Source organism: Chenopodium quinoa, unplaced genomic scaffold (genome assembly GCF_001683475.1).
Source record: "Chenopodium quinoa cultivar QQ74 unplaced genomic scaffold, ASM168347v1, whole genome shotgun sequence".
Classification (NCBI taxonomy): Eukaryota; Viridiplantae; Streptophyta; class Magnoliopsida; order Caryophyllales; family Amaranthaceae; genus Chenopodium; species Chenopodium quinoa.
The window spans coordinates 43,559-115,647 of NW_018745533.1; the positions used below are offsets into that span (position 1 = coordinate 43,559).

The 72,089-nt window shown below is 33.6% G+C and overlaps 7 protein-coding genes and 1 non-coding gene across 10 annotated transcripts in view; 6 read left to right on the top strand and 2 right to left on the bottom strand.

Annotated features, from left to right (window-relative positions):
• Positions 1-12,127: 12,127 nt before the first annotated feature.
• LOC110715923 (UBP1-associated proteins 1C-like) lies at positions 12,128-16,150 on the bottom strand. Its single transcript, XM_021894541.1, has 6 exons — positions 15,971-16,150; positions 15,774-15,848; positions 14,725-14,852; positions 13,686-14,181; positions 12,509-12,622; positions 12,128-12,426 (listed from the first exon to the last, which is right to left on the bottom strand). Exons 1-6 carry the CDS (start codon positions 16,055-16,057, stop codon positions 12,370-12,372), a joined length of 957 nt encoding a protein of 318 aa, XP_021750233.1. The 5' UTR covers positions 16,058-16,150; the 3' UTR covers positions 12,128-12,369.
• A 112-nt stretch (positions 16,151-16,262) lies between these two features.
• Positions 16,263-16,334, top strand: TRNAP-UGG. Its single transcript has one exon. It is a non-coding gene; the product is annotated as a tRNA-Pro (tRNA).
• A 1,519-nt stretch (positions 16,335-17,853) lies between these two features.
• LOC110715963 lies at positions 17,854-20,993 on the top strand. 3 transcript variants are annotated; one of them, XM_021894581.1, is made up of 3 exons: positions 17,854-17,990; positions 18,095-18,155; positions 19,873-20,993. In XM_021894581.1, exon 3 carries the CDS (start codon positions 20,148-20,150, stop codon positions 20,811-20,813), a length of 666 nt encoding a protein of 221 aa, XP_021750273.1. In that variant the 5' UTR covers positions 17,854-17,990; positions 18,095-18,155; positions 19,873-20,147; the 3' UTR covers positions 20,814-20,993. The 3 variants fall into 3 exon arrangements, with proteins under 3 accessions (XP_021750273.1, XP_021750272.1, XP_021750274.1); XM_021894580.1 differs by lacking the exon at positions 17,854-17,990 and having other exon boundaries at positions 18,001-18,155; XM_021894582.1 differs by lacking the exon at positions 17,854-17,990 and having other exon boundaries at positions 18,001-18,155; positions 20,496-20,993.
• Positions 20,994-21,268: 275 nt separating this feature from the next.
• On the top strand, positions 21,269-24,970 carry LOC110715861. Its single transcript, XM_021894482.1, has 11 exons — positions 21,269-21,273; positions 21,378-21,430; positions 21,536-21,719; positions 21,883-21,965; positions 22,068-22,159; positions 22,328-22,470; positions 22,593-22,642; positions 22,740-23,144; positions 23,278-23,391; positions 23,473-23,604; positions 23,802-24,970. Exons 1-11 carry the CDS (start codon positions 21,269-21,271, stop codon positions 24,968-24,970), a joined length of 2,430 nt encoding a protein of 809 aa, XP_021750174.1.
• A 688-nt stretch (positions 24,971-25,658) lies between these two features.
• LOC110715862 (ATP-dependent DNA helicase PIF1-like) lies at positions 25,659-27,401 on the top strand. Its single transcript, XM_021894483.1, has one exon. It carries the CDS (start codon positions 25,659-25,661, stop codon positions 27,399-27,401), a length of 1,743 nt encoding a protein of 580 aa, XP_021750175.1.
• Positions 27,402-29,405: 2,004 nt separating this feature from the next.
• Positions 29,406-31,181, top strand: LOC110715838. Its single transcript, XM_021894455.1, has 5 exons — positions 29,406-29,529; positions 29,608-29,719; positions 29,824-29,984; positions 30,071-30,191; positions 30,301-31,181. The coding sequence occupies exons 1-5, from the start codon at positions 29,471-29,473 to the stop codon at positions 30,994-30,996; spliced, it is 1,149 nt and encodes a 382-aa protein (XP_021750147.1). The 5' UTR covers positions 29,406-29,470; the 3' UTR covers positions 30,997-31,181.
• A 23,430-nt stretch (positions 31,182-54,611) lies between these two features.
• On the top strand, positions 54,612-56,198 carry LOC110715864 (ras-associated and pleckstrin homology domains-containing protein 1-like). Its single transcript, XM_021894484.1, has one exon. The coding sequence runs from the start codon at positions 54,612-54,614 to the stop codon at positions 56,196-56,198; it is 1,587 nt and encodes a 528-aa protein (XP_021750176.1).
• A 14,916-nt stretch (positions 56,199-71,114) lies between these two features.
• Positions 71,115-72,089, bottom strand: part of LOC110715865 (UDP-glycosyltransferase 90A1-like) — a 10,757-nt gene continuing 9,782 nt past the window's right edge. The window contains exon 3 of the mRNA XM_021894485.1: positions 71,115-72,089. This exon is cut by the window's right edge and continues 614 nt beyond it. Coding sequence (XP_021750177.1) covers positions 71,234-72,089 — 856 coding nt within the window. The 3' untranslated portion in view covers positions 71,115-71,233.

Genomic DNA, 72,089 nt, shown 5'->3' on the forward strand with positions numbered 1-72,089 from the left:
ATTCTTTGGTGTGATGACCAACATCTTCATGATAATCACAGAATTTTTCTTGGTTCCTGTTGCTTGCAGAACCTTTCATGGGGACCGGCTTTTCAATTGAGATCCGTCCCTTGATTTCTTTTAGGATAGCTTGGCTGTCCTTGTTAAACGCATACTTTGGGGAGTATGGTTTGAATTCTTTTTTCTTCTTCTGGGACGGCTGTTTAGAGGAATCAGCCACCCATACCTCTTTTCTTTTCTCGTCTTTGTTGGACGACTGCTTCTGTCGTCCCTCTCTTTTGTCTGACCTTTTCCAGTCCGACTGTTTTGTACTGCAAAGATCAGTCGCCTGTATATAGGCTTCTGCTTCAATCAAGGCCTCTTGAAGAGTCGCCACCCTCTTTCGGACCAAATCGAATTTGAAGGTCGACCCGTCTTTGAGACCTCTGAAAAAGTCAGTATAGGCTACTTCATCCGGTAACCCCTGAATCTGTATTCTCATCAGGTTAAACCGCCTGATGTAAGAACGAAGCCCCTCCTTCTCGCCCTGCTGAATTGTCCCTAAGTCAAGGGTCGTCTTCTTTGCAGGGATGTTCATGGCGAAATTGGAGGTGAATAAGTAAGCTAGCGTCTTGAAATTATTTACACAACCAGTCGGCAGGTTGCCGAACCATTGTTGTGCGATTCCTTTGAGAGTCGCTGGGAAACACTTGCACCAGGTGGGATCATCCAACCCTTGAAGGTACATCAGGTTGGTGAATGCCATCAGATGGTCTTCTGGATTAGTAGTGCCATCATAGGCGCCTACTAATACATTTTTTACCTTGGCCGGCTGAGCGGCTTCAGTAATTTCCTTGGAGAAGGCCGACGGCTGTTCACCAAGTCTAAGCAACCGTAGCTGCCAGTCCATAGGTTGGACATTTTTTGCTGCAGGTCCACCAAACGGAGGTGACTGCAAGAAATACTGTTGTTGCGGTACAAACAGTAAGTTTGGTACCGCCTGGTCGCTATGAAAGCCGGACTGACGGGAGGTGCCGCCTGTCTGACTCTCATGGTACGACTGAGTATGCCTCATCGAGGTATTTCGCAGACTGTCTTGGAAGTTTGAAGTAGAGGCCGACTCTGATAATCGGTCACTCTTCTTCTGCTCTAGCAGTAGCCGAGCGTCTGTATATGTTTTCTTCGACCCGTCCGCCTGAATATGACGAACAGGTTTTCTATTTCCTGGAGTAGGAAAATGATATTTTGAGAGATCAAGGGAAGACGACTCCCACTTCCTAGATTTAGGATGAGGGGTCGCCTCTCGCCCTTGAACTGGCTTCCTCTTCCGTGAGGTGGAGGGTTTCCTAGCCGACTGCTCCTTGTCCAGAGCAGGCGGCTTCTTGTTGATCAACTCTTGAATTTCTCCCTTGAAGTCCCTCATGAAGGTCATGAGCTCGTTTCTTGTAATGGGAGCAGATCCATTAGTCGGCTGCTGCCGAACAGGCGGTGCGCCTGCCGGCTCGCTTCCTGCTTGAAAATGTTCCCGCTCCCTCCTTTCGGTAGGACGGGTACGTCGGGCCCTTAGGGTCCCGTCTGAAGCTGTGTGAGTTTCAACTTCAAATTCATTCTCAGAATCGTGGTCCGACTGAACTTGAGGGTCGTCTAGGGGACGCCTCTCTTCAGGAGTCGGTACAAACGTGGATGCCATCTCAGAAGTACTCTCCCCACAGACGGCGCCAAGATGTTTCGGGGTTTTCTGATGTCCTGCGGGAGAGTTACAATTCCGGGACTGATATCCTTGCGCCTGTACCTGCAAAACAAACGGAGACTCCGGATGGTTGGAGCTCCGCCTCCGACGGTCAAGTTAGTACTTGTTTGAGGAGTAATAAATGCGGAAAGTAAAGGTGGGAGATCTGGTTCCTCTAGGGGAGGAGTGATCAGTATGTTCAGACTTCTCTAGGTGAGATGGTTCTGTTTTTCTGTAATCTTGGTTATCCTGTCCTCTCTCCCTTAATGAGGATTAAGGGAGGTATTTATAGCCTCGGGAATCGTACCAATCTAGGTTTAGGTTAACCTTGGGCCGATTGGGCTTCCCTCGGAAGTTGGGCCTAGGTGGCCGGGTTCTCCATTAGGCATGAAGTATGCCATATGTCATGGCATAATAGGTCCAAGGTGGACGAATAAGCGCGTGCCACGTGGCAAGCCCTGAGAGGTCCAACTGGGGAACACTTGGCAGGACCTGATTGGCCCACGTGGCGCATTCCGATTGGTGGGAGCAAAATCCCTCAATCAACTCTAATCAAGGAGTTTACATTATCTGATATGGTATCACAGCTTAGGTGAGATCTTGGGATCATATACAAAAATTCTCACCCTGCCGGTGGGTTAGAAAATTAAACCCACCGGCGGGATATACACAAATTTGTTATTCTTCCGCAAACACACACATTTTTTTTTTTGCTTCCGCGTTTTAATTATGGAGTACGATGGTTGACCATCACCGACAACCCCTCTTGTGCTCCAACTAATTCCCACCACACATAGGAGATTTGTGCACCACCTCTACCTCTTGGTTCTCCACCTAATATGCCACCTAGCTCACTCATAGTCTTCCTTCTATAGCCTAATCTGTGAGTGAAATGCAATCTTGCATAGCGTATTCGATGACTGATAATAGTCTTGGATGAGCCAGACCCACGAGACGAACCACCCCTTTGTTTGTCTTTTTTTTCTCAATGTCGTTGTTGGCCTCCACCACCTTAGTGACATTGTAGTCTTGCTCCTGACCCCTTCTACTTGGCAGGAGCCTTGTTCAACTACACTACAATAACTTAAAGGGAGTGTTGGATTTTTGGCACTAACAACACTTATATTTTTTACCTTTTCAATTTATTGTTAATTTTAATTATCACAAGTACATGCGGTGGAATTTGTTATTCTCTAAGTCCAACCGCTACTTAGCTTGTTTTAATTTGGTGGAATTTATCTTGTTGTGTAGGTCAATATTTTTTTAGAGGTAAACACTTACTAGTGGTTAAGTGGTGTGGGATTTATGCTATCTTATTTGTTTTTTCTTCAACTGTGATTTCCCGTAGTAGTGTAGTGTCTTCTTCCCGATGATGGTTTGATCCCTTAGCTTCTTCTTCTCTGGATCTGCAACTTAGCCCAGGTTTGTGTGCGGCTCTTCTCCTTCTCCTCCGGCCTAGCAGTGCTTATCTCTACTCTACGTAGGTCGTGGCTGTTGCTTCTAATCGTCATCACCGGCATATGTCTACTACTTCTCTTTTGATCATGAGTTACCATACTATCCTTACCGCTCGATGCGTGATTCAGATCTAATTTGAGCATCCGATTTTCTCCCGCTCCGACTACGGGGGTGTGATAGAGAATATCCATAGAATATTCTCATCCTAGGTTTAGGATATATTTTGTATAAGATTATCTTTGATATCTGTACATATCTTATAGTTACCTAATATGATTAGGTTTCTCATTGTAACCCTATAAATATTGATCAATGGAAATCACTCTAATCAAGGAGTTTACATTATCTGACATGTACCTGTATTTGTTTAAAAGAGTAATTTATTTAACGTTAATTATTCATATATAAAGATAACTTGATATGTCCATAAGAGTAATTCTAATTATACGAGTAACATCAATTAATTAAAATAAATAAATAAGTAAAAAATAAATAAGTAATCATAATTGTTTATTTGAGTAACCCCGGCCCTATTCTTTTGTTTTAATAACTAAAAGAATAAATACACCTGTATACAAGAGCAACCCAATTTTTCCATTACACTAACTCCTCATTTGTCAAAGTAAACCCATTTGATTATTCTCTTAACCGCTAAAAATACTCAATTAAAGTGCTTATATGCGAAGTGGTCACACCATCAACTAATGACCTGGGTGTGGTTGGCCACAATATAAGGTGTTGCTCATCTGGTATGAGAATTTACTTTCCATGGGAATTTGTATTTCATAAGAATTAATTCCTACATCCAATTCCTAGAAATTGCATAAATATGTTTGGTTATTATAAAGGAAGTTGCAAATCATAGTAATTTTAACTTACTTAGGGGGTTTGGGTAATTAACTTCTCATGTTTTGTGAGAACTTATAACTCCCATGAATTTGCAATTCACGCATTTACACTTTTTATTTAATCAAACAAGTCAGTCATTTTTAAATTCTCGTAATTTTCTACTTCCTTCGTTTTCTTTGTACAACCAAACAAAAGTCCAGATTGGTTTTAAGATGAAGCCTGAATGGGCTTGTATGCCATAGACTCCTCCGGCGTGGTCTTATATAAGGCTCGATGAAAATTAGTCATCAGTATGTGCAAGTACAAAATTTTCTACCCTAACAAGTTCCATATCCATAGCGAAGTTCATACTTTTGTCTTTTTCTCGATGAAGTCTTTTTCTTTATAGAAAAATATAGTGCTTTAGCTCATGGATAATTTTTAAAATCTGGCAATAACTCATCAGGATTTGGTACATATAAAAAGTGGCAGGCGGCTGATAAGCTTAGTTGATATAGTTAGTTTGTAATAAAATGTGGGTTGTATGTTGTACCCGTGTCACGCTAGCTTTGATATCATGTTGAAGGATTAACTCAATTAAAAGTTTAAATTGATGGTTGAGGCCCAATAATGAACTTGTTTGATAAATGATTTTTCATTGGCTTTTTGATTGGTTTTTGGCTTTTTCATTTAATCAAACATCCAAAATTTGTGTTTGATAAATGGCTTTTTCAACCAGTTGAAAAGCTAGCTTTTAAGCCAAAAATAAAAAAGCTACTTGGAGTAGCTTTTGCCTTTTGGCTACCTAAGTCACTAATAACATCCAACAGCTAATTTTACCAAACAAGTTTTTAGACTAATAAAAAATCAAACAGCCAACAAAAAAAACCAATACAAAAAGTCAGTCAAACTAGATTCGTGTGCAGTGTCAAATTATAGAGACGATGAAATGACATGATAATAAGGAGAGTTTGGAACACGTATTAACTTTACGGTGAATTCATTTCAAGATAAATTGACAATGAAAGGAGTATATCACCAAACCTTTATGCGTTTTATTACTTCGTAAAGAGGTTAAATAGTTTATCCTTGAGACAAAATACACTACTTTCCACTTATAAGTGTCGCAAGGATTTAAGAGCTATATGGAACCGTAACTTTTGTTTTTTTACCGTGTTGGATATTTTATGAAGGTAAATCATTATCCAATTACTTCACTAAAGGCTCAATAGAGTAGCTCAAAAGAGGTTTCACACCAAAACCAAATCGCAACGGGAGTAGTAGTTTCAACTTATAAGGTGTTTAGTGAATCTTTATTTATTCGTTGCATTAAACCATAGCTTATGTATAAGGACTAAGGAGAGTTTAACTTCGTACAATCCTAATAATGTTTCATCCTAAAATCAACCGGTATTATGCAAAGTGATCTAGCTACTAGTGAATTCTTGACAGAAACTCCGGGTTTGAGCGTGGCAGAAGCTAAAGTAATTTTTTTAGGCGAGCAATTTCAATGTCAAGTTAATTGTCAAACTTGCTTGTCATACAAACTAGGATTGCAAATCTATTCTTCCTTCTAGCTAATTTATACCATAATGGTTAAGCTAAATGTCATTTAGTTTTTTCAACTTTATTTTTTGAATAAGTAATATTTTATTAGAGAATTAATTTCTAAACTAATTAGCTTAGCTAAGCTAATTTGTATGGCCAAACTAATTATAGAATTATCCTCCAATGATTTGGCTATTAGCTTGAAAATTATTAAAGTTGCAAACTAGTCCCCAGAAGTTTTGCGTTTTTACAATACTGATATGAGAATGTTGTTATGGAGATACTCCCTCTGTTTTTAAATACTTGCTCCATTTATCATGAATACGCATGCCGATGTTAATCTTTGATCACTAATATTTTTAATTATCAATGAGTATAAATTCTAACAATTGAAAATTAATAATCTATTAATTAAGATGATTCTAATAAGTACCCACAAGACTATTTTTTCTTATGCATAAATCACAAACATTAGTCAAAGTAGCACAAAGAATAGGGCAAAAAATAGAAATGCAGCAAATATTTACAAACAGAGGGAGTATTTGAAAATTTCCTTCATTGCCATTTAAGCTTATTAGTATCTCCACTTTCCTTATACATCAATGTTGTCAAAACTTTCATAATCTCATAATTTGGCCTAGTACAAAGTAGCTGAGGTTAGAATTTAAATCATGTAGCCTGGAGATTATTATTAGATCGATAGCATGACTAGAGGGGGACCTTCCACCGGGGCCATTCGAGGCCTGGCCCCCCGTAAATTATTGTAATTAATTAGTTGATGAACTAAAATAATCTATATTTACTTATAAATTTTTTGGACATAGTGATACTTTTAAGGAAGAGGTTAAATATTTAAATTCCATTCCCTCTAATGTTTTCGGCCAAGATCCGCCACTGAGCATGACATACGTGCAAGTGTGCAACAACATCAAGATCTTTAGAGTAAACAAGTACGATAATATACAACAACATAACATAACTTTTATTCATGCTTTTGATTACAAAGTACAAAGTCACTCGATAATACTAGCTCACTCGTAACATAGAAAATAAAACACCCCTCTAGGAGCTTATATCTAGTAGCACGTACATAAGCAAGTAGAAAGGCACGAGGAGTTTACGTAGAAAGTAATACGTAAACTCGTCGGCCATTATATATGATTAGTTAGAGCATCATGGTACACCAGCTCCAACAACAGGAGCATCATGAAACTTACGAGTGTTTTGTAATTGAGCAACATCATCATCATTCAATGGATATGCTTCAGCCTGCTGCTCAACGCGGCCACAGTATGCTGGTCCGCGGCCACAGTAGCCATACTGGCTACAACACATCCCCCTTGGGCATCTTCCATGCCTGCATTCGCCGGCTGCGAGTGATGTTTCCACCATCAAGGCGGTCATGATCACCATGATTATCACTAAGCTCTTCATGGTCTTCATCATTTTCACTCTCTTTTTTTTTTTTTCTTGTTTTGTTTTTGTTATGAGTTTTTTTTTTGTGTGTCTAATGTGGTTATGAATTAGGGCTATTTATAGGGATTTGAGATGGGTAATATTGGAATTTTTATGTATCTTATAGGGTGACTAACATTTATTTATTTTTTTTTTTTTTTTAAAGATGAGGCATTAAAGCAATACTCTTTTGGTCAAAATAAATTAACCAATATTTTCTAATGTTTTCTAAAGTTTAGTAAAATACTTTTAATTCAGTAAAAGTAATTTCAGTTCATAAAAAATAAGGTAAAGGGAACATATATACAAGGCCTAAAGTTTATTTTGATTAAATATCTATTATATTTGTTCATCAGTGTTACTGATTTTTGATTGAGTATATAAACGATTTTGGACTTCAACCATAATCTTAAGCTTCTAATTGAATTGAATGGTCCTTTAACATGGTATCAAGAGCCAGTGTGACACAAAGGTTACGGGATCAAAACTCAGCCGCCCCTTCTTTCAAAGTGGAATATCAAACGCTAGGTATGGTGGGGCCCATGCTATATCTACACTTAAAGTTCAATGAACTCTCATATAAGGGGAAGTGATAGAGTATATACTCCGTAACTGATCTTAGACTTCAACCATCAGCTTAACTTTTTGGTTGAATTGGTTGTCTAACAATTTTAACTATTATAACTTATTTTTACGAAACCTTTATTATATTTGTTCTTTAGCGTTACTAATTTTTTCTATTAAAACCTATTTATATTTAACCAAACTTCCTTTTTTTTTTTTTTTTTTTTTTTTTTTTTTGCTGAACTTAATTTTACTACTTACTACTTCCTCTGTTTATTTTTAGTTGACACGTTTCTTTAGTCACGTTTGTCAATGCACAACTACAACCATTTATATCTCTAACCGATAAGCAAAAATTATGAAAAGTTGAAAATATATATTGTGACGAATCTAACAAGATCTCATATGACTATAATTTTTTTATTATGTATATAAAGCACAAAACACGGTCAAAGGGGAGTGTGTGAATAGTGCTAAAGTCAAAACGTGCGAGTGTCACCAAAAAAAAAAACGAAAGTAGTATTATTTTTAATGAACTTAAATTACTTTTGTTGAATATTATTTTATGAAATAAGGTGAAATGAACAAGGCCTTAGTCAAATTTGTATTATTCATAATGCTCCTTACTAATGTTTACATAATTTAATTAATAAAAAGTGAAGATATTGATAGTTAAAATTAGATGTTGGCAAACTGTAATTCCCTACTTTATAAAAAGTACAAAAGAACTCTTATGAATAGTCTGATGACTTTTTTACCCGTAAAAATGTTTATTCACCCATATACCCTTTTATGTCATATTAACTCTTACGCTTCCGTATTTATTTCTCTTAGCTTCTTTAGTCTTCCTTCCCTTTCAACTTCCAACCTTTTCCTCTCTTTTAAACCCCTCTTTCTCTCTCCTTCCTCTTTTACTTCCCTACTCTCTTTTTCTCCTCCATTAAAGCGAAGGAGCCCTCCATTAAAGCACCTAACAAGCTAAGCCACATGAAGAAGAGGAAGAGGAAGAGGAAGAGGAAAAGGAGGAGGAGGAGGAGAAAATTGTTGAATTTAATGGCAAAACTATTTAACGTGAAAATAATACTCTTTAAAGGGTGGGGGAATAGTCTGGATATAACCCACTTTGTTACTATTTTCTTTAAAACAAACACACACATAAACCCACTGAATTTAATTACCTAATCATCTAATTAGACATTTTTCTTTTGAATGTGTTTCTGTTAAATTTTAAGTTGTAACATTTTAACTTTCACGTTTGTCAATACATAATTTCAGTCTCTTGTATCTCTAATTATAGACATATAAATAATCTAAAGATTAAATATTAAAAACATATATATTAATCGAAATGAATCTAATAAGATCTCACATGACTATTTTGCCCAACAAAAAAAGTCAATAAAATAAAGATCAATTATTAAAAAAAAACATGAAAAATGTATATATTTTCAAGTGTTGCAACTAAAAGTGACGGATTACTTCTTAGTCATTTTACACCATAAAAAACTTACAACTAAAAAGTGAATAGTATTTATATATTTTTAAGTGTTACATTTTTGTACCTATGTAAGGGTATGATTATCAACAAATTACTTCTTAGTTTATGTATTCAAAAGCCTACCCGGTAAGTTTTGGGTGTCATGACAAGCTATTACAACTCAACCATAAACATCGATTATAACACGCGCGACTCCCCTAGTCTTATTATAAGTGAAGAGTTTTAAACTTATAAAATAAGTTTGGGCCAAGACACAAGTTTAACAAGGAGAGATAAACCTTACCATTAAAGGAGTAGAGTAAGTAAATCTAAACATTCAAAACGTACAAGAAAATGGGGCATGCAGTTTGAGATGAAAGTCTAATTTATCTGTGGGAATGTGGGATGGAACATGTTACAATCTTACGGAGTACAATTTTATAAGTTTAAGCACTATCATATTGACTTGCACAGCTCAAAATATTGACTTGCACAGCTCAAAATCTATTGTTGTTAGCTTTTTCAAATTTCTACTTAATCCAATTTTAAGCACTATCATATTGACTTGCACAGCTCAAAATCCACTTTGACTAATTCTTGTATAAAGCAATTCGAGATAATATTATGAGATTATTATGCATGAAATTTAATATATTATTATGAGATTATTTTTATAAATGTATAAATTTCAAAATATCAAATGTTTATAATAATTACCATAATAGTTAATGAGTTTTATAGTCAAAATGATAAACAATAAGTATAAGGCCCCGTTCACTTCATCTTATTTTTGCCGAACTGAAATTATTCTTATTGAAACAAAATTATATTTGCTGAACTTAAATTATTTTTACTGGACTTAAATTAATTTTACTGAACTGAAATTATTTTTGCTGAACTGAAAATATTTTTACAGATTTTCTATTATAATTCTTTTTTAAGATAACTGAATTTTATTGAACCGAGCTCATTTTTACTGAACTGAGCTTATTTTTACTGAACTGAAATTAACTTCACTGAACTCAAATTAATTTTGCTGAACTAAAATTATTTTTACTGAAACAAAATTATATTTGCTGAACTTAAATTATTTTTACTGGACTTAAATTAATTTTACTGGACTTAAATTAATTTTACTCAACTGAAATTATTTTTGCTGAACTAAAATTATTTTTACAGATTTTCTATTATAATTCTTCTTTAAGATAACTGAATTTTACTGAACTGAGCTTATTTCTACTGAATTGAAATTATTTTTACTTTTTTTTAAGGTGAAGTGAACAGGGTCTAGATAAAATAAAAATCAATTAGATGGTACAATAAAATAAATAGTAGAAGTAATAATAGCAAGTATATGATATATTTTGAGGCCTGGACATAGACTTGACTAAAAACTTGAAAAGAAAATGGGTAGACTAATCTACAATAAGATGATGATACATAGTTCCACCAGCACACGCACTTTGAATTTTATGTACTCATATAATATAGTTTCCAAAAAGCCCATGGATTATATTTTATATTACACTTTTTTTTTTTTTTTTTTTTTTTTTTTTTTTTATTAATGCAATAGTTTGATTTTTGCACTATTTATATTCTAAATTTCTATTCTTAACTTGATTTTTACTAAGGATTTATTTATAAAAACCACATATTATTATGTAACTAGGTTAGTTCCCGTGCCATGCACGGTAATCTTCAATAACCATTATAAAACTATCATTATAATTAGTTTTTATAAACAAAAAAATTTCTAAAAATATAGTTGACAAATTTTGAGGAAAATAAAGGATTACGAAAGATATGTTAGATATTAACAGAGGTAGAAAATGAGCAAATTTATGTTAAGAATTTTTTTTATAGCTATATAAATATTTTTGTTAAAGATATGTCAATTTTTTTTTTTATTTTAAGTAATTATATTGTGTAAGGTTATGGAATTTTTGTAAATAAGATTTATTTCTTTAATTGAAATTTATTCAAAAAAAAATAAAAAATAAAAAAAAACTGAGGACATATCAGAAAATGACACGTGTCACTGCTGGAGTGTCTTTTAGTATATAGTTATTGATTGATATATCTTTGTATTAGTCACGATTTACATTCTAATACAAAAATATAGACACAAATAGTCAATATTATCTCAGTAAATGTATGTGTCAGTCAAATTATCTTCTACGAAGTTTTAGCTTCCTTGTGGTGCTTCAATAAGGACAGGAATATGCATCCAAATACGCCAAGTCCTACAAAATAAAGAAAACACTACAAAAACACTAAACATAAGGTATTCCATCCGTCACTAATTGTTTGTCCCATTGCAAATATTTGGGTCGAACTCTTAAATTTTGACTCTAAATTCCCATTTCCCATTGATCTATAATAAGAACACTAGTGATATTCAGAAGAAGAACAAAAGCAAGAAAATCTTAAGAAAGGCAAGATTGAAATTAAAACAAAATTTTGGTAAATTACTTTGTGGGGGAAAACCTTGACACTTCTCATCCCAATTTCTACTAGCAAAACCAAAAACATCAAAAGTCATCAAAGAGAAAAACAAGAGTGAAGCAAATCTTAATTGGTGGTAACGTCTAGTGGAATTACTTGGGAACTCTAGCAACATAGTACGATATATATTTCTGCAATACTAGACATCGAATGTTAAGCTACCAACCTTACATGCCATCAAATTTAGTCTATAGATTTAGGGCATGTTCACATTTACTTCTGTTCAGTTCAGCTCCTAATTTCCCTCTCTCATAAAATATTCAGTTCAGTTCAGCTCCAACCAGTTCAGTTCAATTCAGCTCCAATCAATTCAGTTCAGTTTAACTCAGTAAATGTGAACAGACCCTTAGAGCTCAAATTAAATTGCAGGATAAAAATCTAGTTGAATGTTGACAGCTTGCTCATTACTATAAGTAGACCTGTTGAACGATCTTATGATCTCACCTTGTCCTCGCAGTTAGTTTTAAATTCACAAGCGTTCACTGAGATGCTATACTCCTGGAGAGTTTTCAAAACCAGTTTTGGTAATTTCATCTCTAGAACTCTATCCGGAGATTGTTCCCGGTACATAGGAAACAAACCAGTACAGCAACAAAGGTACTTCAACGTGGCAAACAGAAAACATGATCTATAACATCTTCAATTACTTCTCAGTGTTCAATGTAGTCATTAATACAAAATTTAGATTCTAGTCTAGTACAAAATTGCTTAGAATTGCTTCTTCCAGAAGAAAGAATACTCATCCAATGAATGCATACCAGGTTTCTGGGTGAAAGTCTACTGTTTTCTCCAGTTTATGTATCGCTCCAATAATTAACATCGACTGTTAAACTGCCAATCTTACATACTTGCCATCAACTACAAATTTTGAGCTTGAATTAACCTGCAGGATAAAACTACTTGTATTAGATTGTTGACAGCTTCTCTACCATAAGAAGACTTGTTAAAAGATCTTATGATCTCACCTTCTCTTCAAGGGTAGTTCTAAATTCAATATCGTTCATTGAAATGCCAGACTCCTGGAGGCTTTTCGACACCAGTTTTGGAAGTTTCTTCATCTTCAGAGCTCCATCTGGAGCCTGTTCCCAGTACAGAAAATTATAGTTCAAACATCGTGACACCAGTACAGCCACAAAGGTAAAAATATAACATGATATCTACTACCCAAAGATCACAGTACTCAACATTATCCAATGATATTCAGGATGGGATCTAAAAGTGACCTGATTAGATCAATGATGGAAAACACTTTATTTGGACATAGTGAAGCATAATTTAACATTTATGAATAAATAGAAGAGTCAAGGGAGAGGCTGGACTCAAAAGATCCTGTATCTTTGCTTTATCTCAAAGCATCCTAAAATTCAGACTCAGTAGTTTCACAAAGCTACTGGGAAATTAATCATCTATTCATCTAATATTTCATATGAAATACTCTCCAAGTTTTACCAACTTTACTTGCTTATTGTGACACCCTGGAATTCAAATATTACTATACTTCTCCTAATTGAGATGACTATAGCCATGACAAGACTTTGTCTAAATACTTTAATTTAAAAGTCAGTATCAATTCATACATGGATTGCCAAATGCCAAAATGGAACGAAGGTTCACAAAACTTGTATGGCTCATAATTGAATTTATCACCTTAAAGTAGGTAGCTGAAGAGTGAAAATTATATCCAATATGGTTATACCTAGGAGCCAGGACCACAATTGATACAAAAGCCAGTAACAAACTAACATTCTAACAATAAGACCTTGAATCAAAAGGACGGAGGAAAAGGGAGGAAGGAGAGGTAGGGGAAGATGGTCTGGTACTCTGGTGCAATAGGTGCATTTCTTTGCAAATATTTCTAAAATTTGACTTCTTTCGGTCCTTCTTTCCTTCCCATCATTTCCTATCTTTTCCCTCAATGAGTGCATACCTTAGTTATTTATCCTCAATGACTGTGCATCCAGAATATGAGTAAAAGTTTAAAATCACTGCTAGAAATTACTACATAGCTTTTTTTTTTCAGCAATGAACCATAAAACAACAGCAACAACGACAAAGCCTTAGTCCCAAAATAAAGCAATGAACCATACACAATATGAAAATGTTTATAGAAATATTCAAAAAGAAAGCAGAACAGATACTCACAGATTTAAGCACGGAAGATATCAGCTTCTTCCACTTAATTTCTTTTCCAGTACCAGTGGTGCCTCCCTCACCTTCCTTTGCTTCATTTTTGGCTTTCTTCTTTTCTGTACCTTTAACCTCTGAGTCTTTCCTGCCTTTCTTTGACTTCTTAGGTGCTTCCTCTGCTTCTTCTTGAGTAACAAAACCATTAACTGCTCCATTTGCACATTTTTCCATGTCAATAGATGCGTCTTTTTTTCTCTTTTTCACAGAAACATTCCCATTTTCAGCTGAAGAATTATCATTTCCTAAGGCCTCATTTGAATCCTTTATACTTTTGTCAATTGGAACTTCAGTTTTGGGAGTGTTTTCTGTAGAGTCTTTATTGGTTACAGCCCCTTCCTCAGGTGGATTAGGCTGTTGTTTTGCAGTAAAGGCTTGGGCTTTAGCTCTGTGCTTCTTTCCATCAGCATGCAAAAGCAAAGCCTGCTGGCTAGTAGCTTTGGTGTTGCAAAGACTACATATCAAATGTAAGCGTTAATAAATAAATAATGGTACCAAAGAAACTGATTCGGCAAGTTTTGAAAAAGAGAAAAGGTTCCTTATATAAAACCAAATCACAGTTTCAGACAACAGCTTCAGTTCATTATCAACGTAAGAGTGTAAGCCAATCTTCAAAGAATTTTGATGATCCAACAACAAAGCAAGAAGGAAAATTGAGGGTACTGATACTCTCCATAATAATAATTATTATTAAAAGATGTTAGCTCAACTTAAAAACTGAACATCTTCATCACTATGTACACACAGTTATGCTTAAACTGAACTTTGGTCTCATATTATGGACAAGAGAGACGAAACAATTGGGGCAAGACCTTGCAGCATTTGTCTTAACACTAAATAAAAGGACAATAAGATCAACATTGTGTGGCAAAACCATCAAGGTAAAGTTGAGATCATAGCTCAGCTAACAGGTGCCTTTAAATAACTAATAATTAATATTGGTTTATCCACATGCATAGAGAAGGCCTCTACAAACATATTTTAAAAAAAGATGCACCTGCAAAACCATGGATATCGATTAGATAATCCAATATTTATATCAACATCTGGCTTTGGCTTATCAATATTTGGCTTTGCAGGTGTACCACTTGCAGCTTTTGCTTGACCCTTTGGACCATACTTTTCCTGAAAAACACAACGTATTGAAATGAATTTCCACCCTGAACTATAAAAAAGAACTTAAGCACGGCATTGAACGCTATAAGGATAAAACATCTCCAAAATGATGGCTTCAAATCCAATTAATAACTCATTAACCAAACAGATTATTTCTAACACTCGGAAAGGCCAAATATTAATCAAAAAGCTGACAAGTAAAAAACCAAACAAGGCCAAGATGAGGGCAATGTATTCTCCATAATTCCATTAAAAGGCAAGAGAGAAACTTTCAACCATGAATCACATTTCATTAGCAATGCACCACTGTAAAAGAAAGCCTTTAAAGAGCATGCCTTACATCAGTTGTTTGAATAAGTAAAATTTTAATCGAATGCCTCCAAAGGGGAAAAAATGATCATAACTCTTGGTATAAAAATACATAGAACTCCAAATAAAAATATATACATAGAACTCAAATAATCCATGGAATAATATTAATTTGAACATAACTCTTGGTATGTAAGACTCCTAAACTCAGTCTAAAGTCACTTCGTCTCACTAACAATTTCTCTATTCCTAATGAAATCCGAAATATGAGAGTAATTCAAACCATACAAAAGCAATTCGTTTTTGGTTATTCGCTTTCACAATCATTCCCTTTCCGAAAAATGAGAGTATTTCAAGCCATACATTGCATCTCCTTAACTCCTTGTCGACGAAAAATCACAAATACTAACTTATGTATAATAACCAATACCATCATATTTTAAATGCAATTGCAAGCAGAAAAACCAACCCCAATTTATAATTCCAGCAAATTAATTCAATCCAATATTAATCTACCATTTTTTCCCATCTTCATTGAAAATAAAATTAATAGAAAATACCCATTAAAATAACCAAAACAATAAAAATAAAATTTGCTAAATATCAGTAATGAAATCATACAGCTTCAGTTATGCATTGAGTGTGAGATTGAACACGCTGCTGATCGAACACCTCCCCACAATCGATGCAAGATAACTGTTCCAGAAATTCAAATGTCAAAAACCCATTACTTCAAATAAAATATCACAGTAAATTTCCAGAAAAAATTACAAAAACATTCAAAAAAAAAAAAAAAAGAGAGAGAGAGATTTATAAACCTTATATGCAGAGCACATGCGAAAATGATTAGGGAGTTTAGGCTTCTTGAGATTTTCCCCACAATCTTCACATTGAAACCAAACCATTTTGATTTTTCTTGTTTACAAAAAATTGGGGGAAAATGGGGATTTGGTTTAGTTCTAATTTCTAGGGTTTTTGGTTTTGGAAGAAGGGTTTTTGGTGCAGTTTTCAGCCATTTTTATTTGTTATTTCACAAACAATTGATGAAAACAGCTAATTAAATACTTAATACATATAAATATTTTATTGTTAAATATTATACAACAATAAGGGCGTTTGGTCTAGTGGTATGATTCTCGCTTTGGGTGCGAGAGGTCCCGAGTTCGATTCTCGGAACGCCCCATTTTTGATAAAATTTTTATTTTTAGATTTTTGTTTTTCTTTTTAACTTTTTTAATTTTGAAACCTTTTTTTCTTTTTAACTTTGTTCTTATTAATTATTTCACAAATTCTTATAAGTGATTGGTCACACCATGTGGCCTATAGGTGTGATTATGAGACAATTTAGTTCGCGAGCTACATGTGCTTGACTCGACCAAAACTCAACTCGTGTTAGCTTGGCTCGATCTCGAACTCGATTTGGGACCTTAATGAGTCGAGTCGAGCAACTTACTACTCGACTCGAAAAGCTCGCGAGTAGCTCGGTTTAATTTCTAATATACAAGAACATTAAACTAAAAACACACTATTACTTTACTTAAATTACGAAGTATTACAATTCTATGAGAAAATAAAGCAAATTTAGATTGTATAATTAATAAAATGTTATGTATATTACTAATATTAGACTGTTGATAGTATGTATTATATCAGTAAATGTGTATAATTGTACAAACTATAAAAATATTAATCTGATGTTACACAACTTGTACCACATCGAAAAAACATAATGAGTATAGTAGAATTAGAGATATATAAGAGAACACTAATGTTATTAGAGGTTCTAAAAACCCACATTCCCATATTGAAGTTTTGGAAAAGATCAAAGAAGGGCAAGAAATGTTATCCAAACCCTTTCTATGAATGTGAGGAGTTTGCTACTGTAGCTTAGGAAAGTGGATTGTCATTTCTGCCCTTGTCACGTGCTTCTTCCTTCTTTTCTTTTTTGTTTCTTCTTTTTGTCTCTTTCTTCTATTCTCTCTCCATATTACTTTATCTTTGTTGTCTTTCTCTGTTATTATTCTTTTTGTTTTATTTTTTTTTCCATTTCGGATCATCCTTTTTGTTGTGTGTTTTTTGCTTGATTTGGTTGAATTGATTATGGGAGCAATCATTGTGCTTTTATTGTTGTGTTTTTTGCTTTTATTAATATTAATAAATGTCGATCAATTAATTATGGGATAAATTTATTTCGTGTTTTTTAATTGTGGTTGTAATTGTGGGTGTAATTAATTTATTTTGTGTTTTTTTATTGTGGGTGTATTTAATTATGGGTGTAATTTTTTTGAAATGTCGTTTTTTCATTTTTGGGAGTAATTATTTTTGGTTAATGAATTATATTTTGTAATTATTTTGGATTAGTAGGAGTTATTAATTTTGTTTTTATCTGTAATAATTTATTTATTGTTTTTTCCCCTTTTGTTAATGAGTGAGAGACTAATAATGTTTAATTATTAATTTGGATATTACACGAGTGATATAGATAGAAGTGATGATCAGTATTAATTTTGCATGTGTGTATGCTTTTGGTTTTAAAGTTGTAATTGACTATACTCTGATATTGAGTGTTTGATTGTATATTACTATATTGTATCTAAATATTTTTGTAAGAGATTTAATATTATAAGTGCAAAAATATAGTAATATTAAAATATTCCTTAGATTTGTCAAATTAGGAATTCTTGAAAAAGTAGCTTTGGTGAGTTGTACTTTATGTTGCTTGTGGTTTTAGGTTAACTTAAAATACATACATGCATGAGTCTTGTTATATACTACACTCAAAGAATTTCAGCAGTTTATATTTTGATAGAGCTCTTTGTTTGCATGAACCGTAAAAAGGTATCATTTATTGGTTTTTCTGATTTCCTTCTATTTATGGTGAATCTTCCAGTTGTTCTGTATTTTTTGTTAATTTCCTTTCGATTGCTTTGTGGTTTTACTAGGTTTGTTCATCCTTTGGAAGTTATTATAGTGATTATTGCTGTGGTTGAAGTACTTCTTTTGGTAAGTTTTTGTGCTATGTATATTGAGATTGTTTCTGGTTTTTGTGTGGTTAAATTTTTGGCTTCATCGTTCATTGCATTAGATGTATTTATTTGTGCTTGTAGTTTTAGTAATAGTGATTAATTGTAAGAAATAGTAGTGGCTTTTATACTCTCTTATTATTTTCAGTAGATGTGTTTGGTTTAAGATAAGATATAGCTTTGATGGTGGGTTGATAGTGTTTGAGTTTTTTTGCTTCATGTGGTTTTCCATTCTTTGTCTCTTCTTATTCCATTGTTTAGGTTGTGATTTTAAGCTTCACATGTGGTTTTCTATTCTTTGTCTCTTGCTACTCCATTATTCAGGTTGTTCCAATTTCCTTGTTGTTTTTGACTCTTACCAGTCTAGCTATTTGGTTATCCCTATTGAGCAATTGTTGTGTAGCTAACAGTGACGGACTCTTTTGCCATTTAATTTAAAGCTTTAGACTACTCTTTAAAATGAGAAATACTCCAAGGATTAGTAATCAAATGTTTTAAACTTCATCCTTGAAGTAATCTTGTTCAAAAGAACTGTGCAAAGTTTTGAGTAAAGGAGCAAAAGAGGCTGTCAGTGTTGGCTAGAGGATAATTGCTCTGTAGGGAAAATTATTTAGGTGGGTTGGTGCGAGTGAGAATAAAAGGAAATTTGAATAAAGTGGGTTATGGAGTAGGGATTGATTAGCATTGGGAAATCCTGTCATAATATAACAAACAAAATAAATTGAGTAGGGGAAATATTGAGAAATTAACTATTGCAATATTAGGCTGCAAGTAAGCCATTTATTTATCTGAATCAATCATTTGATGTTTCATATTGATATTAGAATGTTGTTCACATCATGATGGCTTCTTCCAAGTTTAAAAAAAATGCAATGCATTTGATTCTTAAAAGATTAAGTGCCATAAAAGTGTTTAGGTTTTTATTTTCATGTGGTTTGCTTTTCATTGTCTCTTGGTACTCTATTATTCAAGTTCTTTTAATTTCCTTTTTTTTGACTTTTACCAGTCTTGCTATTTGATTATCCTTGTTGATCAATTATTGTCCAGCTAACAGTGACAAACTCTTTTGCCGATTCACTCTAAGCTTTACACTGTTCTCTGGAATCAGAATTATTCCAAGGATTAGTAATCAAGTGTTTTGAACTTCATCCTTGGAGTACTTCTCTTTCGAAAGAACTTTGTAAAGTTTCGAGTAAAGGAGCAAAAGAGGTTGTCACGGTTGGCTAGAGGATTGGTGGTCTTTAGGGAAAATTATGTAGGTAGGCTGGTGCGGGTGGAAATAGAAGGGGATTTGAATAACGTGAGTTATGGAGTAGGGATTGATTAGCATTGGGAAATCCTGAAATATGATAACTTGATCACAGCTTTGGAAACAGGTTCTTTGAATCAGAACCTTTTCTTGAGAGTATATTTGGCTTTTTGTCATCTAAACTTTCAAATAGCTAAATTGGAATAGTATATTAATATTAAAAGTCATGCACTGCTTTCTTTGTAACTTGGATTACATGTATATGTTTGAGTTGTAAATTGAAACATAGTAGCTTCATTTTATCTATTACTTTTAGATTATGTATTGTTCTGGTTATTAGTGAAGTTAATACTCACTTTTGTCGTTATGTGTGTGTATGTTTTTATCATGAATATTGTTTATATTCATAAGGTCAGTTTCTTAAATTATAGAAATGTGGCATTTTCAGGTTATGGCCTCTTCATCTTCTTCACGCGAAAAAATTTCTATCCCTTTCCAGCCACTATTGGTTCAGATCACTGATTGTCTTGACTTCCCTAGGCCTACTTATTCTGTGATCCAGTTAAGTGTAGTTCATGTGTGTATATAAGAACTGAGGGTGAGCGTGGTATTTTCTGGTTTGATGGAGAAGCAGTTACCATTGAGGAATCTAAAGAGAATGCAGCTCAGAGAGCAGTGTCCTTTTTAATTAAGAAATATGGTGTGTGTGTTGGTGATTTCACAATGGATAGAATGCGAATGTATGACTTGTGTGGAAAGTTGTATAGGCTAAAACGCAAATCTGTAGAATGTCGTAATGGAACAAATAATTGTAGTAAGAAGATTGTAGGTGATGTTCTACATGTTGCACTTGATTTTGTGGCCTTTCTTCCTAAAGTCATTAGGCAAACTGGTGTTCTTGTAACTGGTTTAGAAACATTGTATTCAGAAGGGCAGGGTTATATATCTTGGCTTATAGTCACTTCTGTTTATGTCACGAGTGGGATGGAGTGTATATTCAGTGAATTGTGTGTGGATAGCAATGAGTCTGTACAAATGGTTGCTAAGAAAACAATTTATTATATTATGCAGTTATATAATTTGGATATTGTGGATGCAAACTATGGATGTGCAAGTTTTAGAGGAGTTTTAGGTTCTCTAGAAAGGGAAAGTTGTTTAGCAGTAGAAGAGCGAAAGAAAGGGCATAAATATAATGCACAACCGTTACCTTTCTTAGCTGCAGAAAGTCCATCTACTCTATCTAAGGATAATTCTGAAGCTGCTGTGATTGTTCCTGCTCCAAGCACTCCTGCTCTTTTAGTTTTGAAAAGGCTATCAGGGACTTCGGGTGTACCCAAGTCTGAAACTAGCATTTCCTCTGTAGCAGCAAAAAGAATTAAATTTGTATAGGTCTAGAATTTTAGTTAGCAAAATACATTATGTCTGATGTAGTTATATATCAACTATCTTATGTTATGTATCTTTGTGGATTAAAGCTTTGTAATATGTAGTTAAGAATGTTTAATTATATACCAATTTTCATGATGTATCATAAATTATGTTTACATCTATGTGGTTGTATGAAACACTTTTGAATATATATATATGGTTATTCAAAATTTATGTCGAACAAATTTTGTTGTTATTTAGATAATATAATATAACTTTTGTGCTATTGTTATAGCTACAATGATTTATTTATTAGACCCTTATTTATGGTACTATTGTTTTGATTATAGCTCAATATGTGATATTATGAATATGTTTTAATATGAGCTTCATGTCAAGGTCTTTACCAAATACAGGTAGACGTCGGCATGTAATAGCAGCCATGTCGCAGTAAAATATTATCAGGTGCTTACTATATGCAGTTTGTTTTAAAGTTTCCTATTTCAATTGATTGCTTATGCATTGTGTATATTTATTTAGATTTGTTTCATTAAGTGTTTACAATGATAGTACATGAACAAACAGGACTGGTAGATTGCGTAAGCAAAGTGCTGTTCAAGAAGCAGCAAATCCCAATGGTAGAATAATAGTATTGAAGAGAGTTAAAAATTTTATTTATTCCCTACATACTATTAATTGCCAAATAGACTGAAATACTAAAGATATAATTATTATCAATCCAGCTACGACAGTACCTGATTCTGGAACTGAATTGCTGAATACACAAAATAATACTTTGAGAGATGAGGTTAACATGGCAATTGAAGCAGAGGTTACCCCTTACAATGATAGAGTAACTAGGCTTACAACACGAGTAAGCAGACGAAGCAGGATAATTCAAATGGGGACTCAATCGCAATCTGTGAGGTATTTATAGTATGATGTAGTGCCAAGTTAATGTAGAGTTTCTTCTCTTGAACAGTAATCAAATAAGTTTTGTCTGTTTTTAAAAGAATGTTTGTTTTAATGTTGCCTACTTCAATTGATTGCTTTTGTAGTGTGTATATATATTTGAATTTGTTTCATATAGTGTTTATAATGACAGTGCACGAACCAGTAGGACTGGCAGATTGCGTAGGCAAAGTGCTGCTCAAGAGGCAGCGAATTGTAATGGTAGAATAATAGTATTGAAGATTGTTAAAAGTTTTAGTTATTCTCTACATACTATTAATTGCTAAATAGACTGAGATACTAAAGATATAGTAATTAATGCAGCTATGGCAAAACCTGATTCTGGAACTGAGTTGCTGAATACACAGAATAGTAGTTTGAGGTATATACAGACTTTTCAAAAGTTGTGGTTTATAGTATTGATAGTGTTATAATGTTATAAGTACTTTTCTAACTCTCTACTACCTGCTAAAGTAGGCCTAGCAAACGTAGGCGTCCAAATCTTTCACGTGTGAATACTTCAGGTAGTTTAAACTTTCAGATTTATTCATGGATATGTTGAAATGGATGTTGATTATGAATAGACTGCTTTGAGTGATGTAGATGAGCTCAACATGAGAATTGATTCAGAGGTTACTACTCACAATGTCAGAGTAACTAGGCGTACAACACGAGTAAGCAGACGAAGCGAAGTTATTGGAATGGGATCTCAGTCGCAACCTGTGAGGTATATATAATATAATGCAGTGGCAAGTTAATGTTGAGCTCCTTCTTATGAACAGCAATCAAATGAATCTTGTCTTGTTTTTTTTTTTTAAAAAAAATGACTGTTTTGCATTTTATTACTAGGACTACGATGGCTAGGCAGACACAGAGTCAACACCCTATTCGGAATATTGGTATTAACTATTCTATTCATTTTGTAGACTACACAAAAAAGTTCTATTTCATGTTCGTGAATGATATTAGTATATTAATGCACTATTTGTTTTGTAGAAATTCCAGCAGCTACGATTGGGTTACGATTGCCTATTGGTCCTGCAAAATTAGTTCTGCCACATTATTGTTCTACATGTAATGCTAAAAAGTTTGCATATGAGACATTGCATTTTTGTTGTGGTAATGGAGAAGTGCAAATTGCTGTCAATGAATATCCCTTAGAGTTAAAGAGACTCTTTACAAGTGATGATGAAGATGCTCTTCATTTTAAGAAATATGCTCGGTTGTACAACAATTTATTTGCTTTCAGCTCACTGGGTGGTAATTATGATTCTGATACGCACAAGGGAATTTATGTGTTTAAGGGGCATGGTCAAATGTATCACTTTGTTCCGGATTTACTTCCTACTGATGGGAAAGCTAAGTATTTACAGCTTTATTTCTATGATGGTCAACATGAAAGTACTAATCGCACAAAAAGTTTCCCAGAAGTAAGGGAAGATATAGTGGCTATATTGATGAATGTCACAAGGGATAATCCATATGCCAAGTTGTGGCTATATTGATCAAACCACAACTATTGTGCTGAATAAAGATACAGTTTTGGATCAAAGAGTGTACAATGCTCCATCGGTTGATGAAGTTGCTGGTATATGGCCAGATAACTCAGGCTCTAGCCATAGTAGTAGTCCTCATATTGTTGTTCAAGGTAGATCTTCATAATCTCATCGCATTCAACATTTTTATGGGTGTTATGATCCATTGCAATACCCTATTTTATTTCCAAGAGGTGAATGTGGATGGACTCAAGGGCTCAAGAAAACAACATGGGGAGGGAGACAACAATCAGCTAATCAAGTTGATCCTATTATGTCATGTGCTGTTCATACTGAGGATGAGTTACTTGCAGAAGAAAAGTCACGTATGTTCTGACCTATTGATTTATACTAGATCTTTTTAATATACATTTTACGTTCACATTTTATATAATAATTTGTGTTTTTTGAAATAATTTGTGTTCTTCAAGATGGAATACAAAAGCAGACAAGCATGTGTCGGCTAGAGAATATTATGCTTACAAATTACAAATAAGGCCTAATAATTTGCTACTTCGAGCAGGGAGATGTTTACAGCAGTATATAGTTGATATGTATGTCAAAATAGAAAATACAAGGCTGGATTTCTTTCGTAAGAATCAAGATACAATCAGAGCTGATTTATATCAAGGTGTTCTTGATTCTCTGGATTGTGGTGAAACTGTTGTAGCAAATGTTGGGCGTAGAGTTATACTACCGCCTACTTATATAGGAGGACCACGAGATATGAAAAAGAGATATTATAATGCAATGGATTTGGTGCACAAGTTTGGGAAACCTGATCTTTTTGTAACAATGACTTGTAATGCAAACTGGCCTGAGATAAAAAATGAATTGGGTCCTAATGAACAAGCACAAGATCGCCCTGATTTAGTAGCACGCATTTTTCATGCTAAATTAATTTCTTTGAAAAAAGAAATCAAGGAAAACAAGTGCTTTGGTGAAGTTGCAGCTATGATATTTGTGGTTGAATTTCAGAAACGAGGGCTTCCACATGCTCACTTTCTGGTTATCTTAAAACCAGAGTGCAAGCTGAAGAGTATTGAAGATTATGATAGATTTGTGTCTGCAGAGATACCTCCCACTACAGCTCCTGTACTTCGGAAAATAGTACTACAACATATGATGCATGGGCCATGTGGAAACTTGAATCCTAAATGTTCATGTATGCGCAGATCAAGGAATACAGAATCTTGCAAATCTGGTTACCCTAAACAGTTGTTTGATGACACCATTGTAAACAAAGAAGGCTATCCTTTATACAGACGAAAAAACACAGGAGAGCATGTTAAAATAAGAGGTGCTCAGTTGGACAATCGTTGGGTCATACCATATAATCCATACTTGTCTGTGCTGTTTGATAGCCATATAAATGTTGAGGTCTGTTCAACTATCAGAGCTGTCAAATATTTGTATAAATATGTGTATAAAGGTCATGATCGAATCCAATACAACATTGTACCTGAAAAAGAGAATGTTGTTGATGAGATTAAACAGTATCAATCTGGGAGGTGGGTGTCATCGTGCGAAGATGTGTGGAGAATTTTTGGTTTCGATCTATTTGAAATGTATCCTCCGGTTCTTCCATTACCAGTACATTTACCGAACATGCAGAGCATTTTGCTTAGGCCACATGAACGGCTACAGTCTGTTGTTTCTGATGGTATGCGGCGTAGAACTCCGTTGACTTAATTCTTTAAAATCAATTCTGTTATACCAGGTATGTATACATTACTATTAATATGCAAGTTAGTATTGCTTATGTACTTTGTTGTCCCTTTGCACAAAATTTTATACTTTCTTGATATCTAATTATTCGTACTGCATTTATATTAGACAATAATACAAACTGTTATATTTAGGATAGAGTTTTCTGCCAGTTGTTAACCAGATTTTCAAACCTATAGATAAAAAATATTTAATTTAACATTTAAAAACCAAATTTAACTTAGCTAATGAAACTAACTTAACTAATTGAACAATTATAAAATACATATATAGAAAACAAAATGAATTTATTAAACAAATGATCAAATGAATTAGCAGAGTGATAGAGTTGCCTAACCATTTTTGCTTAATGTCTAAACTCGTCTCAAGGTGGTACGGGTTATTTATATGGAGAATTTTGTGAGCATTATCGATGGGATGCATCTAGCAAAGAGTGGATTCAAAGAAAAGCAAACATCATAGTTGTTGGTAGATTAGCATTTGTTTATCCAGCTGAAGGAGAGCATTTCTTTCTTAGATTACTTCTAATAAATGTTAGAAGTCCAACATCTTTTGAGAATCTCAGAACTGTGAATGGGCACTTATACCCTACATTTCAGGAAGCTTCTTTAAAATTAGGATTAATTGTGGAAGATGATATAGGTGATCTTTTATGTCAGAAGCAGAAGAAACTCACATGCCTATGGCTTTACGCCGTTTATTTGCAACTATTCTGATATTCTGTCAACCAAAAGACCCTTATTCTTTATGGTGTAAATATTTTACATCTTTATCTGAAGATTTCCAACATCAATATCAAGATAATGTTCTTAAAGTTAAGCAGCTGACCATTAGGTCACTTGAGCAATATCTTGAAGCAATGGGTAAATCACTAAAAATTGTAGGATTGCCTAAATTGTGTTTTGGTGAAGAAGATGACTTTCAGCGTATGAAAGACATTATTGATGCTCTAGATGCTCCTATACCTCAGTCATGTATTGATTGTATTGATCATCTCAATAGTGAGCAGTTGGTTGCTTTTTCACAAATAATGCAATATGTCCAGCTAGGGAAATCTGGAGCATTTTTTATAGATGGACCTGGTGGCACCGGTAAAACCTTCTTGTATAATGCTTTATATGCAAAAATAAAGTTAATGAATAAAATAGTACTGCCAACAGCTACTTCTGGGATTGCGGCAGCCAACATTCCTTCTGGTAGAAGTGCTCATTCAAGGTTCAAAATCCCGATTGATATTGAAGCTTCGTTGGCATGTGATGTACCTAAACAAGGTAGCCTAGCAGCACTTTTGAAGGAAACAACATTAATCATTTGGGATGAAGCTTCTATGGCCAATAAAAGTAACTTAGAATCGTTAGATCTATTACTGCAAGATATATGTAGTAATAACAAACTGTTTGGTGGGAAATTGGTTGTTCTTGGAGGTGATTTTCGTCAAGTATTACCTGTTGTTCCGCTTAAGAATCAAAAGGAAATTGTGCAATCCAGCATTGTTACTTCATATATATGGCCTCGGCTCATCAAATTCCAACTGACACAGAATCAAAGAGCCAAGGATGATCCAGAATTCTCTTCTTTCTTACTTGCTCTAGGAAATGGTCAATTACAGCAGTCTGAAAATGCATATGTTCAATTGCCTGCAAATATTTCTAAACCTTTTGCAGCTAATGTGGATCCTGTATCAGAAGTTTTCACATCAGTCTTTCCAGAGTTTTATAAAGGAGATTTTGATGAAACTTGGTTCACTGAGAGAGCTATTTTAACTCATTTAAATGATATTGTTGATTCTATCAACAGTTCACTTATACAACAATTTCCCGGTAATGTTGTTATATATAAAAGTTTTGACACAATTCTAAGTGATACATGTGACGTGTATCCTACGGAATTTTTGAATAAACTATGTCCTGGTGGTTTAAGTCCTCATGAGCTTGTTTTGAAAAAAAATTGTCCCGTTATATTGCTTCGAAATCTACTTCCTTCTGCTGGTTTATGTAATGGGACACGCCTCATCTGCAAGAATTTTTTCTCAAATACTGTTCAGTGTGTCATTGCGGTAGGCCAATACAAAGGCACTGAAGTTTTTATTCCACGGATTAATCTCCGACCTTCTGCTTCAGTTAGGTACCCTTTCCAATTTGAAAGGAAACAGTTCCCTCTAAAACTGAGTTTTTCCATGACAATAAATAAATCACAAGGACAGACCCTAAATCGAGTTTCTGTTTATCTACCTCGTCCTTGTTTTTCTCATGGACAACTATATGTTGCTCTGTCACGAGCTAGGAAACAAACTGATGTAACTGTTTTCTCTACCATGCCTCCAGAAGAGTTCCCTTCAACTTCTGTTAAAAATGTAGTTTGTTATGAAGTTTTAAGATTAGTTGAGATTTGTTAAGAAATGTCAATGCAATCAGCTGTATTTTGTAGTTTGCCTTACTATAGGTAGTCATAGAATTACTATGGATGTTGTTTTATTGTTTAAGATACATATGCAATGTTGCATATTTTTTGTATGTAATGTAATCTACTACACAAACAAATGGAACCAAAGAAAAAACAAAAAGATAAATATCCATATATAAGCATCACAATATATACACATATATGTCTTAAGTCAAATTAGCTATGAAATGAAGAACAACCAAACAGTAGCTTCATCAATAAACCTAAAGTAATATAACAGTTATAAAAATTGTATATCTCTTGTTAAATAAAACAATTAAAATAGAAAGAATATATATAAATTAAAGAAACTTTTAGCCTACTATTGTTTTAAAATAAAAGTATGAAATCTTTTCAAAGTATAAGAAAGATCTAATGAAACCTACAAGATATGACATATGCCTTCAGCCTTAAGGAATATGAAAGAGGACAAATCTTTGAACTGTGTTTACATGCAACTTATTATTCATCTCACATGTGCATCTCTCTGTCCTTATTCTCTTTTGTGCAGCCTATATATAAAAAAAGAGTCATTATCCATGACTGTATTTCAAGAAGCTCCAAAGCTCTCTAACTATCAATTACTGCTGCATATTCAAGGTATAACTCTTCCTCTTCTTTTCATTGATTTCATTTATATTAGATTTTTCTCATATATTCATGCTTTGCTGTTTTTTTCTTGCTTCTATAGTATAGTTAATTTCTAAAACTATATAAACTTAAATTAATTATATTCAAAATTTACAATAATCTACAGCAAATAAAGGTGCTTGCAAAGTACCAACTTAAATTCAGTCTATATGAAATTGTGAAGTTATTGTGATGTATAAATGCAACATGTTTTCTCATATATAAATACATGTTTATATTCTGTAGGTACATAATCATGGAACAAGGGTATGTATATCTGAATGAGTTAAACAGCAATAGCAAGAATTATAGTGTTAAAGTCAAAGTTGTAGAAAAATCAAGGCCAAAAACTTCTAAAAAAGGAATTCTGTTTCAGACTTTGATACTTATTGATGAAAAAGTACTTTCCTATCTTCAGTTGATTATATGCTTTCAATACTAATATAAATACATATAGACTAGATATTTAGGTTTGCTATCAAAGTTACATCTAGGAAAGTTAGCAATAGTAGTTGATTAAGTGTAAATTACAGGGAAATAAAATGAAGGGAGCATTGTTCGGGGAACAAGTTGACAGCTTCAATGAAGCAATAGTCTATAATAGCCAGTATATCATTTCAAATGCTCCTATCAAGCTTGTTGAAGAACGATGGAGAAACAATTCAGATGAACTTCCTTTCCAGATGAGTTTTGGAGGACAAACTGTGGTGCAGAAAGTGAAGTGTGAAGGAACAACAGATGGACCACTGTTTCAGGCTATACAATCGATTCCTCGTATTGTAATACCAGGCACTAAATATGGTAACCAGTATCTAACCTTTTGATTATATATATATATATATATATAGAGAGAGAGAGAGAGAGAGAGAGAGAAAGGAAAACAGCAAAGACAAGAAGGAAAAGATCATTCCTTTATCCATCATTATCACTAAATACTTAGTATTCCTGTTTTTGTAGATGTTTTAGGCATTGTTCTATACGTAGAAGATAAAGTTCGAATTATCAATGTTAATCAGGGCCGAGAGTTGCATGTTAGAAAAATTGTGATAACTGATCAGACGTAAGTCTATACATAATCTTAACTTTATACAGACTTGTTCATAGAAAATTATCTTAGACTATATTTAAAATTGTCTTTGGATTTCCAGCATTGACCAACCTCTTGTCATAACTACTTGGAATGATTTAGCTGATAATGCTTGTGATGCTATTAGCCTATATGCTAAAACCTTTGATGTGATTGGCTTCACTGCTTTAAGACCATCTATGCATAAAGGTATGCATCAATATAAATACTAATTTCATAATTCAAATTTGTGAACTATATTATGTATTTATCTGCATAAATTAACTTCTAAAAGTTCTTTACTAGGATTCTCTTTGTCTACTGGTATGTCTACTGAGATCATATATGATCCTAAAGGGGATAAAGCCAAAATCCTTAGAGAATGGTATGTATAGAACAACATTATATCACTTAATGTTTGATATAACTGAATTTAATAAATAGTAATTAACTTTCTATATAGGGCACGGTTTCACACTCAGCAGCTTCTAGATGGCCAGGCAAAGGTACTGCAGGTGCGCTCTGTACCTACAGATACAAGAACAATAGATATTCAGAGTCTGAGAACCAAAAAAGTAAAACATACTCCACTTTCAAGATCAGATCACAATTCAACTATTTTCTATCAAAAACATCTACTAATATGTATGTCTATTTATGCTATTGTGATGTACTTCAGGAAGAGCGACATTGGTTACAAGTGACAATACCTGATGCTGATTTAAGAAATGTTGTTGCTTATATTGGGTGTTCAGCTTGTGGGAAACACATAGATATTCCAGTTGGGACAGAGTTTAGCTGTGCCAACTGCAAAAAAAAAGATAGCATTTCTGCATATCGGTAAGAAATGTGAACTGTAAACTTTTCAATGCAGCAGCATAACTATATATTACTAATATAGAGAATTCACCTTGATATCATTGCAGAGCTACATTCAAATTTGAAGCCATAGATGACTCAGGAACAATGACTTTCACAACTTTTACGACTGACACAGAAAAACTATTTGGAATATCTGCACACAAAATTCATTTGATAAAACACTCTGTAAGCATTTTTCAGATATTTATACTTACTGCAATGCCTTCATAATTTAATGAACTTTTACCTGTTTTTATGGAATAACATAATTGTCACATTGATAATGGTTACATAGGAAAATGTTCAGATGTTTGATTCAATTCAGCAGCAGATTTGTGACAGCCATGTTCTGGTACAAGTAGGTCCAACAACAGCTCTTTCAAGAAACAATGTTCTTCAGTGGTGTTTGAAAGACATAAAAGTTGAAGTGAGCAGCATAAAAGAAAACGATAGCAATTCCATGTCAGTGTCTTCAACACTTGCACAGAATCACAATGCTGAAGAAAAAAAAGCAGGAAACTTGTCTTCTGGTCAGAATGAACTGATACAAGTACCTAAATCACACACTACGAATTCTGAAAATGTTAAGGCAACAGAATCTGAAGAAACTGATGATATGGCCACAGCTAACTCATTGCTAGAGTTATCACAGCAGCCAGCTAAGAAAAGGTATACTGAAACACATATTGCCAAGCTCAAAAGTGTTGAGAAAGATAGGAATCCTACTATACTTGGTGACTTTGCTGCTTCAGGTTCCACAATGCAAGATTTCTTATCTTTTGACCCTGTTCAGCAATTTGATGATTCTATCAATCAAGAACAAGGGGCGAAAAAAGGTACTGAAGCCATTCCCACAAAGGCAACACCAAAGAAACGCTCCTTGACTTCTCTGTCTACAGCAACAGAAGCTATAAATACAACACGAAGAGGTGTTGTGAAAATCAACAACCAGCTTGAAATTGTGGATACTATGGATATGCAACATCAATAAAGTAACATAGCTTGTTAGACATTAAAATATATTTAGTACTTTAGCAAAATGGTGATGAAATTTTTTGGATAGAAATATATTTTGTGTCATGCATGACTTGAAAGATGAAAACTTTATAAGAATAATGCTTATTCATGCATGTTACTGACTTAGTTAAGTTAGCTTTGATGGACCTTTAATTTAGCAACATGAATATTTTGCTTTTGTATACTTAAAATATGTAAGTGTGTAATATATGATGTTTATGATAACTCATCTATTTCTATGGTTCAATGCAAAGGAAAGCTCTTATTACTTTACTTTTAATGAAATGATGTTAAATTATATTAATAGTGCAGCTTATTACAGTTTGATATTATTGATTTATAGTATACATGGTTCAGCTAATGTTATTATATAAAGTTAGCTTATATTGACAAATTTAAAAGCTTAGAAAGTTGATTTTGCTTTATAACAATTTATAATTTATAAATTCATTAAAAAGACATTTATTCTATAATGATGTCCTAAAAGAACTTAAATCTTCATGCACTTTCTCCTCCTTGTACCCTTGATCTTTCTATATAATCTTAGCCTTTACCAAGTCACCTATTTATTTCTGTTTTCCTCATTCTCCTTACATGCTTTTAGTCTCTCTATTTTCCCTTACTCCTATTCTTTATTTCTCTGTTATTCTCTCCCTTCTCTCTTATTATGATTTTAATTTCATCTATTACTCATTGTATAATAATAACAAGCAAACTAAGAACATTTACAGACAATATTATATATACAAATAGCTATAGTTTGAATTGTAATCTATGAATGTAATTAGACAAACCATATGAACTAGATTTCCATTAAGTCACTTTTAAACTAAATATCTAAAAAACACTTCTTAACAGAAAACATTGATCTAAAGAAGCAACAAAATAGTTACATAGCTAAGCAAACTTAACCTTTCTTTTTTTTTTTTTCAGTCTTAATATACATGCAAATCTAAACAGTAAAAAGTATAGGTATGATAGTCTTATGCTTATTACAAAAGTTAAGTTAAAAAAAAGATCAAAATCTTCTCTGCAAAATATTCCACTACCACAGACCAATATAATTAACAATATATAGAAAAGTTCATGCAACAAAGATCAGCCATAGGTTTACTTGCACTAAATCTAAACCATCTATTCACTTTCATTCTCTATTATAAATAGTTCATCCTTAGAAATCAGAAATTTACTTTTACAAAAAAAAAAAAAAAAAAAACACACACACACACACACAAAAAAAAACTCTTTGATTCACTATTATAATACTGAAAGCAGACGAAAGGCAGCTACAAAATACTCTACAAACCTAGGTAATTTACTTCCTCTTTAATGTAACACTATAAAATAAATGCTACTAAACTTGCTATGTTTATATTGCTTATGTCTTATTACATTTCTTAACAAATTTGCATGCCAACAATCCATTACCTAATCTCATATTTGATTATTGAATACAGAGCTAAAAATGAAGCCAGAATTGTTGTATATTGAAGAACTAAATCCTGAAAGTAAAGAATACAGAATCCAAGTGAAATTAGTAACCATTGGAAATCAGCATCAATCTTTTACTGATGGTACACTTTATGAAACATACCTATTTGCTGATGAAAAGGTATTTTTTGTACTTTCTCTATCAAACACTGCTATTCATTGATGAAAAAGGTGTAATTTGTATTCTAATAACATATACATAGCCTCCCTTGTCCTTATTATAAACCAGATTGCATATAATAATTATCAAAAGAAAAATCACCATATAGTTATCTGTTATGAGTTTCAACATAGATAAAGCCATATAATTATGCATATTGATCATAAAAATGATTGATATACTAGAATATTAAGTACCAAATTCGTATTCTGGCAATAAAGGACAAATTTCATACAAAAATAAGTAGATAAACATATAATTAATACCTATACCACTTAATATAATAACCTCAAGTGCAAATTAAATTATAAATTCTGTTGTTAATTTTATCAATTTTATCATGCAAAATTTTAAAAGATCTTCTATTTTAACAATATCTTTTTAACACATACACTTATATTTATTGTTAAATAGGGAACTTTGATACATGGTCGTTTGATAGAAGATGAGATACAAACTATTGGACCAAAATTTTCAATGAACAAGCATTATGAGATTATCAATGCTCCTGTGAATCTGATGCCACCACATTTTAAGATTGCTGCTACAAAAATTCCATATGAATTAGCTTTTGGAGCACCAGCTGTGATTCATCCAATATGTCCAAGAACTGGTCATGCAGAACCTGATTTTGCTCAAATCTCTACAATTGCTACAACTCATTTTCTTGATGAAATATGTGGTATGATAGAGTACTGCTTCAATTCAATTTTGAATATATTCTATCAGGTATTTAACACGACTTTATTGCAGAACTGAAACAAGGAACCACTTTCACAGAAGATATTTGTGATGACTCTACATATGGTATATCAGATACATACAAATATAAATGTTAAACAAATGTTGATACAGAAGTTATTAACACTTGCATCCTCTTTCTAGATGTATTAGGTGTAGTATTATTTCTAGAAGAAGAAGCTCGGCTTGTAGACTCTTTCTATGGGCACCAAGACTATGTTAGAGAGGTTGTTATAACAGATCAAATGTAAGGCTATGTCCAATCTCTTTCATATTCAAATCATTATACAATTCAATAACCAAAATATAACAAATCTAATTTATATCATATTGAAATAGGAATGCACAACCTGTGATTGTTAATTTATGGAATCATTTAGCTGGAACTGCATCTGATACTTTGAATGTGTGGGCTGAAAAGTTCATAATGGTTGGATTCACATCAGTTAAACCCAGTAGGATACAAGGTTAGTATTCCACTTTAAACAATAAGTCTAATTATTAGCATTGAACATAGGCTGATCCTCATATTTTTCTTATAGGGTTTTCTCTATCTACTGGAATGACCAGTAAAATTATCTACGATCCACAGGGTGATAGAGCTAATGTTCTGCGTGAATGGTATCTGTACTACTTTTATAAGTTATGAAAAATAAATTTGACTTCATATCACCTATTTTAACACAAAAATCAATACACAGGGCAAAACTTTACACCCAACTGCTGCTAGATCGACAAGACAGAATTCTACAAGTTCGTAATCCTCAAACAGACCAAGACACTGTCACAATTCAATATCTGAAAGAAAAAAAGGTTAGTTCCTCAAACTATACATTCTTATACAATGAAAAACTCTATACTTCATTTAATTATATATAACTAACTCCATAATGATCATCAAACCAAACTAACTATGATAATGTAAACAGCCGCCGAATGCAGAAGCATTGGATATCTGCAACAATACAGTCTGCAATATACCTAGGCTGCTTACAATGTGGAAAACCCACAAATTACCCAGAGGGAAGACACTTTGCATGTAGAAAATGCTACACATGAGAAACAGTGTCATGTTTCAGGCATATAAAAATTCTACTACAACTACTTATATCAAATTTTGAAAATTAGATACTTCTATAACTATATATTCAACTTTTTTCATGCAGAGTTGCTTTCACTTTTGAAGCTATTGATGCTACTGACAGCATCTCCTTCACAGCACTTAACAATGAAACTGAGAAAATCTTTGGAATGAAAGCCGAACAGCTCCAGGCCATGAAGAAAAGTGTAAGAATTTTTATCCCACTAAACAAATATGCATATTAAGTGTGAAATACATTTCCTAAAGAAGGAATTAGATTCTTTTTTCATTCCAAATAGTACTCACAACAATTAATAACATCACAGCAAGACTCTATGTCTTTTAACATTGAAGAACTGGAGATTACTTCAAAGTTGTTCAATTTTAAGGTTGGACCAACATCGGCATTGACTGCCAGCAACACACTGAAGTGGTCAATAGAAGCAGTTGTCATTAGTTCTACCGATAATAAAACTCCATTCCTTAACTGGTCACTGCAAAAACAAGTTCGAACATCAGTGAAAAGAAAACAACACCTGTCACTCAGTGAAACAAGCAGTAACGTACATAGAGCAACATCTTCTGAACAACAAACCAACATATCAGCAGCTGAGGCTACAGGAGAAGGTGAAGAAAACAAAGAAGAGATCTGAAACACCAATATCACACCATGAACTATGCAGAACAACTCTTTCAAGATTGGGTGAGAATTTCATTTTGCTAGAGTACATATTCAACTTCCAAGTACCAACATATAAAGACTGCATTTTGCTCATTTTGCAGCATCATAACTTTAGTGGCTACTAAAAGTAACATATATTGTTACTGCATTTTGGTATTTTGTATCTTGTAAAAAGTTAGTATCCTTCCATAACCCTCTATCTATATACAAATTAGATAAACCTGCCTATGTAATTAGTACATGAAAAATAGACAAAATCTTTTGATGGTTTTTTAGTGAACATTTAGCATACATAATACATGTTCTTATGAAAAACACAATCTATGTATTTTGTGGCTAAAATTAGATGTACCGAATCAATCTTTATAATATAGAATCTAGAATTAGATGTACTTTCATGCTTCAATTTTGCAAGGCATTTATAATCTTAAAACTACTACATTTCCATTATACAAAAACAGAAAATGAATACAAATTATACAAAACAAGTGAATACAAGGACAACTTGATCACCATTATATCCCATAACAAAAATGAAATCAATAAATATCATTGATACATATCTTTATGATTTCAATATTTAACAGAAGAATTGAACTCTGGTACAACTTCAACTAGATTGTAAATATAAAGCCATTTCATGTGAAACCTGAGATATATAACTAATGAAGCTAATCACCTTCTGCACTTTACTCTCTTCTGGGTTAGGAATCCAGATTGTTGGAACAAATGAATAAGAAGATGACATAGCAGATTTGTTTTTCATTTACAAAAATTACAAGCAAACTCAAATATAATATCACTAAGTTGCTTAAAAAGAATAAATAAAGACTATATACTTGTTCCTCAAGGCAATGTATATAGTTCACTTTTTTTTGGCCTATTTCACGTGTCTTAATTTACTTAATTTTTATATTCTCTACTTTTTTCCTCTATTAATCAAGGTTGTATCCTAACATTTTATACAAATCACTATCCAACAAGTAAAATGCTAAGCTTAATTGATTTACAGCATACAACTTACGCATAAGAACAAGAATTAAAGTTCTCTATTTGTTTATGGTGGGCTGGGCTTTTAAAAAGCAAAAGGCTCCATACTTTCATATTTATATAAGGATAATATGCTTATTGATCTCATGTCATAGAATAGACATAACAAAACATAAGACTATAATCATATAGCACTACTAAACTAAACCAAAATGAAAGTCATACAATTAACTTATCAAATTAAGTTCTTATTGATTCAAACTAATAACATTAAAAATCAGTACTAAATTGCAAATAAACATAAAAAGCAATACGATTGCCCCGACTAAGCTTGAACACAGCGCCTTCATCTACTTGTACATCATATTCATTGATCAATTTATCAACTCCTTTTTTAATAAAAAACACTTCACAATTCTATTTCCAGAAGTGTGTATCTTCAATTCCTTTTTTAATAAAAACACTTCACAATTCTATTTCCAGAAGTGTGTATCTTCAATTCAGCTTCAAATTTTGAATCATAAAGCCGCAACAATATTTTCGTTGTCTCTCCAAGATTTTGAAAATTATCTCGAGCAAAATCCACCGGTACATTCTACATCCAACAACACAAACAAATGGAACCAAAGAAAAAACAAAAAGATAAATATCCATATATAAGCATCACAATATATATACTAAATGATATCTTTAAAATATCAACCATATATACATAAGTAAATAAACTAAGTAAATAAACAAAGTTAAAAACACATACTATAATTCCTTGTGAATGATACGATTCTGAAAACACAAATTGGAAATTACGCCCTTTTAATCTAGCTGACATACTATTTGCCCAACTATTTGCCTCAATCATCCATTCCGAGCGTCCTTCAATCAAAGGCTTACGACCACGCTTGTTACCACCACTACTACCTATATTTTCCATATTCTTTTCAATATGAGAATAAAAACAATACAGCAATCATACTTTTATAGACAACAAATTAAACAAATGAAATACGTTATTCACACTTAAGTCAACCAAACACTTAATACTACTAAATACCACATTAACCTTTGACTTTAATATGCATGAAACCAATTCCCTACAAGAATTGAGCAGCAAAATGTAACTGCATCCACAAGTTACAATTACATATCCCAAAGTAATACCTTAGTCAAACATATAGTAAATAATATACTTAATAATGCCTTTCACATTAATATAACACCTTAATATTCATAAAAATAACTTGCTTAGACTATGCATATATAATAATATTCACATAGACTATGCATATATTCCCATATATTAACTTGACACATAATTAACAATAAGCAAACTTCCCACTCTAAAACACTGCTACCCCTTTTATAATTTAACATAACCGAAAAAAAATTTAAAGAATACCAGTTGGCCTAATGCATATATCAGTTGGGATTTTAGAACGAAGCCCACTAATGAATCTATAGCCAATTGAACAAGCTTACCATACAACACCAAATAATATTACCAATAATAATTCTATACATTCACTTAATTAATCCATTGATGAACATACACAAACCCATAAAACAATTACGTCAGCCTATTACCGATAACTTGGGGAACCGCACAACGCCCGCGGGTCCACAACTAGTAAAATTAAAGTAACACAAAAATATTCTAGTAAATGATTAGTGTGGGCCTTATATTGGACAAGCTATTGAGTTCAAAATCAAGTCGAGCTCGAGTTTAAGCTCGAGTGTTGAACTAATGAGTCGAGTTCAAGCTTGAAAATGTAAGCTCGCGAGTTTACAAGCGCGAATTTGAGTTAAGCCTAGTGAGTTCGAGTCGAGTTTAGTACACTCGTGCTTGACTTGAATTATAATCAGCCCTAGTGTGGCCAACCATCATAGGGGTTACTTTATTAGTACGAGCTACTCAAATAGTTATAAGAGTTATAGGGGTTATTTCGTCCAGTGGCGGATCCACTAAGGCACAAGGGCTACCCCTAAAAATTTTGGGGGAAAAAAAAAGAGTTCAAAGAGACCTGTTATCTTAAATAACTGGTCTCTTTGAGGCTGCTATAAAAAGTAGCAACAAACCCGCCTGTTTCCATACTAAAACAAAAGAGATCTGTTATATATAAACAGGTCTCTTAGATTCTGCCTTTTTATTGAACATACTTTCCATGTTAAAAGAAAATAGACCAGTTATACATAAAATAGGTCTCTTATCTTAATTTTATTTTCTTACTTATTTAATTTTTTTTTATTATTGATTACTTTTACTTATATTTGTACATAAGTTTTCGTTTTTGAAGGACTCTCATTTATAAAAATTATAAAGTAATAGAATCTATCTACCAAAATGAATTTTTAAAATTTAAAGGCTAATTATTAAACGATAATACTAATATATAATATAGAACTTTTTTCTAATTTTTTCCCCTTATTATTCTATGCTACCCCTATTTAGAATTCCTGGATCCGCCACTGATTTCGTCAGTATTAGAGGGGATACTCGATTAGTGTTATAAGGATTATTTGATTAGTCAATTAGTTAGTGTTGTAAGGAGTTACTTTTTTCTTTTATAAGAGGCACATGGTCTCGCTGATTTTGTTTTTATTAGCTAGGTGCACAAAGTAAAGAATCACCAGAATTTTAAACAACAGGTAAACTTCCATAAAATTTTCTAAAAAAGGTGAGTAAACTTGAGTATATATTACTATATTAGTAGTATTAGTTCTTTACATGAGCAACTTTCGGATATTCAATGGAAAAAAGGAGTATTTTCATAAATTACTCTAGTTTGTACTTGTTTAATAAATTATTATAAATAAGGCACGTTAACGTAGGGTATCTCTATTTTTGCAATTTGCTAACTAATTATGAATTTAAAATTGAGTTAGAATCCCTTTCTTTAGTAGGAAATGGACAATTCATTTATAGATTAAGAAATGAAGATTCAAGGAAATATCCAAGATGTTCTAATCTTAATATATAATTAGAACTTTTTTAGTTTTAGTGATTTTCTATTTACAGCAATAAATTTCTGTTAAATTAAGTTTCGAAATTTAAAGGGTAAAAAAAATCACTGATTTACCATGACTTTACATTGTTCATCATTTTTTAATCAGTTATCTCACTTTTCTTATTTATTCATAAAGCAAAGAAAAAAAATTAATTATTTAAAGTTCATGTTACTGTTCTACTTTTTAGGGTTGTTTAGGTTGTAGATTCTTTTTTAAAAAATAATAAATTATCTTATTATTTTGTAATTGAAAAAAAAGGAAAACAATTGGCGGGAAAATTTTTGTTGTGGATACGACACGTGTACTTTTGGGATAGATAATATAGTATTGGTTGATTGATGTTAGGTTTGACTAGTTTATGCCCGGGTGATGCCCGGATTGTTGATAAACTTTTAGAATAAACTTTTTGGCTCGAATGTTCATTAATACAGTCATGTAATCCATTTTAATAATGCATGATATTTAGATATATGATATCCTATCGCTTATTTATAGAATAGTGTACTTTTTGAATATATATAAACCAAAATTATTTTTACTGATTAAAACTTTTTTTTACTGATACTCTATTTTTTTTAACTTAATTAAATATATTATAAATGGATCTCATTTTAAAGAACTTTTTGAAATGAATTTTATGATGAAAATCAAACTGAGTTATAGGATATTTATTAAAACTTATGATTAATTTTGTATGTACGAAATATTAGAAGTATAGTGGTAATAAAATTGTATACAACATTTTTATCTTAAAAAATCTATCCAAAAATTGCTTACTTAGCATCATTTGTGTCACAATAATACCTAATTGTCGCCTACGTGGTGCGACACTTAGCGAAAAATTAGAATGCCAAGTGTCCTTGTCTTTGTCACCTGGGTGCGAGACCGACTTTATTTATTAGTGATTAGTTTTTTGCCCGAGCGACGCCCGGATTGTTGATGAAATTTAATGATAAACTTTATAATTTGAATATTAAATATGCTCATATAATATTTTTTCTTTTTCTGATTAGAACTTATTTTTACATATTCATTATGTCTATGTTATTATTAGCTTGATATATTTTTATTGAAAGTATTTTTTTACCAATATTCACTATCATTTTTTAAAATAAATTAATATATAAATGGATCTTATTTTAAAGAATTTTTTAAGACGAATTTTATGATAGAAATAGAACTGAGTTATAGGATATTTATTAAAAATTACGATTAATTTTGTATAGATGTAATATTAAAAGTATATCGACATTTAAACTCTATACAACAATTTTATATTAAAAAATCTATCCAAAATTGCATTTTTTAGCATCATATGTGTCAAAATAATAACTAATTTTCGCCTACGTGGTGTGACACATGACAAATAACTGGAATGTCAAGTGTCATTGTCTTATGGCCTGGCTGTGAGACCAACTTTATATATTAGTGATATGATAGGTAGTTACTTGACATCCACCTGGCATACCCCAATCTTTTTTTTTTTGTGATTAGTGTAATCCATATAAAAAGAATCTAAATTTAAAAAAATATACATATATTTATCTTACATTCTTACCTAATTGATATTTTAGTTTTGGCACACATAAAAGAATACAAGACTTTGCTCTAAGTGGCAACATCATAACCAAATGTTGATCTAACCAAAGCTTTATATGCACTCATGAATTCTATTTTCCATGTTAAATTTTTTAACCATTAATTATCTAGTAATTTTTTCCATTTTGCTAGTTTCGTATTAGCAATGCCATTTTTTACCCAATTTTTAGTCATTAAAATAATTACTCAATCAATATTCGAATTTGCAACCTTAAGATATAACATTAGATGATTTATTAATAAGTTATGTCACATATTATTATTTTTTTCGAACAAATTTTAAAATACGTGATTTACTAAGAAAAGGATTTCTTGTACTGATTTTTGTGTTTAATAATTGTAAACAATACACTTTTCCATATTTTTTTTAAAATGTGAATAAGAAGGGTGGTAATTTTATTATGTTTTTCGTATCAATTTTATATAAAATGAATATATTAATTGTAAAATGATACGATTTTCTAAACTATTTCATAAACATAAGTGTAAATTGTAGTAAATGTATTGTCAATACAAAATACTCGCTATGAAAAGGCAAGTAATTTAGTGTGAAGAACTTAGTAAGATCTAAAAAGAAGAAATCAATTTGGGAATTATAGAAATTGTATTAACTTGTTCACCAAGTATCAAATGAATCAATACAACAGTTTATATAGGTGAAAAATATTGCTACAACTAACAACAACAAAGATAAATAACAAAAATGTGAGAATCGGATTGATGGCATGTATAAGTATCGGATTGCTGAGCTGTACATATAGCGGACTATTGTTTTGTACATAGCAGGAACAGGGGAATTAGAGAAGCAACAATAACATTATTGCTCAGAATTCTTGTTAAGATTAGATAAGAACTGCATGAGATCTTCCTCCTTTCTACGATCTCCGAAAGTTTGTTAAGCAAGTTACAACTCTACTGCTGCTAAGCACCACAAGAATTGGCTGGAAATTCTTCTATAACCTGTAATTGATCGCAATGTTATGTAACTCAAACATCTAAGGTACATTAATATGGCAAAAACGCTCTTTAATCTGAGTTCATAATTCAGCAGATGAACTCACAAAAAATAAAACTCTTATATATAATTTTCTCCATAGAATTGAGAATTTAAGAAATAACCATATAATCATTTCTCAAGCATTTCTGATAGACAACAAAAGAGGAAATTGAAGCAAGAATTGTACTATCAACAAAACTTAGTTTATTTCTAGCTATCAAAGCCATGCAAATAGTTTGACTCCATTTAATACAGTTTGGTTCTGTAAGAAAATGATTACCTAACTACATTCCTGGATGAACACCATTTGCCAAGTCTTAAGGATCGTTGTAGTGATTGATTCTAGCATTCAAAGTAGAATTTACAGAGTTATCAGACATTAACCATGATTCGATCAATATAAGAATATTGCTGAAATTGATTGAAAAATGAAGAAAATATCAATCAAAATTATGAGAAAAGAGGGCAAACAGTGGATGAACAATGAAATTCTTGATCAACAATGATCAGGAATACAAAATCAAAATAATTTATGGAAGAAAATTTCAGAATCAGAAGCTTAGGGCCTGTTCTCTTCCGTTGAAGTTCAGTTCAGTTCAGTTCAGCTCAGTTCAGTTCAGTTCAGTTCAGTTCAGTTTAGTTCAGTTCAGCTCTTAATTTATGTCTAATGATATTGCTAATGATATAAAGCCAAATTTCATTCTTTTAAGCTCTTATTACAACGACAACAACAACAACAACAACAACAACAACAACAACAACAACAACAACAACAACAACAACAACAACAACAACAACAACAACAACAACAACAACAACAATAATAATAATAATAACAATACTACTACTACTAATAATAATCAATAAATAATAATAATAATCATCAATAAATAATAATAATAATAATAATAAAAATAATAATAATAATAATAAAAATAAAAATAATAATAATAATAATAATAATAATGAAAAATTGCTCCCATTAATCTGAACTTTGCCTCGTCCGCCGAAAATAATCCTCTTTCGTTTATTATCTATTGCACCAAACTTTGGGGGGTATTAATTTCTATTGCACCCAAATGACCTGCAACCGGTAAACCAGGTAAACATTTCTGATTTATTTTTTTTGCACACGTGTCAACATGTAATTGGTTGAAAAAATAGAAAAAAAAATTAAAAACTTAAAAAAAGAAAAAAAAAAAACCGACCACCACCAGCAACCCCCCAACCACCGCCAAACCCTAACCGTTCCCCTAGCCCCACCGAACACCGGCCGGCCGCCACCATAAACCCATGAAAACTGCCGGCCGGAACCCCTAAATACTGAAAACCACCCCGCCAACAAAACCTACCCCCAAAATTACCCTGTGACGCACAATCCCACCCCAGAAACCACCATAACCACCACCCTGAAAATCGCACCTAGCCGCCGTAAATCCGTCGAAACCCCACACAGGCGCCGAAAATCCCACCCAGCTACCGATAAACCACCGATAATCACCAACAACTTCATCCAAAACATCCCTAGCCCGGATTTTCGTGGATGGGGGAGGGGTTTTCGTGGGTGGGGGAGGGGATTTCGGGGGTGGGGGAAGGGAAGGGGTGGGTTTCGATGGAGGGGGAAAGCTGGGCGGTGGTTTCCGGCAGCAGGGGAGGGGGTTTTCGAGGGTGGGGGTGATTTCCCGGCGGGGTGGGGGTGGGGGTGTGGTGGCAGCCGCTGGGTATAGGTGGTTTGTAGGGTTTTTTATTTATTTATTTTTTGTTTTTTGTTTTTTTTTTTTTTTAAATTTAAGCCAATCATACACTGACACGTGGCTAGGTAACCTGCTACATCAGGTTAGATGACCTGTTGGGTGCAACGAAAATTAATACCCCCCAAAGTTCGGTGCAATAGATAATAAATGAAATTGGGATTATTTCGGCGAACGAGACAAAGTTCAGATTAATGGGAGCAATTTTTCCTAATAATAATAATAATAATAATAATAATAATAATAATAATAATCAAGAATTAATAATAATAATAATAATAATAATAGTAATAATAATAATAATAATAATAATAATAATAATAATAATAATAATAATAATAATAATAATAATAATAATATTGATACAATTCATTGTTCAAATGGTTCTATTTTTTTGATACACATTTCTAATGTTAATCTCATTGAGAAAATTTTAATATGTACATTTGTATATACACATATGTATAGTTTTAAATAATAAATAAATAATCAAAGATCACTAATCCGTAGTTAAAAATCACTAATTAATAAGTTCAATTCAATTCAGTTCAGCTCAGTTCAGTTCAGTTCAATTTAGTTGAGTTCAGTCAATCGGAACAGGCCCTTACTCTGATATCATGAAGAACTTAGCAAGTTCTCCAGAGAGAAGAAATCAATTTAGAAATTATATAAATTATATTAACTTGTTTATCAAGGCTCAAATGAAGCAATACAACATTGCAAAGCTGTACATTGCAGGAACATGGGAAGCAGAGAAGCAGTATATATATTCTACAACAAACAACAATCAATAAACTTGTTTATCAAGCCTCAAATGAAGCAATATGGGAAATAGAGAAGTAGAGTTGTACATTGCAGGAACATGGGAAGCAGAGAAGCAGCAAACCGAGATATCTCAATCACTTTTAAAATTCAAATATGGTGTTGGTGTTGTTGTTGTACATGTATTGTTAATGGTAAAGTCGTTGCTAATATTCCATTTGTTCTGATCAAACTTGTTCAGATGAGTCATAGGAATTTTCATGGTGATGATAAAGCGGAATGTTCGAAATCTTTTTATTTTTTTTTATTTTTTTTATGAGCTTGTAACAATGTTTTTTCCTCCTGCCATTGTTAACCTTTTTATTATTTTTATAAAATAAATTATATTGTCTAGATTATATCAGGGTTAGATGATATCATTTAGGAAAAATTGCTCCCATTAATTTGAACTTTGTCTCGTCCGCCCAAATTAATCCCAACTTTGGATTATTATCTATCACTCCCAACTTTAGGGGGTATTAATTTCTATTGCACCCAACATGTCATCCAACCTGATGTACCAGGTTACCTAGACACGTGTCAGCATATGATTGACTTAATTTTTTTTTTTTTTAAAAAAAAAACTCCACAAACCACCCATACCAAGTGGCTGCCACCACACCCCACCCCGCCTGAAATCACCCCCACCCACGAAAAACCCCTCCCCTGTTGCCGGAAACCGCCGCCCAGCCTTCCCCCGCCCTTGAAACCCACCCTTTCCCTTCCCCCACCCCCGAAAACCCCTCCCTCGTTCCCGGAAACAATCGCCAGCTCTCCCACTTCCCTCGAAACTCACCCCCTCCCTTCCCCACCCCGAAACCCCTCCCCCGTTACCGGAAAATGGCGCCCATCCCTCCCCCACCCTGAAAACCCATCCCTTTGCCTTCCTTCACCCTCAATTTCACCTCCTTCCCCGTCAATTAGCCACGAAAACGACACCTCCTTCCCCGTCAATTAGCCACGAAAATGGCTCTGCTGGGTTGTTTCCAGGGTCTGAGATGGGTGATGGAGGAAGGGCGGTGGTTTTTAGTGGAAGTCGGTGGTTGGCCGGTGAAATTGCGGGCTGGGGTTAGGGTTCCGGCGTGATTGAGGGTGGTGGTGGTGGTGGAAGTTGTTGTGTGTGGTTATGTTTTTTGTTTTTTTTTTAATTTTTTTATTTGACCATTCATGTAGTGACACGTGTCCAAAAAAATCTAAAACACAAATGTTGACCGGATTAACCGGTAGCAGGTAATTTGGGTGCAATAGAAATTAATACCCCCTAAAGTTGGGAGTGATAAATAATAGTCCAAAGTTGGGATTAATTTGGGCGGACGAGGCAAAGTTCAGATTAATGGGAGCAATTTTTCCTATCATTTATAAAAGTTGGATGATATTCTTTATAAGCTGGATGATATCATTCATTGTCTATATGATATCCCGTATTATTTCAATGATATCCTCTATTAATTTAATGATATCCTCTATTATATACTTCCTCCGTTTTTTAATAGTTGCAACACACACTTTAAAACGGCATTTAAGAAATGTGGGGTTCACATGATATAATACACTTAAAAATGAGGTGAGTGGTTGTTAAGAGTGTAATTTAGTGGGCCACGTGCGTGATTTAAATAAGAGAAATAGTAAATCTTTTCCCTAAAATAGCTTTCCATTTAAATTGTGTTGCAGGTATTGTGAGATTTCCATTTTAGGAAAGTGTTGCAAGTATTAAAAAACGGAGGAAGTAGGTTTCATGATATTATCTATAGGGTGAATGATATCCTCTATTGGTTTTGTGATGTCATGTATAAGCTGGATGATATCATCCATTGCCTAGATGATATATATCCTCCATTAGTTTGTTAGAGGATATCCTCTATTGGTTATATGATATTATATCTATAATAATCCTTTATTGATTTTTATGATATCCTCTATTGGTTTTGTAATATCATCCTAAATGATACCATCTATTGTGTATATAATATATGATATCATCTCGCCTAAAGATGATATCATCTGTTTGTTTGAATAATATCCTCTATTAGTTCCATGATATCATATTATCATGTGTAGGCTTGATGATATCATTGGTTATATAATATCATCTATAAAGGGGGGTTGTTGTTTTAAGGCAAGACTCACACGATACATATTGCCATTTTAATTCAAAATCAAAATAAATAGGAAAAATTATAAATAATAATCCCAACTTTCATCAATTTTGGTAGAATAATCCCAACTTTTGATTATACTGGAATAACCGAACTTTAGGGGTCTTCTTTTTCTTCAATCCTAAATACTGGTTACCGGTTGAATGAGTTACTTTATTTTTTTTTGTTAAAGTGACACATTTCACAAATTAATTGGTTAAAAAGATATTAAAAAAAACACCCAAAAAAAAAAACCACCATCAATCACCCAACCCTCCACCCCTGCTCATCAGAGCCCCCAACCCTTGCTCACCAAAGCCCCCAACCCCATCCACTGCCCTCTCCCTCTTTCACCAGAAAACCACGGTTCAGACCGCAACCAAACCTCGACCTTCCCCCACCTTGGAAAACACCACCTCCACCCCCTATCTGACCTCCTTCATCCCAAAACCCCTAACCCTATCCCCACCCGTTGTTGGCTTCCCCTCTTGCCTCGCCAAACACCACAACACCACAACCTCACCAAACACCACAACCACCCCAACCGCAGCCACCAACCTCAAATCTACCAAACAATATGTATTTCAATTGCAAAATACACATCAACCAAAACCGCAACCCCAATTTCGCTCAAGAAATTACATTGTTAAGTTCAACTCATTAATTAGCAGTGCGTAGGGAGGGGGAATTAGCGGCACAGGGAGAGGGGGAATTAGCGGCAGGAGCGGATTGGTAGTTGCGTGGGGATTTCAAGGTGGGGGGATGGTACTTTAGATGGTAGCTTAGCTGCCGGAGCGGCGACTAGGGTGGTGGTTGCGTGGGGGTCCAACGAGGCTGGTGGCTGGGCTGGCGACAATTAGGGTGGTGGTTGCGTGGGGGTCTGACGAGGCTGGCTAGGTAAATTTTTTTTAAATTTTAATTTTAATTTATTTTTTGTTTTAGTTTTTTTTATTTTAAGACCAATCAGAACTTGACACGTGTCAAGTGATCTGATATAATAGGTCATTGACTTTTGTTGACCGGTTAAGGATTGAAGAAATTCAAGACCCCTCAAAGTTCGGATTATTCTAATATAATCCAAAGTTGGGATTATTCTACCAAAATTGATGAAAGTTGGGATTATTTTTTTCTAATTTTTCCAAATAAATAATTATCAATTGCTAATTTGCTAGTAAAAGAAAAAAAAAAGTTATCCAGTTTTCGATCTAGTCTGATCCGATCTTGGACCAATAAGAAAGATTTCAATTAATAACTTTAGTTGTCTACATTGTCGATGCATAATACGAGTAGTGTTGTTAACTATCACGGAGTACCACATAAAATCGATTAATCATATAACTAATATATAAAGCTAAACTTTTAGTCAGGTCACGAGACAGCGACACTTGGCGTTCCTACTTTTCGCCAAGTGTCGTGCCACGTTGGATAGATTTAAATAGACTTCATAAGATAGAATTTTAGGATAAAATTGTTGGTTTAGAGTTTTATTTTCGATAAAATACCAATATTTCAGACGTGCAAATCATATAACTAATATATAAAGATAAACTTTTAGTGAGACGACGAGATAACGACACTTGGCGTTCTAACTTTTCGCCAAGTGTCACGCTACGTAGGGTAGAGTTATATAGAATTCAATTTGTAGGATAAAAAAGTTAATTTAGAATTGTATTTTCAATCAAATTTGGATAGAATTTTAGGATAAAATTATTAATTTAGAGTTTTATTTTCGATAAAGTAGCAATATTTCACAGGTACAAATTAAATTATACTTTATCAAAAAAAAAATTATAACACTCATAAATTATCATATAAATTTATTTTTGTATCATAGTATTTTTTTGGAGCGAAGGAATTAGCTCAAAATGCACCACATCCATTATTTATAAGGAAAATTTGGATTTTGGTACCTCGAAAATGGGGGTAATTGAATTTTAGTACCCATCTAAAATTTTATTTTAAATTGGTACCTCAAAAATGACTAAACTATGGATATCAGTAACTCCGTTAGCACTCTGTCAACTTTGTCGTTAGTGGGTCCCATTATCTAATTATTTAATAATTTAATTTATTAAAAAAAAACATTTAATAAAAAAAAACCTTAAAAAATAATTTAAAAAAAATAGAAAAAAAACCCCTAATACCACCAGCCACCCACCTTCCGCCGACGGTAGACCAGCCCTGCCTCCTAGCCCTGCCTCCCCGCGCCGAAACCTTCCCCCCACCAGCCCTGCCTCCCCGCGACGACGCCACCCCCCCACCAGCCCTGCCTCCCCGCAATTCTCTCTCCCCTCCTTCACCACCTCTCTCTCTCCTCCTTCACCACCTCGTCTTCATCCCAGTACTCAGATTTGGGATAAGAACTAGATTCTTTGGTTTTAGGATCTGAAGGCGGAGAAGGGGGAGGAGGACCGCAGTGAGTCTGCGAATCGGATTGGGTCAAAATCGGCGAAGGCGGGAGATCAATGAGATGGATATGCGAGTCAAGTGGGTCATCGACGTCGTCTAGATCAACGCCGAAACCTTCGAATTGGGGAGGAGGAGGAGAGGCGTAGGTGGGGAGAGAGAATTGCGGGGAGGCAGGGGGGGTGGGGGGGTGGCGTCGTCGCGGGGAGGCAGGGCTGGTGGGGGGTGGCGTCGGCGCGGGGAAGCAGGGCTAGGAGGCAGGGCTGGGTGGCAGGGTTGGTCTACCGCCGGCGAAAGGTGGGTGGCTGGTGGTATTAGGGGGTTTTTTTCTGATTTTTTTTAATTATTTTTTAAGTTTTTTTTTTATTAAATGTTTTATTTAATAAATTAAATTATTAAATAATTAGATAATGGGACCCACTAACGGCAAAGTTGACAGAATGCTAACGGAGGTACTGATATCTATAATTTAGTCATTTTTGAGGTACCAATTTAAAATAAAATTTTAAATGGGTACTAAAATTCAATTACCCCCATTTTCGAGGTACCAAAATCCAAATTTTCCTATTTATAATATATTCTAATCAATTAAAACAATATACTTTACAATCTAATATAATTTTATTACTATGTGTAGACCTGTCAATTGGGTCGGGTCACGAGTCATTTCAGACAGGGTCATTATTTCAGGTTATAGGTTAAGAAATGTTTTTCACCAATGTTATTATTATTAGTCATTACATGCCTATTATATGGTTTAAATCATCACAAAAATACATCAATTCCTAACTAATTTTGTATCAATGATATGTTTTAAAATTTGACATATAAATTAAAAATTTATCTTAAAATTCAATAAACAACCTGGGCATCGCACAGAACAATACTATTATGATCCAAAAGAATCGACAGAAACTGGGAATGCTTTGATCTAGAAGAATCAATAGAATGATCGATAATATGAGCACGTGATGCTGATATACCGTGCAGAAGAAAGGGTCTTTATTTCGTGAAAGAGTGCAATTCACATCAAAAGTGTTAATCCATTTAAGAACTTTTAATCTCTAATAAAGAAAAGTGATTTATTAAAGAAAATGGTAAAAAAGGAATTAATAATTAAAATAGAAATAACAGAGTAGCGTGACATCCCACCAATATTTAAAAAGCAAGCAGTGAAAAAGGGTCATTTTGTATGTTTGTTTCCCCTCACTTTTGACAAAGTGTTTACTTTATTTCCAACCAGATTACCCTACCATTAAACTTCAAAGTATTCCCACCTAAATTAAAATATATATAGGACTTTTTTTTTTTTTGGCAAAAGGATATGGTTGTGTGTAATCATCATATTCATCACTGTCGTACTCTGAATCTTGATCTAATATATATGGTCAATATGGAGTATTAACAGCTAAGTAACTGTGAAGGGTCAGTAAGTTTGCGTTCTATTCACCCGCTTTTTATTTTAGAATTTGTTAAATATACTCGGGTGTGTACTGTATACTAATAGGCAGTGGCGGATCCAGGAATTCTAAATAGAGGTAGCATAGAATAATAAGGGGAAAAAAATTAGAAAAAAGTTCTATATTATATATTAGTATTATCGTTTAATAATTAGCCTTTAAATCATTTTGGTAGATAGATTCTATTACTTTATAATTTTTATAAATGAGAGTCCTTCAAAAACGAAAACTTATGTACAAATATAAGTAAAAGTAATCAATAATAAAAAAAATTAAATAAGTAAGAAAATAAAATTAAGATAAGAGACCTGTTGTTTTATGTATAACTGGTCTCTTTTCTTTTAACATTGAAAGTATGTTCAATAAAAAGGCATAATCTAAGAGACCTATTTATATATAACAGATCTCTTTTGTTTTAGTATGGAAAACAGGCGGGTTTGTTGCTACTTTTTATAGCAGCCTCAAAGAGACCTGTTATTTTGAACTCTTTTTTTTTTTCTTTTTTTTTTCCAAAATTTTTAGGGGTAGCATGTGCTACCCCTTGTGCCTTAGTGGATCCGCCACATAATAGGTATTTTATTCTCATTTTGACGATTGTTTTTCATTTAATATGAAGAGCAAAACTAACCTTTGGCTAGTTGGGTATACCGTATACCCAGTGGAAGTATATATAATCTCTTTTTACTTATCAGAACTAATCTGATCTTATTTGAACATTTCTGAACTCATCTGAACTTATTAGAACTTATCTGAACTTATTTTACGAGTAGTTATAAATTGAACATGGGTGACCCTAATTAACCTTATTTGAACTTATTTTTTATGAACTTATTATCTCTAATATGAACTTATCTGAACTTATTTTCTTGAAATAAGTGTAAATAAGGTGAACAGTACATGACATAAATGGATTTTAGTAATATTAGTTTCAAATAACTTCTTTCTGGTGGTGGATCCAGGATTTGGGAAATGGGGTACAAAATGAAGTTCGATAAAAAAAAATTTACAAAATAACATGCGGATTGCAATAATTTTTTCCTAACTAAATTTTGAGTTAATAAATCATAAATCATTCTTTTTTTGTTTGTATTAGTATATATTTGCGTATACGATACACCCCATCCTTCGTCAATAGTCCTATTACTGATAAACTAATATGTCGTGTGTAAAAAAATTTATCTAAGAGTTTATTTGGAACAACGGGTCTCTTTGATCGAAAAAATACTTATCTGGCGCTGAACAATTTAAAATATCACCTAAGAGGCTAAGAGACTAGTTTTTTAAATAGGAGGTCACTTTGAAGCTAACACAAAACACGCGACTGATTCGTTGCCTTGGCTAACTACATATCAGAATCACCTATTTATACAAGCAATCTCTTTTCTTACCATTTTTTTTTTGGTTGCGGAATGGGGGTACAACTGCACCTCTGTGTACCCCCTACATCCGCCACTGCTTCTTTCATGAACAATTTCTATTTTATGTTCTTGTTTGTAAAAATTTTGCAATTATTTATAATATCCTAAATCAATTCAATTAGCAGCATTATGTAGATGCTAAGGATTGGTTACAAAAAAAAAAAAAAAAAAAAAAAAAAAAAAAAAAAAAAATATATATATATATATATATATATATATATATATATATATATATATATATATATATATGAGAGTGAGGGATAGCTCAAGTGGTTAGAGCATCCCTCCCGATTCCAGAAGATCCTGGGATCGATTCTCACCCCGCCCTTGTGGCTCTCTAAACACCAAAAATTCACAAATAGACAAATAGTAAACCCGAGGTTGCTCGTAATATCTCTGAATACAAGTAAATCTCAAAATCATACATTTTTGTTTTGTTTTTGGCAGTATTAGTGAAAAACAAGACACAACTAAACCCGCTACTTTTATATTTTTTGGGTGATTGTTTTTAATATAGGATTAAACTTTTTATTTTTTAAAAACTATTTGAATTTAGGTAGTTATTGAATGGTTTTGAAGAATAACAAAGTTGGAATTTCTTATTTTTATTTTTTTAAGGACAGCAATGGTTTTTTCTTTTTAATTAAAAAAAGTGCATGGGATTTAAGGATTTTAGTTTTTGGAAAATTGTGGTAAATACTTGTAAAACTAATGCCTGAATTATTATACAGATAGATATGTAAGAAAATAACATATTCCTGTATATAGGGTCTTATTTGAAGTGTCTTAATGAATGGGAAGAAAATCAATTTTTAATAATTATCTCAAATATGTAATGTTGAGATAATATTGACATTGACAAATGTACACTATCAAAACAAAAGAAGTAACAAAAAATTTATTAATTATAAACATTTTGTGATGAGTGATTATTATGAAATTGAATTGAAACCAATAAGTGAACTGAGTCGTTGTAAGTCTTATTATTTTATTATCTTCTGATACTTTCATACTTAACTGTTAACTCAAATATATCCAACTTGGATTAGAGGTTTACTTTGTCTTAATTTTTGATTAGTGCTTCTGTTATTTGCTATATGATATACAAAGTGATAACTTAGTGCATCATTAGGGTCACTCACTAATTTAATTTGTACTAATAAAGTTAGCAAGGAAAGTTCAAAGAAGAAAGAAAAAAAAATGGCCAGATTTATCTACAATTCTTAGTGAAAAGAGTAGATAGAAAAGACTAATACAGTAATACTCAATCTCATTTAATAGAAAAAAAAAAGAAAGTATATTTGTATCATTTGCCTTTCTATGACTAATTAAATGACTAATTACTTATTTACCCATTTTGGAATTTTATTTAAAAATTTTATAGTATAAATTCCTTAAAAGCACATGAAAATGAATCTAACATTACTTTAAAATTATATGTCAAATTTTACAAATTATGGTACCTGAAAAATAAAAAAATGTTACCCCAAAAATAAATAGAGATGAAATATTGCAAAACTACTTAACTAGGTATGATGTACGACAACCAAATTTTTTTTTTTTTGTCTGATGGTCTCCACTTATCCACCTTAAAATTGGGAGATCAGTCAGGAATCCATAGTTTCATACTCCTTTTCTTAATAATTTTTTTTTTTAAAATTTAAAAATAATTATATTTCTTAAAGATTAAAGTACTTCCAAGAAAATTAGTTTTGTACATAAAACAATATATCTACAAGAGTTGGTATGCGTTTGAGGGTGATTGGGCTTATGTCATGAAGATCAATAATGGAGTAAAGTGTATCCTTCCTTGCCAAAAGGAAGAACACTAATCTACCTTTATACTACTCAATTTTAAGCAATAAGCAATATTGTGTGATGTGTTGATTGTGTTCTAACAATACATAGTGGATCGGAAATTTGGAAAAAACCCTAATTAAGTTATAGAGTAATAACTAAATATAAGTTACAGAATCGTGTATTCGTGTTAGAGCTCAAAAAACGTTTAATAAAGTCAAAATGTTATCAAACATAGCTCATCAGTATTACTCTTAATTTTGCACTAGACTTGTTCTTAATTTCTTTATCATGCATTCATGCAACACTTCTCATTATGAACTACGGTTATAAAGACTTGGACATCCAAAAAACGTAAAGTGGCATCAATAATTCAATTGATAATTCCTAAAATTCCAAAAACACCTAATATAAAAGAGAGGAAAACTGAAATATAGATAATTCCTACTGCAATTATTCAAGCTATACCTGCACAATTAGACAGCCTAATTACAGGCCTAATTCAATGGTTCCTGTATTTCCAAGAAATGCTTAAGCAAGCAAAAAAATATAAATATAAAAACACAATAGAAGACATAATAAAATTGATACTTGTAAATTGTAATATAGTATTTGCATTAAAGATTAATATGGATAAGGACCTGTCAACCCACCCTTCTCAATCTTAACAGCTAATATTACCCATTTATTAAAAAATGTACACCCCTAAAACTTTGCATGCTTCCAAACAAGAGGTTGAAGAACATTGATACATCCAAATTAAAATAACCTTCTTTATTTCTCTATCTTTCCTTTTCAATTTTTTTTATAAAAAAGTATATGAATTTTCATGCAAAATTTGTTCACTCAATCCATTATTTAGTTTGATTAATCGAAGTATAATTGTTAAAAATTTAAATACCAATAAAAGAAAAAAAATCTTTTAAAATCACCTAAAATGGTACTGCATGATTGGCAATAATATCCTTATCCAAGTATTATAAGCTCCTAAACAAAGGCAACAATTTTCCCACACTTTAATTTTCAAACCAAAAAAACACCTCTCAAAACCCCTAACAAACACCCCAAAAAAACCCAATGGAAGATGGTGACATCCCACCATTTTGGCAACCACCAGCCACCTTAACACGGCGGAACCGACATCGATCATCGTCTCCGATACTAAACTCATCTCTACTCATCATTCTCCTACCCTCCATCGCCCTCCTCTTCACCGTCTTCATAATTATCCCTAGCATACACAAAATTCTACCGATAACAAACAACACCAATAATACTCAAAATCAGAAATCTATATCAGTCAAAAAGAGTTGGGACTTGCTCAACATTACTCTAGTCCTCTTTGCTATCTTATGTGGCATTTTCGCCAAACGAAACGATGATCCATCATCCATCACAACAATTGAACGTGATGAACATGTCCAACAACATCCCACACAAACTCGTAGTACTAGTACGACTACTAGTACTACTACTGGTTCACTACGAAGGAGTAAAACAATGATGCACAACTACAATCATTCATCAACAAGCGTACCACAATGGTTCGAGTACTCGCAGCAGCAGAGGATCACTACATCTCCTACAAACACTCCTCAACCGGATACCGGCATCTCCCGGTTACGCCGGACAGTTAGCTCTGATCCTTACATGAAGTATACTAACAATAATGATAATCATAATAATACCAAGAATACCCAGTTCCGGTTTTTCGATGATCTCGACATCAGTAGATTTTATCCTAAAGATGAAGAGTATAAACCTCAACTTGCTGAGGCTACAATGTCACCGCCGGAATTCGAAAAAACTCCGGTAAAGGATATCGGAGTCGATAATTCTGAATTACGAAATAGAGGAGAATCACAATCGCCGACATTCTCTCCGCCGCAAACACCGCCGCGAAATCCACCAGCTCCGTCTCCTCCTCCGCCACCGCCGCCGCCTCCGGCGAAGCAGAGACGAACATTCCAGACGATTCCTCGAAGAGAGCAGGTTCCGCCATCTCCGCCACCACCTCCTCCACCGCCACCTCCGCCGCAGATGCCACGTGGACGGGAGGAGAAGAGGAGAAGTTCGCGAAAGCGAATGAACGCAACGAAGGAGATCGCAACAGCAATTGTTCATCTCTACAGTCAACGCAAGCGAAAACGACGACAAAAATCGCAGAAACCAACCAGAAATTTCGAAGATTTTTCATCGGAAAATCGATCGCAATTCTTTCCTCCGCCGTCACCGCCGCCTCCTCCTCCGCCATTACCACCGCATCCGTCATCTGCTTTCAAAAGCTGGTTCAAAAAAGGGAGCAAAACAAAGAAGATTCACTCGTTTTCCTCCATACCTAAACCTCCACCACCGCCGATTCGGCAAAAACCGGCGAACTCCGACGGAAAACCGCCATTACCGGCGAGGAGAGATACCGGAGTGCCTCCACCACCGCCTCCGCCTCCGTATAAGGTAAGGCCGGAGATCATCGATGGAGATGAAGCGATGAGTGAGATGAACGGTGGAGATGGAGAGAGAGTGAGTTCGGTGACGTGTCCGAGTCCAGATTTGAATGTGAAGGCTGACTCGTTCATTGCAAGGCATCATGATGGGTGGAGGCTTGAGAAGCTTAATTCTTGGAGAGAGAAACTCAACAAGGCTGGTAATGGGCCCACTTTTTAAGGGCCCACTTTATTTTTGGCCCAATATTAATCCCACGCTTCACGCTCACTTGTCACTACTACTACTTCTCCACCAACTTGGTGCTTAATTATTTCTATTGCTATTATTAGGTGGAAACTAAAAAGGGTGTGTTACATATGGTGTGGATTTGGATTGTTGAATTAGTTGGTATATAAGTTTGAGGTTAGGGTCTAATTTTGGTCCGTTTTATTGTATCCGGAATTAGAGTTTTGATGTCCATAAAAAGTTTTATATATTGTAGTTTACTGTAATTTAATAGAGGTGATCATGAGTCATGTCGACTTTTGATTTAGATGCAGCATATATCTAGGCTGAATCAAGATGATATTCCGACTTGATGTGCTATATATTTCACGGATATCTACGAAAGGTTATAGAATGCAAGGCAATAACAAGAAGGGTGATATGAGGTCATTTTCTCCCTTTTTTGGTGGGGAAAAGGAAATTGCAATTAAAGGGAATTGCAATTTACATTTTGTTAATGGAGACATAATTTTTAAAAAGAGCTCCACTTTTTAGGAAGAGATACCATGATGGGGCATCTTCCAATTTGTTTGGATTTGTTTTACTATTGTAATTATTTATCTCATCATTTTTATTTACTCTCTTTATAGTGAATAGAAAGAAAAGGAAAAAAAAAAAATGTTGGCCGGTATTGTGTTTAGGACATGAGTGGGTATAGTTTCATCGAGTATGGTTAAAAGGGCCCTCTTGGTGTCGGTTGAAAGAGCAATCTGCTCTCTTAAGTACACTTCTTCTTTGGCTTGAGGAAGTTGCTGTTAATTCCAACATAAATTTTCAGATCTTGCATGTTTGTTTTGTAAATTTTTGTATAATATTGTCCTTTAAATGTTTTTTATGATTAAAAACGAGAGAGAATTTTCTAAATTTCTCTCTAACCATAAGAACAAACATTGTTATATCAGAACTAGTTTAAATTAATTCATTCTAATGAGCACATTATTACCCCCTCAGTTTTTTTTCTTCTTAAAAACTTCGCTTGGGTTTGGACATTTGTCGATGCATAACTTTGACCATTAAAATATTTAATTAGATATTGGTAAAAATTATGCAAAAAATTAATTTATACAAGTGGACATTATGACAAATCCAACAACATTATAGTTGTTGATAGGTTGTCATACAACCAGATGTCTACAATAGGTGTACACAAATCATAAAATAATTAAAAGTTGAGATTATTTTGAGCGAATCGAGCAAAAGTTCGGATTATTCCTGTTAATTTTTCCTTATTGATATTTAATTTTCATAATATATTATCTAATGCGAGATTAAAAAAATTTGCGATAAAATATAAACGCATATCATAAAATAATAAAAAACTTCATATATAAGAAGTTAATAGAGATAAAATGCATGTTGGCGGTGCTTAATCAATCAAGTACAAAATTGTTATGGAATTTAATACACAAACTCTTAATAACACCCGGTTTACACTAAATTAGTGTAAATCGGGTTGGGCTGGGCAACTTCATCACCGAGAAAAATGATTTTGAGGAGAGAGAAAATGATTTAACAGCGAGGTGGTCGTCAATGGAGAGATGATCGAGGATTCTGAAGAGGAGTTCTTCGTTGAGGAGGTCGAAGGGGTTGTTGTTTTTCTCATGCTTCATCGATTTCACCATTGAAGGATTGAAGGAGAGAGAAAATGGAGGAAAGTAGAGGGAGAAGTACTGTAGTTGCTAATTGTAGAAGAAAAATGGTTGAATTTTGAGGAAAGTACTGTAGTTGCTAATAGTCCTATGATGGAGGATAATTGTATTGAATTGTATTGTTGGGAAGAAGGTGGTAAGGGCAGACTATAATTGATTTCGCCATTAAAGGAGAGAGAAAATGAAGGAAAATACTTGCTAATTGTAGAAGAAAAGGATAACTTTTTTATTTTGATACTCTGTTTTTGTGGAAAAAAAAGGTCACTTTTGTGAAAAAAAAGGGTCACTTTTGTGTAAAAAAAGGGTAACTTTTGTGAAAATATAGGTTACTTTTATAAAAAAAAAGGGGGTCACTTTTGTAAAAAAAAAGGGTCACTTTTGTGAAAATATGGGTCACTTTTGTAAAAAAAAAAAAAGGGTCACTTTTATAAGAAAAAAGGGTCACTTTTCATAAAATGTTCGATGTACAATAAAATTATTGTAAACCGGGTGCATGCAAAAGGTTTTGAATTTAATAATGACATACGAGACCTAGTTGCCTTGTGAATGTCCATCACCAGGGCGGGCTGGGACTTGATCTACTAATAACTGCAGGTCTATAGTTATCTAACAGATCAGTGACCCTAGCTAGTGAATTTCCATCATCGGGGCTAGGAATTGATTAATTGATAACTCTAGGTCCATAGTTATCTAAAAGATCAGACCCTTGAAATGGCCCTTGTGAATGTCCATCACCGGGGTTAGGACTTGATCTATTACTTTAGGTCCATATTTATGTAAGAGATCAGACCCATCTTGAAGTGAGCCTTGAGGTAGTGATTGAAATTTAGTAGTGACTTGATCTGTAGTTGTATATTAGAGGTTGTCATCTTGCATATTTATGAGGTCTTTTGTGGTTTTCGTTGTTTTTTTGGAGTAGTCTACCATTGACAATATGAATTTCTTAGTGGAAAAGTATTGCCACAATGAAACAAGCAATTATAAACTTGATGCTTCCCATTTCTAGCTTCAAGTGAGGAAGTGGAAACAAGATTTTTAAAGCTCTTAAATGTCTAAGTAAGAAGAGAAAGATGCTCTCACTTCTAAACTACTAGTCATATTTATAGTACTTGGACACCGTCAGATATGGTTAGTTTTGATATCAACAATAATAACAAGATACACATTATATGTCTAACATTTATTCTTATTAATACTAATTATTGTTATCAATAATTGATATTAATGTTAAGTATTGTTACCTTATTTTACATCAATTATTTTAATATTATTACTAAATGTTCATTTTATATTACTAGATGTTCATTTTTTACGTGTTTATAATTTTTTTTACAAAATCTTCATTTTTAAAATTGTGGGCTAGCAATTCTATGATTATATTGTGGGCTCTGAAGGAATTGTGTCTTCGTTAAGTGCAATTACTAGATATATCAAGGATCACTATTATGGAGATAATAAGTTCATCCTAATGGGGCGTCATCCTCTATTGCTAGACTATGAGAGATGATCTTTGGGCTAGTTAAATAGTCCAAAGCCCTTTAGAATGGATCCTATAAGGTCACACATAAGGGTAATGGGTTAAGCAAGTTGGAGGCCCATTAATGGGCCTTATGAGCGTTTAATTAGCCATAAGTATGATTGGGCTAAGTGTAGTTTGAGTGGGATTAGGAATTGGGATTTGACTTGGACTATTATTTAGAGATATGATCTATAAATAATAGTCATGCCTAGGGTTGATTAATTAAGTCACAATTAACATACAGTGAATTGTGAATCTAAGCAACCATCATCCAAAGTCCTCTCCCCTCTCAAACTCATGGCCCTCTCTCTCCCCTCTCACCCACGACCGGCCACCCTAGTGGTCCTCGTGGTGTTGCGCGGTGGTCTTTGGCTAGTTCGTTGTTCGTTCATCTCCGTAGAAGGTCAATTGAAGGTTTCAATTGCAACTAACTAGCATTAGTGGAGGTCTTAATCTGTGCCCGTGGACCAAGTAGAGGAATCACACTTGAGGTTCTTTATCTCCCTAGTTCTTGCTCGATCACCGGTGGAATCACGCTTCAAAGGTATTATTCTTACTCTTTATGTGTTATGCATGAGATCCTTGGTTAGGTGCTATATGAATATGATTAATGATTATTTCCGTTGCGTAGTACCTATAAACTCCTACAGTGGTATCAGTTAGCCTCTTGCAATTACATATATTGAGTAATAATTCTTTGATAATCCACAATTTTAATTCAATTAGGAGGGAGAATAATTTAATTATGGGTCAATTGTTATTTTAAATGTGATTTAACAATATAGAATCATTAAAGGTGTTTAATTTGCTCCATATTAACCTTGAATTGATCCGAATTTTTGCCCTAATAGCTTCGAAAATTTCGAACCCCAAGAACCCTAATTTTCGTAAATTTCAAAAATTTAAACCCTAATTTGTGAAATTTTGTGTTTAATTTTTGATTTATTTCGATTGTAATATGTTTGAAGAATTTAATCTATTTGATTACATGTTAAAATTATGAATTTTCATGATCAAATTATTTAATTTAAGTGTTAAATTAAGTTGGCGATTAATTTCATCAAGAACCCTAATTTCAAAATTGAATGAGATTTAGTTTTGGAATTAATTGGACCACATAAAGTTTAATTCAATTTTACAAAATCTGTTTTGTTTTATTTAATTGAAAATAAAAAAAAAAAATTCAGCAGCAGCAACCGCGGCTGGGTGGCGCTGCCACGGCGGCTGCCGCTGCTGGTGGTCCGGAGGGAGGGGCGGGGAGGGGCAGCATCACGGGTCAGAACAGTAACAACAGCAGCACCGTGCACCTGTAGCGCGACACTGCTGCTGCTGCCCTGCGCCGCTGCATAGCAGCGTACACCTTGCGGTGTACGACCACCGTGGCTGGCGACAGCTTTATCAAATTTTTTTTTATTTTGGATAAAATCAGATTTTCAAATTTTAAAAAGATAAGTTTTAATTTTGAAAAGATAATTAACAAGATTAAAGTTGTTAATTTTGTTAAGTTTGGATAATTATGGAGTAAAAGATTCTACTTGGATAATGATTGATTAAATAATGTGATTATCCCATAATTATTTATGGATAATAATTGATTTAAAATATGTGATTGGTTAGCAATTAGGATAGAATCTCCTAAATTAGTTAGGATAACCATGGAAGATAAATATGATTTATCTTTCATAACTAAAATATGATTTGATTCTATCTCTTACCTTAAATAAAATATATGATATTTTATGATTGGTTAGGAATAATATATGATATTATCTAATTGCAATAATAAATTAAAAATATGAGATATTTTATGCCATGTTTCCTCAATTATGATCATTCGATGTTATAGTTTAGGAAAGCATGATGAGTGATTTATTATGTGGCACTTTATAATATATGATATTATTTATTGCTATATATAAAGACTAGTATGACCCATAGATTCTAAATACGATCTGCGCATCGTTTCGTATTTTTGTAATCTAAATACGGTCTGCGTACCGTTAAGTATTTTTGTAATTTATTTTATTTATTTAAGTAGTAAATAGAATAGAATAGTATTACAGGTTGCAGTTAATCCAAGAAATCCATGGAGTGAAGGCCCAAAGGAGCAAGATGGATGAGATCCATGAAGGTTCAAGTGGGAGCCTTTTGCTTTATTAGTATTTCTTAGGATTAAGGGGCCATACTATGTCATGTTTTATTTATGCATTAGTAGATTATGCATGTTAGATTTTATTCATGTTGATTGATGATGCGTTAGAGTTCACTAAATAATCACAACATAATAAATCTAGGTCCCAGTAATATTGAAGTAGCTTTTCCAATTAAAAACCCGATGAAACCTTTGACATTTATGATGGGTCATGCCAAAGTTGGGCATCATAATTTTCATTGGGGAGTGGGGGTAGGACAAATTCTACACTTTTAATTGGTTATACTCAACAGGGTTACCTAAAGATAAAGTTTAGAACCCTGAAGCTAAGGGTAATAATTAAACATGTGATGATTAATTATTCAACCAAGAATTACAAGAGTTGTAATCAGTAAAGAGTTTACTCACCTTGAAAATGTAATGGTTGATGGCAGGGCCAAAGTCCGGTCAATTATTGCACAAATAAAGGATCTTGGAATCATTTTATTCAATGGGGATCATTTAAAATTGAATAAATGCTTTAAAGTTACCAATAAATTCTGAAATTGGTTATGGTACTTTAAATTTGTAAACATAATTATTGAATTTTGCCTCGTTTTGTTTTGTTTGTAGATGAATAACTTATATGACAACACAGATTTACCAATGAAACTCAATTTAAGGCTAAATCTCAGAAACTACAGGCAATGGGAGGACGAATTGAGAAATGTTCTCACAAGCCACAAGCTTGAAGCTCGTCTGTATGTACCCATTGGGAACAAGTGTGATCTAGGTCAGGATCCTGAAAGGCATGCGAAATTAGTTTCGGATGCACAAAGGGTCAAGTACCTAATACTGGAATCTATTCCAAACTGTTTGTATAATAGGTTCAGACGGTATAAGGTGACCAACTTGTATCAATGTCTTCGTGCTATCTGTAGAGGTGGCATGGGGGCATTGGGTAGTGGAGGTGTCAACGATCCTAATGTAAGAGAGGTCGTTAACTCGATCCCTCAGATTTACTATTCCTGGGCTGACAGTTTAAGGTATGAGACTTACAAGATTCATGGTAAGATAATGGCAAAGAAACTCTTACCTGGTCAGTCAGTAAAGAACCATGTTAATGAATTGATTGATTTAATCAATCAAATGGATACCCTTGGGAAACCGATCGATGATGACTCTGCGTGTGACATTATCTTGTTCTCGCTCCATGATGGTTTTGACATAGTAAGACTTTCTTATAATGATGAGGGATCATCAGCAAATTTGATCAACATCTTACTTAACCATGCTGAAGAGTACCTGATAAGGAGAGAATGCCAGTGCTTCTTTTGTGGTGGATGGCAAGTCCATACACCAGGGTGTCCCCATTACACACCAGTGAAAACAGAAGGTAAGGAGTTACTTGATGTTTTTGTTGTAGAGATTAATCTTACTTCATCCTCCACTTGGGTATTCGATACCAGTTGTGGTGCTCATATCGTTAATGACGTGCAGGGCTTAAAAGGAAGTAGGAAGCTAGATCCAGGGGAAGTAACACTTCGAGTAGGAAATGGAGCAAAAGTTGCTGCACTTGCTATTGGGAGTTATCATTTGAGACTTCCTTCTGGACTTATTTTAGTACTTAATAACTGTTATTTCGTACCCAGCATTACTAAAAACATTATTTCAGTTCTAGTTTTAGATACTGAAGGATTTTCATTTGAAATAAGAGACAAGCGTTGTTTTATTTCGAAAGAAAGTATGTTATATGCTAATGCTAAGGTAATCAATGGCTTGTATGTTTTAGAATATGCAACTCATGTCTACAACATAGATCATAAAAAGCAGAAAATAGATGGTTCAAACCCAACTTACCTATGGCATTGTAGGCTTGGACATATTAACCAAAAGCGTGTCCAGAAATTACATAAGTGGACTCCTTTCTTCTTTTGATTATGAATCATTTGAAAACTGTGAGTCATGCTTGCTTGGGAAAATGACTAAGTCACCCTTTACGGGTATAGGTGAAAAAGCTAGTGACCTTTTGGGACTCATACATACAGATGTGTGTGGACCAATGAGTTCAAAAGCTAGGGGTGGATATAATTACTTCATTACTTTCACTGATGATTTAAGTAGATATGGTTACATTTACTTAATGAAGAACAAGTCGGAAGCCTTTGAAAAGTTCAAAGAATTCCAGAATGAAGTGCAAAACCAACTTGGGAAAACAATTAAGGCATTGCGATCTGATTGTGGTGGTGAGTATTTGGCCCAAGAATTTGATGAACATCTGATTAATTGTGGAATACTTTCACAATTAACCCCTCCAGGGACACCTCAGTTAAATGGTGTGTCAGAAAGGAGAAATAGGACCTTACTAGATATGGTTCGGTCCATGATGAGCTTTACTGATCTTCACATATCATTCTGGGGATATGCATTAGGAGCAGCTGCGAATATACTAAACAGAAGCCCGTCCAAAGCAGTTGAGAAGACACCATATGAGTTATGGACTGGAAGAGTTCCGAAATTGTCTTATCTCAAGATTTGGGGATGTGAGGTCTATGTAAAACGTTTACAAAACGACAAATTACACCCAAAATCAAACAAGTGTTTCTTTGTGGGTTATCCTAAAGAAACAAAAGGGTATTACTTCTACAATCGCGAAGATAACAAAGTGTTTGTTGCTCGCGATGGTGTCTTTCTAGAAAAGGAATTTCTATCTAGAAAGCCAATTGGGAGTAAAGTGGTTCTCGAAGAAATTCGAGACGAGCAACAAATGGATGTGGATAACACCACATCAGAGGCGAGGGCGCATGAATCGATTAATCATGCGTCGAAGCAAGCTAATTAGACTAGCGAGACTCCTATCGTCCCACTTGAATCTAATTCATGCGAAAATCTTCAAGAAGTTGGAGAGAACATTTCTATTGTTGCTCCTACCCCACGTAGGTCTGCCAGAATCAGAAACAAACAGTTTGTTGAAGTTCTGTTAACTGAGGATTCTGAAATCTTCTTATTGGAGAATGAGGAACCTTCTACCTACAAGAAAGCTTTGGTGAGCCCCAACTCAAATGAATGGCTTGAGGCCATGAAATCCGAAATGGAATCAATGTCTGAAAATGCTGTGTGGACCCTGGTGGACTTGCCTGATGGGGTAAAACCTATTGGTTGCAAGTGGGTTTACAAGATTAAGACAGACAAGGATGGAAATGCCTACATCTATAAAGCAAGACTGGTAGCAAAAGGATACAAACAGATTCATGGTATTGACTATGATGAAACCTTTTCTCCAGTAGCAATGCTTAAGTCCATTCGGATTCTTCTAGCGATTGCTGCATTTTTCGATTACGAAATTTGGCAGATGGATGTCAAAACCGCCTTCTTGAATGGGTTCTTGGTGGAGGAAGTGTATACGACACAACCTGAGGGTTTTGAAGATCCAGAAAATCCTGGAAAGGTATGCAAACTTCATAAATCCATTTATGGATTGAAGCAAGCATCAAGGAGTTGGAACCTTCGCTTTGTTGAAGCAATCAAACAGTTTGGTTTTCTCAAAAGCGAAGAGGAACCTTGTGTATACAAGAAGTCCAGTGGGAGCAGCATAGTTTTCTTAGTCTTGTATGTAGATGACATACTCCTCATGGGGAACGACATACCAATGCTTGAGTCAGTCAAGGACTGGTTGAAGAGTTGTTTCTCCATGAAAGACTTGGGGTGACGCCGAGTACATTTTGGGAATCAAGATTCATTGAGACAGGTCTCGAAGAATGATTGGGATGAGTCAAGAGACTTATATTGATAAGGTTCTTGATAAGTTCGAGATGTCAAAATCCAAGAGAGGATTTCTCCCCATGTCTCATGGCATTACGCTCAGTAAATCTCAATGTCCGGGTACACCAGACGAGATGAGACGTATGGCGATTGTACCTTATGCTTCGGCGGTAGGGTCAATAATGTATGCCATGATCTGTACAAGGCCGGGTGTTTCATATGCTTTAAGCATGTGTAGCAGATTTCAGGCAAATCCAGGAGAATCACATTGGACAGCTACCAAGAACATCCTTAAGTACTTGAGAAGGACTAAAGGAATGTTTCTAGTATATGGTGGCGAGGATGAGTTGGCTGTCAAAGGTTATACGGATGCGAGTTTCCAAACCGACAGAGATGATTTTAAATCCCAGTCTGGATACATTTTCTGTATGAATGGAGGAGCAGTGAGCTGGAAGAGTTCGAAGCAAAGCACTGTTGCAGACTCTACAACAGAATCAGAGTATTTGGCTGTTGTTGAAGCAGCTAAGGAAGCAGTTTGGATAAAGAAGTTCCTAACTGAGCTTGATATTGTACCAAGTGCTCAAAATGGAATCGAATTGCATTGTGACAACAATGGCGCCATTGCTCAATCAAAGGAGCCTAGGTCACCCTTAAAATCCAAACATGTTGAGAGGAAGTATTACCTCATTCGAGAGATCGTTGGCAGAGGAGATGTCAAGATGTGCAAAGTTCATACGGATGAGAATGTCTCTGATCCACTTACTAAACCCCTTCCATTGCCTAAGCATGAGAAGCACACTAGTGCAATTTGATTGAGGCAAATGATGTAATTAAAAGTTGTATCTGTTTTTGGAGAAAAATAAGTTACATATGTAATACATTCATTTGCAGAATTATGTTTAATCAGAAATTTATTATTTCTCTTATTTAATTGTGGTTTCAATATTAAATAAAATGTCCAAAATAATTATGGATTGATGGGCTCGTCAGGTTAATTTATTTAAATAACCTGGTGAATGAAACCCCACAGGTGAACAAAATCCATACATTATTTTAGTTCCTAGTCTAGAGTCATTAAAGTGGACATAAAGGATCTCTTTGAATGGACTAGCATGTAAGATTGATTGGATAGCGCTGTTTCTTGGGCTATAGGAGCGTAGTGAAGCTCGGTCAATCACATGGGTATGCATGAATGATGCATGATCGAACTATAGACCTACTTTGAAGTTCAAGCATAGAACTTCCGGATATATTAGTGGATTCCTTTGACATGAGTGGAACATTGATTTCATTCGATGATTGATGTAACTGTGTACATTCAAACGTCTTCCCGTAACTGGAGATTATAAAGGGTGTTTCCTGGTTACCTCATGATTTGAGTGGGAGCCTTGGTTGCCACAAAATTGGATTGAGTCTACCTATTTAATTGAAAATGTGTCTTGGCCCCTTGAGGAGGGCGAATTCAGAAAATGTATGGCCGTACTCAAATGGATTACAAAGTAATCATTTGTTTTGTAATTCTAACTTAGTTTCTCAAGAAAAGATTTGTAGATTAATATGATCACGACATGAGATGCAATCATATTATCAAATCGACACACATTGACTTAAGGAATTTGAAGATTGCACACTTGTCTCAGACAAGTGGGAGATTGAAGGAATTGTGTCTTCGATAAGTGCAATTACTAGATATATCAAGGATCACTATTATGGAGATAATAAGTTCATTCTATTGGGGCGTCATCCTCTGTTGCTAGACTACGAGAGATGATCTTTGGGCTAGTTAAATAGTCCAAAGCTCTTTAGAATGAATCCTATAAGGTCACACACAAGGGTAATGGGTTAAGCAAGTTGGAGGCCCGTTAATGGGCCTCATGAGCGTTTAATTAGTCATAAGTATGATTGGGCTAAGTGTAGTTTGAGTGGGATTAGGAATTGTGCTTTGACTTGGACTATTATTTAGAGATTTGATCTATAAATAATAGTCATGCCTAGGGTTGATTAATTAAGTCACAATTAACATACAGTGAATTGTGAATCTAAGCAACCATCATCCAAAGTCCTCTCCCCTCTCAAACTCACGACCCTCTCTCTCCCCTCTCACCCACGGCCGGCCACCCTAGTGGTCCTCGTGGTGTTGCGCGGTGGTCTTTGGCTAGTTCGTTGTTCGTTCATCTCCATAGAAGGTCAATTGAAGGTTTCAATTGCAACTAACTAGCATTAGTGGAGGTCTTAATCTGTGCCCGTGGACCAAGTAGAGGAATCACACTTGAGGTTCTTTATCTCCCTAGTTCTTGCTCGATCACCGGTGGAATCACGCTTCAAAGGTATTATTCTTACTCTTTATGTGTTATGCATGAGATCCTTGGTTAGGTGCTATATGAATATGATTCATGATTATTTCCGCTGCGTAGTACCTATAAACTCCTACAGGCTCACCACCTACACGTGTCACTGATATATTGGTTTTATTTATTTTTTTTTTAAAAAAGAAAATAAATTAAAATTAAAAGAAGAATTAAAAATAAATCTATAACCTAACCCTGCCGACAACCAAACCATCGGTAACCCAACCGCTAGCACCCTTTGCTCCATCCCAACCCATCCTCGGAACCCCTTTTGGATGGCAACCTTATTAATAATGCCCCACCACTTTGTTAGATAAGTAAATTAATATTTTAAGGAAAAAAAATCTACTATCAAATAAAAGGTAATTAAGGTATTTTAATGCATTGCTAATATTCATTTAATTTGTTTCAGAAAATATTATAAAAACCAAAACACAATATTTTATTTATTTTTTTGTACTTTCAACAGACCATGTTTTTACATACTAAGCTATTTGAAAAAGTGATTAGACTACGTAAGCAAACAAATTATACTATAAATTTAAATCGTAGTAATTTAACATTTTTTAAACAACACTTTCTTATTATTTGCGGTAATTTTTTTTTAATTTAATTTGACTGTTTATCTAGTGTAATATCTCTCTTAAAATGAATGTCTTGTCAAAGTAGTGTGTTATTGTAAGTAAAAATGGAGTTATGTATTTTTTGAAAAAAAATTATAATAAATATATCAATGATAATATAATAATGAATATAGAGGAAAAATTCCTCAAAATACCTTCTCCGATGGCCGACATACCATTTTGTACATATACAACAAAAGGTGGTACTGCTGAAAGCAAATAACTGATGTCGCATTATTTTGTACCTACTGCAAATAGTTGGAATTATTTTCAAGCAATTTTTCTATATTTAAAAGAAATAGAATAAGAGATTTATTTTTTTATTTTTTTAAAATAAGGATTATTTCAAGTTTCATTTTCAAAAGAAAAATTATTTTATGCATGAACAATAACATGTTGTACATTTCTATATGAGAATCTTCATTTTTGCCATATATTAGTGAAATTCATTATTTTTAAGCATCAACAATATGTCTTCATTATGCTATTGTTAATTCTAACTACTTTATTCTGATTCGGCATTGCGCTTTATTAGATTTACGATTTGTTTCAACTTAGGTGGGTTAATTTGAATTATTTAGGAGAAAAGACTACACATACAATTATTGTATGTACACACGACCAACATGAAAGTTAGGCGGATATTGGTGGATACATAAAGTTCGCAGACATTATAATTATTTTATGCTTAGATTTTTTAAAAATTTTATGAGAAGATTAGAGCTTGGAATAGGTCTTTCGCCCCTTGGTCGGTTTTAAGGGTGGAGTCATTGATCTTGTTAACGGGCTAATTTGCCGGTTCGAACGGGAGAGAAGCGTATATTTGGGAACATGGTTTTTCAGTTTCCCGTTGTAAAAGACTTGTCGGCTTATAAACTTATTCTTGGTCGAAAAACTCTGAATGTCGATAAGACGATGATTTTTCCAACGTAAATAATGATGAAGTTTGAATGTGGTGATGAAGCCATTGGTTAGTGATGCGGGGAAAAGTAAAAAGCAACAGAGATTGTTAACTCATGATTGTAAAGCTTACCTTGGCCGGCCATGATTCTGCTCAAAAAAAGAAATCGGAGACCTCTTAGGTTGTGAAAATGAGAAAGCCATCAGTCAGGCAAGAACTTAAGTAGTAGCTACTGAAAGTACAGTTATGGTTAAAACGGTAGCAGCGGAGTACTTCTTGATTTGATGTAGAAGTTAAGGGATTTGTTGCTTATAAAATGCAAGTAATAATACAAATTGATCTAGCGATGACCATCCACAAACTAGTTTATAAATGATATATTAGCATCACTATATATCCTAATGATATATACACTCAATAATATCTTAACACAAATATACTTTATGTATTATTCTCCTAACATAATAATATGTACGGAAAATATATCACATGCACATATATTTTCTGACATCTTATATGTCTAACAATATCTTTTTTTTTTTAATTTATTTTATTTTATTTTATTTTATCTTAATAGTGAGGAGTGACAAATGTTATTAAACGGAGCGACGAATGTTATTAAATTTCTAAAACTTAATAACATTCGTCGTTCCTCACTAAACCTAAGTAAACTCTACTAAAATTTCGAACCTCGCCCGGTTAATGAACATCCAACAAATAAAATTCTTCACATAGTTGTAAATCTTATAATAAAAGACTAAGCAATTAGCTGTAGAACATAAGTGCCAATTTTAAAATCTCTTCCTAAAGACCTAGCTACAATGTGCATTTGTGCGGGTCAGAAACCCCTAGTTAACAACGACAATGGTAACTTCTATAAATAAAAAAGGACATGGATATATTGATTTTACGTTCACATGCCGCAAAAATAGAGAAATTGTCAACACAAGTTTACAATAAGCATCTTTAGTTCCATCATACAATGTACCAGCAAGATCAAATGTATCATGATTATTCATTCATAAAATAAGAAAATAAGCAATTAAGGGTCTGTTCTCATTGACTGAACTCAGCTGAATTGAAATGAACTGAACTGAACTTAATTGAGTTGAAATGAACTGAGCTGAACTGAATTGATTTGAAATGAATATTTTATAAGAGAAGGAAATTAGGAGCTGAGCTGAACTGAGCTGAACTGAACTGAACTGAACTAAACTGAACTGGACTGGACTAAACTAAACTGAATTTCAAAATAAGAGAACAGGCCCTAAGTCACTACGTATTACATATGAAACCCCTCCCTTACCCACCTAAAAACTACATCTAATAAAATAAGAAAATAAGCAATTAAGTCACTAGAGACATTAAGATGGAGATCGATGATGGTCGATACTCGATGTTGGTGTCCCAAATGGGATAATGGTGGTTGGACCGTTGGAGTACAATGGTGGTAAGATCGAGGATGTTAAATGAGAACAGACCCTATTTTTGTTTTCTTTACTGGTGCATTAATTGTCGTAGTTTTCTTTTTCTCAACCCTATTTTTGTTTTCAAAATTGTAAATACAATTTCCACTTCTTGACTTCTTGTATATATCTACCGAAACAACAACAAATACTTATGGTCTTGTTTCACATCATTTTTTATTTTCAGTTTTTTGATGTTTTGAAATCAGAATAACCAAAAATAAGAAATAAGAAATATATATATATATATATATATATATATATAATATATATATATATATATATATATATATATAATATATAATATATATAATATATATATAATACCTCCGATTTTTTTTAAGTAACTTTGGGGTATTATTTGAAATATATAAAATATTTCAAAGTTGCAACTAAAAAATATTGGATGTAATATATATATATATATATATATATATATATATATATATATACTTCGTATATATATAATTTTCAAAAACAAAAAATAGAAAAGCACAACGATAATAAATGAACTATTTTTCTTTCCTTTTCACTTAGGTCCCTATCTTTTTCTCTTTGTAAACCAAATGGTCCCTAAACAATTACAACAACTTAGACTGTACTAGGGCACTCCTTTTTGATTTGCTCCATGTCTAACTCATTCAATAACAATTCCATATTACACCAAGATGATCCTCCCTCTTCAACCGATTTCCTAGCAACCTCACTTAACTCCTTTACCTTTTTTCTTACATTCTTTCCCATATCACCTTCCATCAACTCTCTGACCATTTTACTCAAACCATCCCACTTAACAAACCCTCTTGGTGACCCATCAATGGTCTCAACTCTTACTCCCACCTCAATCTCCTCGGCCACCATCTTCGCATTCAAATGTTGATCCGCCATCATAGGCCAAGCCAAGATCGGTACACCTGCACAAATGCTCTCTATTGCCGAGTTCCACCCACAATGACTCAGAAACCCTTGTACACTCTTATGTTCAAGTATATCCCTTTGCTCTACCCATCCTCTTACAACCAACCCTCTTTCTTTAATTCTCTCCTCAAACCCTTCCATAATTTCTTCTTGGCTAGGTTTTATCCTTAAAGCCCATAGGAAACATGCTTCCGATTTTTCGAGCCCGGTTAAAATTTCCTTCAGCTGTTCATTACTTATCTCAGCTTGTGAGCCGAACGCAATGTACATGACATGCTTTCCTTCATCCCACTTTTTATCCAACCATTTCATCCATTCAGGCATCTCCGGACTTTCTAACGTTGTCGGCTTATCAGCCAAGCAAAACGGGCCAACACACCATGATTTAGGCTCATTAGAGATTGAGTTCATGTATTCCACAAATGGTTGCTCAAGCTCACTAAAACTATTCATAATAACACCACAACTCATCATAACGGAATTAAGAAACTTGAAATTAAAATCGAACTTTGGTTCTTGAGTATCAAAC

Excerpts from the sequence above, each read along its gene's own strand:
- LOC110715923 (XM_021894541.1), bottom strand. The coding sequence starts at position 16,057 with ATGGTTTGGTTTCAATGTGAAGATTGTGGGGAAAATCTCAAGAAGCCT. Across the intron at positions 12,623-13,685 it reads TATCTTCCGTGCTTAAATCT|GCTCCAGATGGAGCTCTGAA; the intron begins GTGAGTATCTGT and ends TACTGGGAACAG. Across the intron at positions 12,427-12,508 it reads GAACTACCCTTGAAGAGAAG|GTTAATTCAAGCTCAAAATT; the intron begins GTGAGATCATAA and ends TTTATCCTGCAG.
- LOC110715963 (XM_021894581.1), top strand. The coding sequence starts at position 20,148 with ATGGATAGAATGCGAATGTATGACTTGTGTGGAAAGTTGTATAGGCTA.
- LOC110715861 (XM_021894482.1), top strand. Across the intron at positions 23,145-23,277 it reads CTATGATGGTCAACATGAAA|ATACAGTTTTGGATCAAAGA; the intron begins GTACTAATCGCA and ends TGCTGAATAAAG. Across the intron at positions 23,605-23,801 it reads ACTTGCAGAAGAAAAGTCAC|GGAGATGTTTACAGCAGTAT; the intron begins GTATGTTCTGAC and ends TACTTCGAGCAG.
- LOC110715862 (XM_021894483.1), top strand. The coding sequence starts at position 25,659 with ATGTCAGAAGCAGAAGAAACTCACATGCCTATGGCTTTACGCCGTTTA.
- LOC110715838 (XM_021894455.1), top strand. The coding sequence starts at position 29,471 with ATGTCTACTGAGATCATATATGATCCTAAAGGGGATAAAGCCAAAATC. Across the intron at positions 29,985-30,070 it reads GATAGCATTTCTGCATATCG|AGCTACATTCAAATTTGAAG; the intron begins GTAAGAAATGTG and ends ATATCATTGCAG. Across the intron at positions 30,192-30,300 it reads TTCATTTGATAAAACACTCT|GAAAATGTTCAGATGTTTGA; the intron begins GTAAGCATTTTT and ends ATGGTTACATAG.
- LOC110715864 (XM_021894484.1), top strand. The coding sequence starts at position 54,612 with ATGGAAGATGGTGACATCCCACCATTTTGGCAACCACCAGCCACCTTA.